Source organism: Colletotrichum abscissum, assembly GCF_030869225.1.
Source record: "Colletotrichum abscissum strain IMI 504890 chromosome Unknown Scaffold_75.1, whole genome shotgun sequence".
Taxonomy (NCBI): domain Eukaryota; kingdom Fungi; phylum Ascomycota; class Sordariomycetes; order Glomerellales; family Glomerellaceae; genus Colletotrichum; species Colletotrichum abscissum.
The window spans coordinates 872-66,796 of NW_026850520.1; the positions used below are offsets into that span (position 1 = coordinate 872).

The window sequence follows — 65,925 nt, forward strand, 5'->3', positions numbered from 1 at the left end:
AGAAAGAATTAACTTTCTTTAATAATAAGGTACTTAGACATGACGGACCCGACGTGGCCCCTCGCCTTTGGCCTTCTTCCTTACCGATAGCTGCTGCGACACCTCCGACTGCGACGCAAGCCGACATTCAATCCATCCATTCACCACCGTTTCTCTCGCCCGTCCCTTGCTTAGCTCCAGGAGTCTATCCCCTGCCGTTGGCCGTTTCCGGTTTTCCGCCCCCCAATCTTTCTTGATTCATCCGTTGTCTGATAATGTTGCACATCGGCACACGACCTTGCATCGCCAGACATTCACGACATTTACGGCAGTACACCCACCGAGCACGGCTACCTACCAACACGTTGTTTGCATGGTCCTCTATGAGTCTATACCTACTCCATACAGAGTATCCGTACACGGAGTACGGATACACCAGAGAGTATCCATTCGGCATGGGATGCCACACCTGACGATCTTCCTCCGAGAGACACCCGCACCCGCACCCACAGAAACATCAGATCGCCTCCCGCGTTCCGCAGGTACGCATGCTGTACGTCAGGTTGCAGCGATTGAGAAGCACACGTTCGTTTCGGGAACTTCACCTCTGTTAGCCTCCCATTCAGCACACAGCGGAACCCACTCGTTCCCAACACACAAATATCTTGCCTGTTTCTTTCCCAGATATGGGATTTAAGAGAATACCTCCTCAGCCACACTGTTGCCGAGACACCATCAACGAACGCTTGCCTCGCCATCTCATCTCTGCGCTGATAGTTCCCGCACCCCGGGCTGTGCGGTCAAGATTTAGCCCCGATACCGCCGCCAAGCTGCCTCGGAGCCCAACTATTCAAGGGTCTTGCCAGCAACTTAAGCTTCGTGGCCGCGGTCCGCAGCGACTTCAGGGAGGGAACTTTCGGCTGCGTTTGCCCTCCTACTTCGCCCTTTTGCATGCACATCCGAAGTGAGGCTGTTGCATTCCCCATCACCCCGCCGTTTCTCCTCAACTTTGCCCATGATGGAAACGGTAGCTTTGAGCTTTACTAAACGTACGCACAGATGCTCCATCAAGGTAGATGCCTTCTGCTTCTCGACCACAGCTACCATATTCAGGCTACTGCTCTCAGTCCATTGTGCGGTCGTGTCAAACGTATGACGAGACAAGATATCTCGAGCCGGGAGATCAGACTTCCACCGCGCCAAGTTGGGTTCAATACAAACACAGAACATGAGGCTATGCAGAAACGACTTGGCTGCTACACTTTGGATGACTTTGTTATCAGATCGCCAAGACATGTTCCACATTGCCCGTTGCTTCCAACCATGCGCGGTATCTCGTCGGTATTTCGGCCAGCTTAAACGTTTGATGCTACCTACAGTCTTCTCGATTCTTCTGTGATGGTCCTTTGAGTATCGAACATGCCTCTTGGCAGGTTCTGCGATCTCCCGTCGTCAAAGCCCTGCACTTGCAGGTACTTAGGAAGGCGATCACTTGGTAGATAGATGTGCTGATGCCCTCACGTAGTTCCTTTTTCCTGTTTCCAGCTGTTAAGCTCAGGGCCCGTCTCAGCATCCTTTGAAGCAGGCAGACGAGTGTTTTGCAGCAATGAACCAGCTATTTCTCGGGCTTTCACTCATAACTTTCGTTCCTCGTGAGCGAGACCAGCAGCTTCAGGTTGACTGGTGACGTTCAAAGTCATTGTCCAAAATCATTGAGTATATCACGGATAACACCTAGACATATTGCCGTGGGACTCGCTCTTCCGAACGATGAAGAGAGCACTGGCAGCAGGCCGGTTGCTTTTGTTCTCCCGATCCAGTATGTCTCTATTCTCCCGATCCAGTATGTCTCTATTTGCGCCGAGGGTTCACTAAAGATGTCGCATTTCACACAAAACCCTTATAACGGGCCCAAAAGACGTCCTGAGGCCCACGATAATGCGGTTGACCGGGCAGCCTTGAGAATCCTCACCTTCTCGTCTCGTCGAGGACCATCGAAGAAACAAAACTTCTTCCCAAAATCCTTCACCTTGCTATACAAAATCAATCAAGACACCTACTATACACCACACCACAACAAAACTAACAGCAAGCCCAATATGAAGAGCAACCAGACCTTCGATCAGAAGAAGAAGCAGAAAGAGGAGAAGACTCTACAGATGGCCGATCCCAAGAACGAGGACAGCAAGTCTGCTGGCCCTGCGGGCAAAGTTGCCCGCTCTTCCACCGCACAGCAGCAGCAGCAGCAGCACGAGAAGCCTCGTCGTGTCATCAAGCCTCGCCCTCAGCACGCGAGCTCCCTCGAGACCGCGGACGATGATGAGTATGACGACTGCTGGGACCCCTATTACGAGGACTCGCCGGCCAAGGACGACAAAGTTGTCGAGGAGGGCTTTGTCCTCATGAAGAAGCCCAACCCGTCTCGTTAAGAATCCCATTCTGGACGGAAGGAAGGAAGGAAGGAAACGAAGATCGGGCACGAGCCAGATTCAGCTGCGGCAAGAGCTTCACCATTCCCATAAGGAGGTCAGTACTGCCCACTTGGCATCGTCGCGGCCTCGATATACTAACTTGAATATCTAGGTGATGAAAACCCTTGTGAGATTACGATGACTTCCTTCCTTTACATACATCTTCATGAAAACGATGGCTAGTGGCCAATTTCCATCAACCAGCGTCTCTTTCTTCTGTGTGATTTCTTCCCGTTCCTGAAGGCCAGCTCTAGATCTCCTGCTCTAGATCCCTGCCTTAGACCCCTGCGTTAGATCCCCGCCTTGGACACCTGCTTTGCATCGCTTGCCCCTTTGCGCAGGTAAGCGTAAAGAATATTGATATTAAATAGGTAGTGTGAGGAAGCCTTTCCGACAAAATTCTGGATGCGGGCAAGTCTACGGACATTCCTCTTAATTATCATGCCCACGCGATATCACTTCTCCAGTCTGGTGGCAGCGGTCCGGCCAGTCATCTACAATTCGATGCCGGCGGTTGAGAAGGTAGGTGGGGAAGCTTCTCGTGATGAATATCGTAGACTGTATTTGGCTGGTATGCTGGAATCATAGACAACACAGTAGATAATCAATACCAATCTCCGAATAAATGAAGACATCCATCTAATTTTACTCCTCTCAGCCCGAGATCGTAATCGATTGCTCCTCGTAAGATAGCCTTTGGATCTCTTCTTCAGGGCTTTTAGACGTACATCGATATGGCCAGAGGCCGAAATATATCGAGACCCGTAGAGCGCGAGAAATATGACGGGTGTGCGAATAGACCAGTAATGGGAATCTTCAATGTCGAGTGCGATGACTATTTCGGGTATTCAGCACCTTAATGAATAGCTCATCTACGCAGAAGGTAATTATTTTCACCCAGTTATTCCCACATCACGAAAGATGGCTCATAGATTACAAGTGTACTCAGTCCGGAGATTTGTGCACTGGGCTAATCGAGATGAGGGAAACAACATCGGTTGCCGTAGTTGGTCCGGTTTGTTGTGAACACCATCTGCAATCCTCAAAATTATGTCACTTAATTCACGATGCTTCAATACTCCCGGTTAATGATCTACAGACGGCATGACTAACCCATCGTCCAGGCTTCAATGCCGTCAGCACTGAAAGTTCCCTCTCAATCCAAAAAAAAAAAAAAAAAAAAAAAAACCAAAGTAATACCATGCTTGTGGTTGATGTTTCGATGTCTCATCTTGTGCTAGCTTGCGACCTTGACGTAATAGACATGCTATTCGGAGGATGAACAAGAAATACGTCTACAACTTGCATCACATCAATCGCCAGATTTTCGGCTACGTACCTCGAAAGATTTCATGAACAAGTGATATGCACAAAAATTAGATGCATGATATCAACCAGCATCACATCATGCGCCCGAGATGCGCAACATTACGGTCTTGTTCGACATCGAGATTATCGGAAGCTGTCAGCAGAGCCCAGGAGCTTACACACACTTGCACCAAAGGAGGTGATCGACAAGCGGCGTGGGGGGAAAGAAGAGTCACACTGGACAAGACTGGACAAGACATCAAAGTGAAACAGATGACAGATGTGGAGAGTGAGGATAATCTCTACGGTGCTTGTGGTTGCTTTGTGGCACGACGGATGAGCAGAGTGCAGGTGGCGAAACCATGTGGCTGATGACGACAGAGGGTTCATCCTCTTCGCTCTGCTTCTCCCCGGTCCAGATATCGACAAAGTCAACAACCTCAACAAGACGATTACAAATGTTCGTAGACTGAATCAAAAGACGCGGAATTGATAGGAGATACGGTCGGCAATTGCAACATCTCGGAGGCCGCTTGCCATTGAATTTACGCTTCTCCTTGACTCTGCAGGGCCTTCCCTGGCGAGCTGAACTACAGTTTACCATGGGATACTCTGTTTTGACAGCATTTGCCACTTTCGACGACCATCGGCGAGAGCTCCGGTCGACTGCGCGACAGGATTGGTCCGGTTTGCGCGGCATCCAGCGTTGGCTCTTCTGGGTGTGTCCTCTCAAGAGGCAGATCTTTTTGGAGGGTAACATTTTCTCTTGGGCATCAGGGCATCAAAACACTAAAAAATTAGAGGACCCTTGAATTCCTTTCGACTGCGTGGACCGTTAGACTTTGAAACTGCATATTTTCCCCGGGGGGCTGTGAGGCGATGATCGCGGGTAGGCCGTAGCGAGTGGCGGCTGTGGATGAGATTAGGAAACGTGCCCATAGTCTGGATTCTGTTTTCGTTCACCGTATTCTAGATTCCGTATTCCAGATCTCGCAGATCAGGTCATGGGATTTTGCTCGCTGGCATCTTGTGTTTCCGCGATCACGCCCGCCCTAGACGTGGTGGTTTCGAGATGCTCAGACGCTCCGACCGACGACGTCTTACCTAACAATTAAGGTACTTAGGCACCTTGGCTGTTGGACTGCAGCACGAAGACGTCAGCGAATCGCATAGACGCGGGCGAGGTTCCGGTCGAACTACGATTGGACGGAACGCAGAGAAGAATTTCGTACCTCGATGATGTCAGGCGGAGGTAATTGTCCGCTGTTATTGATAAGATAAGGCATCGAAGTACCTACCTAGGTCCCTACCCAAAAAGCTGCCCTGTTCAATTCTTTGGGGAAAGCAAATGTACATAGTACGTATCGTACGCATATTCTGGACGACGGGAGAAAACGTCATCAGTCGATGGGAAATCGTCCTAGTGGCATGCCGTTTCTTCCATGAATTCCTAATACCCAGTGCATAGCGATGATGCAAAACCCATTTCGGCCTTTTCTTGATTTAGGAAAATCATCGGATGGCATTGTGTACAGCCCTGTACTTTTCGAGGTCAGCAGCCTGCCCATTCCCGATCCGCGATGGGCAGACGTGCTTCAACGACGAAGAGTTGCGGTGGGGGTTGAACCTCACCAGGAGACGCTGTACGGGCTAAGTAGCCAGTAGCGCGAGTGTAGTGAGCCTCCCACGGGAAATTACGCTCGTCCGTTCAAAACTTCAAGCCACAAGTTTTTCTCAGTCTGTCGTTGGCGTTGCTCTTTGCAACTCGTGGAACTCCCTCTTACTCCATCAACGTCATCACTCCTCAGTGACGACCCCATAGCAAATTGACGAATTGCGGGACGCCGGAAGAGGGGGCTAGGATCAGTGACCGGGGTATGGATGACACTGGCGCTGAGGGGCCCTCACTATCAAACTTGTCAAAGGCAAGCATTCTCCAATCTCCATTCTCCAACAGAGACCTACCAAGCAGAGAACAGAGCCTACCTTAGTCCTGCCCTTTCGAAGGGCTTCTATCAAGACGGCTCGATCATTGGTCGACGAGGTCGAGGATGCCATGCGCAAATTCAGATGGCCGCTGCTTCGGCACGGTACTTTGCGGTCTAAGAGACTAGCGTCAACGGGGGAATATGCAGCTTTCATCTTAGACTGCCCGTCGTCGTCCTTCCTGGTGGGTGCTTCGACCGCATGACGGTGCCGCCTTCGCCAATCGTTTGCTTTGCCTTCAACAGGCAAGCCCTCCGCCGGGCGCCAGAAGTCATGGCCGATGCGTCCCTATGTAATGTGCTGTGTTTGTGGGGGCCGGATCGTGAAAGATGTCGAGAAAGAAGAATGCAGCTGTTGTTGCGGTGTAAGACAGAAACGGTCTAGTCGTCCGTTGCTTGTATCTGGGTTTCGTCTGCTTGGTGGCTACTATCGCTTTGGTTGAGGTAGGGGTCTGTAGACCAGCTCGGTTCCGAGCTGCGAGTTACATCACTCTGGCCGTTGCATGTGCTATTTTCAGCAACATCGCGACGAAGTTAGCAGGTTTCCGCAAGATGAGATTAGCGCTGTGATTCTCACTCTTGATGTACAGAAGCTAGCTCAGTCATTCCCGTCACTGGAGCAAGTATCCTTAGCAGATGGAGCATAATGCATGGAGCACATATGCAGGCGCGTCCACCGTCGAGAGGTGATGTGCGGAAAAACCTTGCTGATGGTCCCCTGCAATGCTCACTAAAGAGCCACAGAGCCTGCTTAGGGGGGGGGGGGGTTCGAATGACTCCATGGGCCTGGTCCCCTTGAGACAGCCGAGCCACACAAGTATCTCTGGGTGGCTGCTGGTTGTCGTTGTAGACGCAGGGCATATCATTGTTTGGTGCAGTGTGAGATAGGTAGTCGAACTGTCGCAATGGTGAGATCTGACTGACGATGCGTGGGTAGCTCTTGGAAAACGATTGGAGTAGACCGCTGTCACCGGATGCACGATGTCCTGGAAGAAGCCGAGAGGAAGTTGGATCGACTGGGCGGTGATGCAGGTGGCGGTGCTCTCCAAGGGACAGTCGCTGCATATGCGGATGTGCATATCGTTCAGGGCTCAGGGAGTCAGGGCAGGGCGGATGGATGGATGGATGTTTTCCCTTCATGCTTGGGACGCGGGAGAGTGCTGCGAGGCCTAGGTTGAGAGAGAACTTGTTGCTGCGCTGCTGTTCCATTGCGCTGCTATTGCACACCGGGAAGGCTTGATATGTGGTTTTTGTTTCTTTTTGCGGCGCATCTGCCCAAGCTGCCTTCCCTGACCTTGCCTGATGTCTGTAGTTGTGAAGCCAAGGCAGGGATCTCCTCCCTTTAGACCCTCAGATTATTGAGTGCTATTGACTGACCAACATTGAAGTCTGGACTGCCGGGCAGCCGTCAGGTCCCACCGAAGAAGAACAGCACGGAACCGGAATGGTGCTACCTGACCTGATTGTGGATGACACGACGAGCCTCTCCTGCCTCTTTCTAGGTGAGTTTCGATTTTCGTACCGATGTACCTTGTTGAGCGGGCAATTGGAAGGTAAAGGCAGGAAGAAGATGTTCCGGCACATAGGGGTGTACCTAGGTACCTGCCCGCTTTGCTATCATTAACTGGATGCGGCTGAGATACCTACCAAAAGTATGGGAATTGAGTGTCTCTGGGCATACGTACCGTCAATAATACCCGGTGTGAGATTGCGATTGATGTAAGGTATCTTTACGGAGTAAGGTACGGAGTATGGACCGCGTTTTACGGAGACTGCATCCTGGATCTTCCATCTAGGTACCGTAATTAACAGAATAGAAGTCAACGTCAAGGTCAATCTCAACAGCCACAACCTGGACGTTGGCGCCCAAAGTGCCCTTTTTGCCTTTTTTTGTCCCGTTCATCTTGACACATCCCACATATCTTTCGACTATTTCTGCCCTGCTGCAGCGTGCAACTCTATCTATCAACGACTAATAGATTTGTAGATTCTATATATGCTGTACTAGTTCGCCCCCCTCTTCCCATCTGAACTCGTCCATCACTTGGCCTCTTTCCGTGCACGCAGACGGATGCCCTACACACAAACACGCGCAGAGCAACAAGGCATTGACCTCTGGCATCCAACACCCACTACGGTTCGGTCTTTAGATTTTCACCAGAGATTGGTTGATCGGTGAGCCTCAAGTTTCCTCAATTTCCCGACCCCGTCCAATTCCAGTTCACTCTCTCCCATCAAGCGGTGCATTTATGCCCTTTGGGTTCTCTTCTCCTCCCGCAATTCTGCTCGATGCTGCTCAGAAGCAGGCACCGGGGCAGGAGCAGAGGCAGACGTCGACCTTGCTGGATGGGTACAAGCGTATGGTGCATCCACAGTGGACGGAAGGTACAGGTACAAGAAAGATGGAGCAGATACCTTGCTGTCTGCTCCATCGTCTGCCCAGTTCTTGAGTCCTGGCAGGCACGTCCATGTACCTTACCTCAAGTCCGTAATCCCCCGCCTGGAATTTCTCACGAGTCACCCACCTCACTCACTGCTGAAGTGCTCTCTTCAGCCCGTGGAGGAGTGACTAAGGTTACTGCGTCGCGGATGGTCCCATGTACCCCTACTCGACGACAGATAGCCAAGGTACTCTGGGCTGCGCTGCATTTGTGACGTTTGCACCAAAATTGCGTTGCGACTTCGAACCCATTTTCCCTCGTCTAATTCATGCCCCGCCGCCAACCTCTTTTTGGGTCCTTGAATAGAGCAAAAGCGACAGAGAAGGTCCAACGAGGACATCATATGTGTCGGTCTCTCTACCCGTACCTCGCTTTGCCTACCTTACCTTTCTTCTCGATACCTATCCATCCTCCTCTCTTTATCATACCTCAGCCTCCCTCATCTATCTCCCTCCCCTTAAACGTCGCATCCACCCTCGCATATTCTCTTCTTTCCTCTCTCATCGCCCTCACTCACTCACTCACTCTCTTCTCGCCCCACCACTCTCCGTACCCTCCTCTCTCTGTCTCACTCTCTCTATTTCACCATCCGTCTCTCCTCTCCCTACTCCTCTGCTCAGCATTGGACATTGGACTCACAAGCCAGTAAGCCATCAGACGACCGCTACAGCTCAACAAAATCGGACTGGCCGGCCTAGCCCGCTCGCGCATTCTCTGCCATTTTCCGACTTAGAGTTTGCCCTTGCCACCGCCCCGGTCGCAACCCCGACCCCGACTGCGCAGCAGGCCACACTACCAAAACCGCCGCGTCTAGACCCCGCGGCAGCATTTCGCTACAACCCTCGAGTTTTCGATCCTCTGCTATCGCTTACCTCTGAGCGATCGACCCTCCTGTCTCCCTAGCACCCCGCGTGCGACCCGACTTGACGATAATTCGATATCTATCGCGTGCCCGACTTTTGTCCTCCCGCACCTTACCGTCCCGGTCCATCACCTGCCGCACATGCTATAGAGTCATCCGAGACACTGCCTGCAGTCGACTCACTCGCCCACCCTCCCCTATCGACCATCGATAGCATCAGGTCACCGCCAAGGTCAATTTACATCTCACAATGACGGACCTAAATACTACAGACTCCATGCCTGCCACCCCCGATGGCTACGTTGGCGATAGAGACGGACTCGGCAGCCCTACGTCGCCCGGTTCCGCCGACTCTTCCGAGGCCAGCACCCCACTCGAAGGCCCCTCGGAATCCCCTTCAGATGTGCCCAAACGTCTCCCGTCGCTTCGCACCGTCTCCGATCCCCAAAATATGACTCCGTCTTCGACACCGTTGGGCATGCTGAGCAACGCACGCCGTCCGCCTCCTACCGCTTCCATGATGAGCATGGGTGGTGGTGCCATGAACGAAGTCATGGCAAGGGCAAGGGCGCTTCACGCTCAGCGCATGGGCAAGCCTGCTGGCTCACAACCCCCTCCCAATAATATGGCAAGCTCGCCGCAATCTCCAGTCCCACGACAAGGCTCTCCCGGAGGGTTACCTGGCGGAATACCTGGAGGGCTGAAGCTGCCTGCTGGTATGGTTCGCCCATCGCCTGGTGGTATGCCACGCTCTGCCCCGGTCATCCCAACGAAACCATCTCTTGCTGCTAGGCGTGGACCCATGATGAAACTTTCCGACATGGGCGGTGGTCCTTCGCCTGCCTCTCCGACCGCGCCGAAGTTGTCTGATATCCACGGTCCTTCCAATAATGGGAGCGGTGCACCCAACGGAACGACTGGATCTAAGATGGACGAGTTCAAGAAATACATTGATTCGGAGAAGGGGTGGATTACGTTTGACGGTGCTGCAACTATCACCAAGAACGGTGTAAACTTCGCCAATGGCACAGCTTTCACCATTTCGCTAGACGAAGTGGAGGTCTTGGACGAGCTTGGCAAGGGTAACTACGGTACCGTCTACAAAGTGAGGCATACAAAGCCTAGAGTACCGAGGTTTGGATCTGGACTGGGCGGTTTCAAGAATCCGAACTTGAACTCGTCACAGTCGGACCCATCACCCCTCCGCCATGCCGACACATCGATCGAGCCATCACCAGTCTCAGCATCCACTGAAGGTACCGGCAGGGTGATGGCGATGAAGGAGATTCGGTTAGAACTGGAAGAGGCCAAGTTCACGACCATTCTCAAGGAGCTCGTTATCCTACACGAGTGTATATCGCCCTACATCATTGACTTCTATGGAGCCTTCTTCCAAGAAGGTGCCGTCTATATGTGCATTGAGCACATGGACGGTGGATCGATCGACAAGTTGTACGACGGTGGTATTCCCGAAGGCGTGCTACAAAAGATTACATACTCCACGGTGATGGGCCTCAAGTCTTTGAAGGACGAGCATAACATTATTCACCGTGATGTCAAACCCACCAACATCCTGGCCAATACTAGAGGCCAAGTCAAAATTTGCGATTTTGGTGTCAGTGGAAACCTTGTTGCGAGTATCGCCAAAACCAACATTGGTTGCCAGAGTTACATGGCACCGGAACGTATCTCAGGAGGAGGTATGACAGCTGGCGCCGATGGCACATACAGCGTGCAGAGCGATATTTGGAGTCTCGGTTTGACAGTCATCGAGTGCGCCTTGGGACGGTACCCCTACCCGCCAGAGGTATCGTCGACGATTTTCAGCCAGCTGAGTGTAAGTATACTGAAGATTGCTGAGAGACACGAGCTAATTTGGTGACAGGCTATTGTTGAGGGAGAGCCTCCAGGCCTGCCAGAAGAAGGTTACTCCAGCACCGCACACGACTTTGTCCGCAAGTGCCTCAACAAGATTCCGAAGGATCGTCCAACCTATGCGGCGCTGCTCCAACACCCTTGGATGACACCTTTTTCCAAGATTGAGACGATTACCGAGGAGGCAGAAGAGGGAGAGGAAGCTGAGGCCGTAGCAGATGCCGTCGGCAAACTCTCCCTCTCGTCTGGCACCGAGGATGAAGAAGTCGCAGACTGGGTCAAGTCTGTGTTGGAGCGGAAGCGCGCAGGTCTCATCGCTCCGGCCGCCAAACCGGCACTACATGCTGCTCCATTACAGTCCCCGGCCGCGAGCCCTGTAGTCGGAGCTGGTGGTATGCTGGAATAGGCGTTGTTGAGAGAGAAAATAAAAAAGTTGGCCGAAGCCACGTTGTCGGCGGGGGAGGTTTATGACATTCACAAATTCCCATGCTGACCGAGCTGGCCTTCGTTAGTCTTCTTATTCGGCCCCTTGCACTTCTCATCTTTTTTTTGTCTTTGCTTTGTCTCATACCCTCAATCCAAGTATTTCTACATTGCATCATCAGCATATACTACTGGTTGGCAAGGAGTGGTTGTTTTCGACAATTGGGGTGGTTTCTTCTGCGTTGCTTGCGTTGAGTGATAGGCTCCACGGCCTTTTGGAAACGTCCAGTATACGACACGGATGGCGTTTCCCTTTCTTGATTGGCAATTTTGTCACTCCCCCTTTTCCTTGAATCACGGATTGATGGTCATGATGGGTTACTGGGTGTGGGAGTATTTACAACGAAAGGAGCATATACGACGGAGGGGCTGGGTGGCATGACAACGAGACAGAAAGAAAGAAGAGCTTCAAGATGACAAAAAGATAACTGAGGTGTTGAGAGATCCCGAGATGCTATCGACGAAAACTTCTGTGTCGTGTGTGTGTGTGTACACGTGTGGTCCGACTTAGCATGTAGACAAGGAGCAGCGAGAACAAGACCTGATGCATGTGAGCAGAGTTGGTGGGAGGCAATGGGCCCTTCTGAGTGATAATTTCTAAAATAAAGGAGCGACCCAGTCAATAAAGAAGTATCTTTGCCTGGAGAAACCTGTCCTACGCCGTAATCCAATCGAAAAGGAATTCTGAAAGCATACAAGCCTCTTCGGTCCTACGCATGATACGTAGCGAGTTCAGGATAGGACGAGGTAAGTGGATCGATACTCATGGGGGAGAAAGTTGCGACACAAATAGGAGCTGACAGTCATTCAGTTTTCATGCAGCGTACGAGGGCTCGCTGTCGAGGATTTCGTAACTCTTACATTTATACTTTGCAAATTCTCATCGTTGGAGGAAACATCGCCAAACATAGGACACGCTTCAAGTGGTCTGGAGTGACAAAGTTTACGGCATTAGTCTATTAGTTTGGAGTAGACCTAAAGAGCGGTACATGTCGGAGCCGGGTACTAATGACGCATAACTCCAAGGCCATGGACAAGAGGTTGACCATCAATCCATCTCGGGAAGACCTCATGGGTGTATGTGGTTCTTCCAAAACGCCAGCGAAATGCAGAAACAAGGTAACATTATTGCGTAAATACAACATACACACGATGGACATATCATTAATACAACATCCTTGAGATTTTGGAACGGTGCCCACGATGAGGAATTGTTGCGGAAAAATGCGTGGTGCTCCTTTGCTGTGAAAGGCCAGCAGCTGCCTTATGCATAGTCTTCCTTGACACGGCGGCTGCTGTTGACGTCGAACGACTGGCGGCTGCGAGTGCTGCGCTTGCGGCTGAAGCGGCTGCCTCCAGAGTAGCCTTTGTCGCCACGGATGCCGATGCAGAACAGTAGGGTCGCAATGAGAAGAGCGGCCCAGGCTCCCCAGGTGAAGCCAAAGGCGTAGGTGCCAATGTGGGCCTCACGACCTTCGGCCTGGAAAGCGTTGCGTGCCTTGACGAATGTTGCGCTATAGAGAAATGTCAGTCACTGCGAACAAAATGAGACGATGGATAACTGGGGGACGTACGTCATCAAAGAGGCGGCAACAGTCAAGAAGAAGAGAGCCGAGGCGGAGACCAGGCCGGCGACAGCGGCGCCGAGACGACCGCAGCATGCGAGGAAGCTGGCGAACCAGGCAAGAGCCATGAAGAAGAGGGCGATCAGGTACATGACCCAGCCGAAGCGCCACATGTAGAAATACTCGGTGCTGGTGGTGCCGCCTCCGTGGCTACCTGAAAGGCCGGTGGGAACGTTGGCCGCATCACGGCCCCAGGCCCAGCCAAAGGCCGGGGCAGGCCAGGCACCCCAGCACTCTGCGTTCTGGTCGTTGCAATAGTAAAAGTAGTTCCACCGCGTCAGTCCGTTGCGTGCGCCGGTGATTCCAGTAGTGTCAGCCTCGAGGAAATAGGTGTTGTTGAGGGGCGCGGCGTCGCGGACAGCAGAGAGGATGACGAAGAGCAGCAGGACGATGGAGCCCGAGAGGAAAACGATGGCAGCAGTGCCGAGCGGGGCGTCTGGAATGATGCTGTGTCAGTCTGCAGCTGGGACTTTGTAGTATGTTTCGCGGCGCAAGGGCGGGAACAAGGAAAGAGGACTCACGTTTAACCATTGCTGTGATTCGGTTTGGCTGTTCGTTGGATTGCCTTTTTTGTTCTCCGAAGGGTGGTGTTTGCGATTCTTTGCGATGGCTGGGAGGAGAGGGTCGGCGGAGACCTGTAGGGATTTGTACTCAGCGATTGTGTCTTTTCTGGGTGGCCGGGGTTGTGCAGGAATGCAAGGTAATGGAGAAGTAGTAGATTTGGCCTGGGAAGGACAAAGTAGATGGCGTACGGGTGTGTACGGATACACAATCGCAATTCTACACTCGTCACTTGGGGAAAGGTAGGCTATGGCGTCGATGATAAGCAATGGGAAAACTCACCGGATTCGCAAAAAGTGTTTCAGAGGGACGAGGGAGCTATGACAGGCTGAGGCGGGTTGTCTCTGGTTTATGTTTCTGGGGTTGTTTTCCGTTTGCTTCTAACCCTTGTTCAAAACCCGGCAGTGATAGCTTGGAGGGAACTATAGGAAGGGTAGAGGTAGGGATGCCGGGGTTATTGATGTCTCTCGCTGTCTGGATGATTCGTTTGACCGACTTGTTGGTTCTGTAAGGCAGCTTAAGCGGCTCACAGGCGGACCGAGATTGTAACAAGGCTGGTGGGAGTGCAGGATTAGTGTTCCTAAAGACTGAGCTGGTAGAGGAGACGAGAGTATCCGTAGATCGGGGGTCTGGGAGGGAAAAGTGAGGGATAAAGAATTGGACGACGGGCGAGCAATCAGATGATGCAAACCAAATTCAGAATTTCAGACAGCCGACGCCAAACCAAACTCGGGACTGCGTGTACGGAGTACGAAGTACCTACTTCAGGTAGGTACCAGGGTACGAAGCCAAACTAGCGGGGAGAGAAGGAGACCCCCCGGTTTGCAGTAACTACCTACCTACTCTGTGTAAAGTGAGGCCCTGACTGAGCGTAGCTCCTGCGACTTTTGGCTGCTTGGAGCCTTGGATGGAAGGAAGCAGCAGCTGAGCTTGCTGCTCATGGAGTTGGGTCCGGTGTTGGTCGCTGCTCACCTGCTGAACAGCGCATGCGTCGGGTGGGCCATGACGACACCACCGAGCCACTGCCGGGATCCACATGACGGTGCAGAATATCAGACGGACTGTAGATACGTACGTGATTCTGCACGTTAAGCATACAGTTGATAGTCAGTCGCACACGGTGAACCCGTAGTCAACCGAGATCTTGCTGGGCAACAGCGCTGGACCGTCCCCCCTAGCGCCTGGTTCTCCTGAGCCACTGTGATTCGTCGCGCACGCCAGTCACCGACTGCCAGCGCAGGGACCTTCCTCGGCCCAGCCCCCACCCTGCCACGACGTCATCCAACATCCTTTTCCAGCTCTTCTCCCCCCTGGCTTTTCTCTTTTCGCACCGGGCCAACCACATCCTTCGTCACGATTCAGTTCCTCGCACTCTGACCCCTCGCTGGCTGCTTGCATCTCCAAGGCTCCAAGGCTCCATCGTCTCCTTCGGTCGTGATCGTCAACACGCTAATCTTCTTCAGGCTCCGAACAAGGCTGCCAATCTTCCGCTCGGATGCTTCATCGAAATAAGGCCTAGGACTGTCAACTTGCATCTCAGTATTCTGTGCTCCGTACGGATATCCTTACAGGATCCTCCTAGGTTCTGTTTCGGTTCGGATGAAAAGCACATGGCTGCGGCTTCTTCGTCTGGTGCTTCGGCCAAGCGTTTGCTGAACTCCCACCCATCCGATGAAAACCTCACATGCGGCATGCCAAAGCGGATGGCTGGACCCGAACAATTGCTCACCCTTTTACTGAAAACACTAATACCTATTCTGTCGTCAACACCATGGGACGAGATGCCGGACGTTGTTTCTCGAGTTGAGTGGCTCGTCTTCTCCGACTGCTAGATGCAGGGTCTTTGTGCGTCCAGTAGCACTCTGCATGCCAAGGCAGACCGAACACCTTGCTTCCGCCATTTTCGACCAACTTTCCGAGAATTGCGCGTCTGGCGCAGCTCACAGAGTCTCCGCGTCTTGACATTTGAACTACTACCAACCCACCTGTCTTCGCGGGAATCGATGGCATCGTATCGGGATTGCTCAGTTGTCTTTGATATCTTGCGCGGCCTGGACCAAGGCGATGTGTCCTACTGTGGCTCAGATGCCGTGCTGCAAATATTCCACCGTCCAGCTCGCACACAGAGAGGCTTAGCTTGGGTGCTCTCGCGTCACCCGCCGGATGGGACGGGAACTCTGACTTCTCCTTCGCAGCTTGACAGACGCACTGCTTACTTCGACTTCGGTTTCGATTCTCCTCGCTATTGGGCCCCAACTTAGAAGACCTCTCGTTTCGAAGTCCCTTCGTAACTGACAAATAAGAAACACCTGGCTTGTCCGTCATGCTCTCGAGACCATCGGCGCCAGATCGACTCGGTGCATCCGGTAACCCCACTTGGTCGTACGCCGGCGTCGGCTCGGCACACTACCAGACTTCGAGCTCCATACGAAACATCTTGTCAGCTTGACAAGGCATCTCAATGTCATCATCATGAAGTGCTGGGTGACGGTATCATAGCTGGAAGAAAGCGAATCTGGCCCAGCTGGGTTTTAATGTGTCGGCTAGAGCTCGATGGACAAAAGACATCATGCTTCCCAAGGAAAGGGCAAGCCGTCATTAGGAGGGCATTGAGTTATGGAAAAGCGCACAAGTGTCTCACCATCTCAAGGAAGTTACGGCATCGTGTCTTGGATGTCCAATGGCACGCACATGCAGCGCGGACACGAGCTGACAAGAGCTACCTGTCTTATACAGATGACACAATGAGGAGTCGTAACCCACTCGCAATGAAGCCACAACATACCGAGGGACCTTGAGGCAATCGTGAAAGCACTCCCGTTCTAGCACGACAAAGAGCCGTAGGAGCGTACCGATGAGCTGAATGAACTTGACGACGTGACAGTTGGTGTGAGGCGACCCGCGCAGACAGAGGCCACACATTATCGATAACGATTGCTCAGAAAACGACTTGTATGCCGTGACAGACCGGGGATTCTGAAGGATCATGAACCCTACGCCCATCTCACGGTGCCTATGACGGAAGGTGGCTCGTGCGTTTGCCGATAACCTAACTCTATCGATAAGATACGTACCGATGACAGTTCCAGCCGGCTCGTTCCGCTAAACTTTGTTCAAGCTCCGGGCAGCTTGCGTATGACTTCACCTCAGCCACAATCTTCGTCGACAAACTCCGTTCAAGTCCACAGCAACCTCCGACAACACGCGAGCCGATGGGGACCCTTCGAACCGCATACCGGATTTCTACATTTCCAACTCCAACCCTGACACGCTCAGCGAATCAGATACCTGGTATCATCTTGCGACAGGCAAGATGGAGCTCCTCAACGCCAATCTCCAAGTTGGTCTTCCCTGAGGACGACGGCGCCGAACCGAGCGAATTGCGACACCTTCACCTCGACGGTTCTGATTCGAAACATTTTCCATCGTATGATTCGGCTTCAAATTTTCAAACTGCCTTACGTCAGGTCTTCCTCGACTGGAAGTCGGCGCCGAACTCCCGCGCTCCGTCGCCGCTCGTCCTATCTTTCACTCCGGCACCAACGTATACGCTTGGCCGCCGCCAAAAGACCTTACTACCCGAGCAGCTGGAACGACTTCAACAGCCTTTGAATGTCATCGAAGAGACGAAGGTCGCGGCAGAGGAGCAAAATGGCGGAACAAGTTCAGGAGAGCAGCAATTCACGCCCGAAGTCATTGAGACAGATCGCGGCGGATTGACAACATATCATGGACCTGGGCAGGTCGTCCTGTGGCCGATACTGGACCTGCACAGCACATACTATCCCCGCCTGACCGTCCGATCCTACGCGCGACTTCTAGAGGAGACCACACAAGCGATCCTCGCCGATGGACCTGGGGTCCAGACGTACCTCTCCGAGGACGATCCGGGAGTTTGGGCCGAGGCCGCAAGGCAGCGAACAGGAGGGCAGGAGCGCAAGATTGCCGCCATGGGTGTTCACCTTCGCCGTCATATCTCTGGGCTCGGCACGGCGCTTAACGTGGACGTTGCCGTCGACGGCGACGAGGCATTCAATCCTTGGGCGAGGTTCGTGCCGTGCGGACTCGAAGGTAAAACCGCCACCAGTGTCAGAGCCGAACTCGGCGAGGATTCCTGGAGGCAGTTGAGTCTTGCTGGCGATGGCAAGACGAAGAGAGAATGGTATGCTCGCCGGTGGGCCGAGGAGCTTGCAAAGCGCCTCGGAGTCGGCATTGCGCCGACGACAGTGCATCAACGACTTGGATGACCGTATCCTCGATACTTGCCTCAATTGGCCAACTTGCCATCTGTTTGTGAGTGGCGCCCCGGTACTGGCCGATGGATAAGACGACGGCCAGAAGCAAGAATGCTGGTGACCGGAGTGCATCACGGGTTACACAACGTGTGGCTTGCCCGCCTCTTTTCCTCTGCTCGTCAGCCATCAAATTCTGAGCCCCTCTTTTGGATGTCGGGGCAGCCAGCATTTGACCGGACCGTTCGTTATGAATGGTACCTGTTGAAGAGAGACGCGCATTCCGTGGTCGGTCCGGGTCAGCATATCCTTTCGCACGCTCTTCTTATTCCCGGAAGAGCCAGAACGTAGGGTATCAAATTCCGGCTCGCTGGGAGCCTGATTATTTCCGGTGCGGCGGGGGCGAGGATACCTCACCGGACATTGTCGATTATGACACCCCCATCTGCATCAGCAAACACCTTTTTTTTTTTATATCTTGGCATATCAGATCCTAGCCTGCCGAGCCAGGACGACCTCTTGGTCTTGCGTGGCGAAGCATCTTCATCACCTCTGCAGACCGGAGGGGCAAAGCAAGGTAGGTATGTCGGCATTACATATCACGAATACGATATCTCACTGCCATTGAGTCTCTGCAACCAGCTACTGGTTGTAGATTACCATGTCGATATCACGCTTATCGAGAGCCTTGGCAGCTCGCACTTTGTCAAGCTGCCACGCATATCTTCCCGTAACTTTTGCTCCGGAGCATACCGGGGACGGACGGGGGCGTGGTGGCATGGCTGAACCCCATAGGATGATGCTTTTTCTTCCACAAGAGCGCCATCCAAGCGGGACCCCCCCAGCCGTCAAAGGTTTGCAGGTAGTTGGGCGTAGATAGACATGGATGGAGAGCGAGAGCCAGTACAGATACTTGTTTCTGACCAGGTAGATGACATCCAACTCCGATTTTCACTCTTTGCGGGATTTCTACCGCCGCATTCTCTGTCTCTCTAATCTGTTTCTCTCTTAGCAATCGAATAATGCAATGCAATGCCCACCCGTCCCCATGCTCCGGGCAAAGTCCATGATATGCCGCGCCAAGCCCCACCACCCGTGGGACCTCAAGCTCACACCTCACATCTCACCCCGTTGACGCCTTCACGCCATCCATGTCGGAAAAAAAAAAGAGGTCAAGAGTTTGAACGGGGCGTTGGTCGCATGCTTGATGTCAGGGGTGCCAGGTGGCAACCTTTCTTTAGCCGCAGACGCAGACGCAGACGCAGACGCCGACGTGTGTGAGATCCTGGATAGCCCACATGTGCAGTACATACATAGTTCTTGTACACACCCACAACAATTAATCATCTTGGAACGACGTTGCAGATGTATCCCCATAGACGGGGCAGGGGGAGGGGGGGGGGCGGCGGCAAAAGATCAACCATCACGTTTCCATGTCAAGCCCGTTTTCGCGGCAGGCAAAGATTCTACTTTCTTTGTAAGCTCGCCGCACCAACGATACAGGAGTCCAATATCTACTCAAAACGACCATAAGGGGCAGAGGACTTTCGCGCACTAGAGAGTACTATTAATTATCAACGCCGATGCTATGATGAGTATCAACCCGAGGAGCGAACCCTCCCGCCAAATAAAGCCGTGAAGAAGATGAAGCCCTCCATCATAAAATCATGATGCCTTTCCCATCTGCGTAGAGCAAAACACTAAAATCACAATGAGCCAAATCAAGGCATATTTTAATTCTCCCACAATGCGGGCCCCCAGAGACCGCCAAAATAAAGAAGTAACACCGCCTTGTTCCCCCGCCCCCCTCCATTACACTCCTGGAAATCGCAGTGGCGGTCTGCCCCCTGATGCTCATGGACCATGGCGAAAGTCCAACCTATCACTGGCGAAATGGCTGATGGTACAGTGGTCCCATCGTTTGTGTGATTGCCTTGCCTAGTGATCCGACCTGACTCTTCCCTTCTTCTTGGGCGCCGGCAGCCGCTCGTGGTGGCCATCATCGTCCGGAGTCCACTCCTCGGGATGAAAGTGAGGATTATTATAGTGTGCCTTGTTGAAATGGCTGTTCTTGAACATTGCAGTAGTAAAGCTGGGTTCATGGAAGCCGGCTTGGCCGGGTATCACTGACGGTTGCGCCGAGCTGGTGTTGTTGAGATGCCAGCACTGGTGACTAAATCTGAGCTGGTAGTCAACCGGTTGCGACGGCTTCGTAGGGGCAGGCGTCGATTGTTGTGGTCGAGCTGGCGTTTGAGGCTGCGGTCGAGGGGCTGGTGCCGTCTGCTGCTGCTGCTGCTGCTGCTGCTGCTGAATGTGATGATCAGAGTACGGCGTCGCGAGCCAAGGAGATTGAGGTGAAGGGTCATAGGCGTCTGGAAGCGGAGATGTGGATGTGGGCGAGCCGAGCGAAGACAGAGCGGAAGACAAGCCCGAGGGCGGGCCCCCGAATCCGGGCAGCATGGCCAGGGGGCCGTAGTCGAGAGAATAGCTGTGCAAAGGAGGACCCACGCTCGCAATCTCTTGAGAATGAGAAAAGGAACCAACGCGGTGAACCTGAAGATTCAAGGGTGGCGGATTCGGAGGCGACTTGTATAGAATGTCGTAGTGATCGGGCCGGTAGAGCAAGTAGATGATGGGGCCCAGAGTGGCAGGGTCTTGACCATTGGCCTCGTCCGGAAAGCGGTAAATGTTGACTTGGTTTCCTGGGCTACGATCCAGATACGCAATCTCCAGCACGAAGTTGATGGGTTTTAGCAGCACCTGAACGAGCAGAATGATGCCGAGATGGTCAATCTCTCTGTTTGGGCGTTCGATTTCGGCGCAATAGCCGATGATACCCGTCTCGGCGGGAATGAAGGGTTCGTAGAGCTCAACATTTCCCTTGAGCCATGAGAGCGCCAACAAGCGAAGGTGGTAGATGATGGCGTTGGAGGAGCCCTGGTCGTTGAAGCGCTGGACCATGATGTCCATGGCTAGCTGTGGGTTGGCAATATTCTGGGCGACATCTTTTAGCAAGCCAATCGTCTCTTCCACCATGTCCTCAAACAACATCCGATCGTAGCCGCCAACGTTGAGGAGATACTGATTTAAGCTCGTGATGCGCGCGGCCTCGCCGAGGATCTGATGCTGGTCGCCATTGTTGATGAGATGCTCAAAGTAGGAGAAGCCGATTGCTAGAGAGAGATGGTGTTAGTTACAACTTGCTTTGAGTGCTAAAGTGAAGCAGTGTTCCCCCTTCCAAGCAACGGACATGTGCGCCGACATGAGTCGAGTTGAAGAGTGGCGTGCTTGAAAAGAAGTGATTTCCCAGGAACCTTCCACCCTGTCGAGGGGCGGGGATGCGGGGTAGAAGGAAATATTGGTGGTGGTGATGGTGGTCAGGATGGTGAAAGGTAAACTCACCTCGCCAGCCGCAATTTCCGTCACCTTGAACAGGGCGATAGTGAGAATATGTCTGGGGAAGGTTCTGAAGTGGGTAAAACGAGCAGAATCACTACGTTAGCCGGTGCAACATACTGCGCGGAGTATGCATCCCCTGGGCAAGGAACGCTGGCATGGGACTCACGATGGTCTTTGCGATATAGATTTCGTCAGCCTTGGCGTACTCGTCGGTTATGGCGTCGCTGGTAATCTTGTCGCCCACCAATAAACCCTAGAAAAGGGCGTAAGCCGTGTTAGCGTTGCACGTGGCAGGGTGTGTATGACGAGTAAGGATTCGGGTTCGATGGGAGCTTTGGACGTGGAGGAAACATGGAATTCAATGGTATTGGATTCAATAGCATTGGATTCAAAGAGGATTGTGAGATTCTTGTGGGTTGAGGGCGAGAAAAGAGAGAGGACGAGCACGAGCACGAGCAGTCGAAGCTTGGGGGGTTCGGCGACGGGAGCTAGACGTGCGTCTCCCGGAGTCGGGGTGGCGAGCCAACTCACCTCGAGCTGTGGCTGATAATCCCGAGCGGCGGCTTCTTGGGCGGCAACGTCGGAGGGGTCGCCGGGTTCCATGGCGCAAGGACGACGAGTGCTGCTCACGGCGTGGGCTGGAGCGTGGGCGTGATCAGGAGCGAGGGCGGCGGCGGTGTTTGCGAAGCCTGGGTTGGCGTTGGAGTTGGTGGTGTAAAAGGCAGAAGAAGAGGATGTTGTCGAAGAAGAGGCGCCGGGGTGAGGATGAGGAGGAGGAGGGTGTTGTTGCTGCTGGAGGTGTCCGTGGAGGAGGTTGTGGTTGGAGTAAAGGTTGGCGTGGGAGTATCCGTAGGACGAATTGGAGTGGGAGTGGGAATGGGGGTGGGAGGAGCGGGAGAGGGAGCGGGAGGAGGAGGAGGAGCAGGAGGAAGAAGACGCGGAGGAGGATGAGGCAGGAGCAGAAGCAGCGCCGGGGCTGTTATGGTGGTTGTTAAGGTGCAAGTGGGCAGCAGAAGTAGCAGCCGAAGCCACGGCGGAAACGCCAGAGACAACGTTGGCGTTGGTGGTGGTGGTTGAAGTGGTGGTTGGAGGAAGTAGTAGTGAAGGAGGAGGAGTGGAGGCAGATGAAGGAGACTGAGACTGTTGCTGCCGTTGCTGCTGTTGCTGTTGCTGCTGCTGCTGATGATGATGATGTGCAAGTGCAGCAACCTGACTCTGAACAGGAACAGGAACCTGAACCTGAACTGCGCGCGATGCGGGAGTGGTGCTGGTGCTGGTGCTGGTGCTGGTGACAGCTGGAGCCCGGCCGGCGACCGGGCCGGGGCCAACCATAGGCGCTGTAGCCGCTATTAGTGTTGTCGCCAACGGCCCTCCCACTGCTCCTGCTGTTGCTGCTGATGAGACTAGCTGTCTTTGCTGCTGCTGTTGCCGCCCAGGATACTGTTGTTGTTGGCGCTGTTGGTATTGATGCTGCTGCTGCTGCTGCTGTTGTGCTGCTCCTGTCATTAGCGAGGTTCCAGGTCCGGCCGGCGACGACGCAGCATTCAGGCTGTGTGTGCCTGCAGCTTCCCCGCCCATCCCCATAACACCAGATAGCGACTGTGACAGTGATTGCGACCGCGGCTGCGACTGCGCCGACAGGGACAGCCCACTGTGGCCCAGGCCCATACCCATGCCGTTCAGGTTGCCCATGCCCATGCCCATCTGTCCCATCCCCATCCCCATCCCCAGCCCTAGCCTGCCGCCGCCGCCACCATCACCACCATCACCACCACCGCCGCCGCCCATCACCAGGGGGTTACCCATGCTGTCCAGTCCCACCGACGATGCACCCGACGATGAACCCACTCCAGCTCCAGCTCCAGCTCCCATGCCAGCTCCAACAGCTCCAGCTTGGCCATGACCTCGACCCAGACCATGTCCATGGCCTCGACCACCAGAACGAGAAACAGCATCAGAATCAGAGCCAGAGCCAGAGCCAGAAATAGGGCCGCTTCCTGATCCCCTCTCTGCTCTCGCTGACGACAAGTAGCCGTAATGTGAGCCCGCCATTCCTGTATCAATGCCGGCGTCGTGAGATGCACCTCCTCCGACACCATCGCCCGCCATACCCATCCTCATCCTCATCTCCACTCTTCCTACCCCTCTTCCTCTTGCTCCTCCTCCGCCTTCTTCGTTCCTCATCATCATTTCTCCTAACCCTGCTGCCCCAGTGCTGATGCTATAGCCTCCGCTGTTCTGAGGCCGGTGATCCTGCGGCGAGCCGCTCTGGCTTTGCATGTACGTTTGACCATGACCGTGGGGATGAGGGTGAGAGTATGGGTTGTGTGCCGAGGCGTGAAACGCAAAAGGCGTTGGTTGAGGCTGGAACATGGCCTCGCTTGCGCTCTCGCTCCTTATGCCCTGCACTTTGGCGTCTGATTTTGCCGACTCGAGGGTCTCAACAAGGCTGATTTTTTTTTTGTTTGTCTTGTGTCTCTCTTGACTGTCGTTCCAAGACCCAGCCAAGATACCTGATGTGATGCGCTGCGCGCTGCGGTGCGGTTCGGTGCGATGCAGCAGCTGTGGGCGCTGTGGGCGCTACCGGCTATATTGCTGCTATTGATGCCGCTATTGCTGACGACTCATGCAGTATGTCTTATGCCGCGTCTCCGGTCCTGAGTCGGTCTGAGGTGATTGGCACAAGGGGACGACGGCCAGAGACTGTGGAAGCAAAGGAAAAAGAAAGGAAAACGGGATGATCGCTGAAACGACGAGAGAAAAGGGAGGGAAGGGGATGACTGAAAAAGGGGCGAGGCGAGTGTGAGTTGAGTCGCGCCCAGTCGAGTCTGAGTCGGGGGAGTCGGACGATGTGACGGGTGCGATCCAACGAGCCAGACAGCAATCAGTCCAATCTGCTCTCCAGAAGGAACTCTTACAAGATTCCAACGACGGGGTAAGGAAAGCTCACGGCAATTAACAAGTAGAAGGACGGGCCGCCCCTCTAATTTACCCTACCACGCAGAGATACAGTCGAAACAATTCCCAGGCCGAGCCAGACAGGTTCGTAGGTAGGTATTCGGCTTCTCTGTTTCTTCCTTGCTCTGTCTCTGAAAGTGTGTGTGTGTGTGTCTCCTCCTCTAGATCGGGTCGGGGATCAGGTCAGGTCAGCTCAAAAGCAACCCGACTAGTACATTCCCTCCCCCCAATAGTGAGCCGCTTGTATGCAGCTTGGCTTGAGATGACGAATAGAAAGGCCCGCAACAGGGGTGATAGTAGTGCAGAAATTCGATGGCCGTCCGAGGGGCTAAAAAGGAACAATAATGTGACCTATGGTTTTCCGGGGTGCGTCTGGCTGGCCTTGTGCTTTCCGTCTGCGCGGCCTTGGACGTTGACGTTCCTTTGGTGTGAATCCTCGTTGCGACAGTCGCGAGAGCAAGCCAGCTTGTGCGATCGACTCTGGGGTCCGGGCTTCGCTTGTGGAGGTGGTCCGATGCTAACACTCTCACTGCCTTAGACTAATAGGAAGTACTCCGAATGTGCCTGTCACTGCCTGCGGCAAAGACTGTTATTGCCAAAATGTCTTGGTGGTTTGTAGCCTAGTCTGACCTCCTGTCTGGATTTGGCAATTGGCGTATGTGGTGGTGCTCATTGCCGTGCTGAATACAGCTCGAATGGGTGTCCTGGACCGACTGGATCTGGGTTTTGGTTCTTGATTCCGGCCTCTCGGCGAGCCGAGCTGAGGTGCCTCCGACGAATGGCGGATGACAGAGGATGTGGAGGAATTCGATGTGATGTGATGTGAGTGTGCAGTGCCGTGCCGCAGCTGGAGATCGGAGAGTAAGGTAGGTACAGGTAGGTACAGATAGGGTAGGGCAGTCGAGCCCGGTATCGCGGTTGTACTGCCTGCTTGCTGACGATGGCTTGGTGGCTGGGTAGGTGAGGGTCTACCTACCTGGCTGCGGTCAAGTTGACACGATGGGTGATAGATGGCTAGCAGCTGGTTAGGGGACAGAGTAGGTATGCTGGTCTGTCAACCTTCTCCAATGGCAATTCGCAGAAAAAGGGAGAGCAAGGTGAAAGGCGAGAGGCGAGTTTCCCAGGAAGAGGGAAAAAAAAGATGGAAGATGAAAGAAGAAGGGAGGAGAGCAGGTGTAAGTACTAGGGGAATGGACGGGAGAAAACATAGGGGCGAATGATGATAATCAGAGTTCCGAGCCTGTCAACTTGTGTTGCGTCCACACGCGTCGGCAAGGTGGATGAGGCCCGGCAGACAAAAAGACAGGCAGCGTATCCGTATCGTATCTTGCTCTGGGATCAAAGTAGGTAGGTAACCATGGTTGCACCAAGAACAGGCGATGGGAGCTAGCATGACACAAGACTGGAGTAACGGCACAAGCAGCCGCATGTGCAGGTGCAACAACGTCGGCAACGGCATTGAGACAGGGATGTTCAAGGGAAACAACAATATCAGGACCGCGACAAGACGAAGAGGAACTGGATGGCATCATCCGGCGCTGGAGTTGGAGCAAGGCGAAAGTACCTTGCCGTCCATGACCGAGTACTCATCCGTGGAGGTAAGGTAGGTACTTGGGCCGAGAGAGTTGCAAACTCCATGTAAGAAACATCAGGTATCCGTACAGATACATGCATCCCATGTAAGGCAAGGGAAGCCAGGGGATAGAAATGGGCCATGGCAGAGCATTTGGAGATGGACGGATAGAGAAAGAAAGAAGAAAGAAGGGGCAAAGTACCCGTAGCCGTACGGTACTGTACGTAGTACATACCGTAGCCTTCAAACTCAACGAGGCTTCATTGTGTGATGCAGTGGGCAAGTACTGAATATGGGGTGCCGTGCCTCACAATGGTTGGCTGGTGTTCTGATACAAGTCTGCATAGTCCGGTAAGTACTCGTACTATGTATGACATGACATGACATGGTATCCGTAGCGTGCTGTGTGGGTGGTTGTGAACTTGTGATCCCGATGGTGGGATATCCAGAGACCAAGCAGAGCATCGCGCTCAGCAAACCGCCCGTGATGGCAGTGACGAGATATGAGACTGGGCAAGGGGGGGGGGGGGGGGGGGGGGGGGGGGTTGAGGGGGGGGGGGAGGCGGCGAACACAGACTCCGCGGCGCCAGCCGGGGGGGGGGGGAGGAGGGGGGGGGGGGGGGGGGGGGGGGGGGGGGGGGGGGGCATAGGCATCCAGAATACATACGGATAGACATGGGATGGGAACGTTGTCAACGGGGATGACGGGGAAAACGGGGACGGGAATGGATACGGACGTCCAGTGTACATAATTGCTAATTGAGGTCCAGCCTGTGGATGGTGAGTTGCGAGGGCGCATTGCGAGCGACGACAATTGAGAGGGGGAAAACGCACCCCCTGGCCCATGTCTTTTTCCTTCTACTGCGGTATATCGCCATGTCAGGCACCTCTTTTTGGTACCCACAGATGAATCGTCGGCCCCGAACAGCCAAGAGTGTGCGGACTTCGCCAAAATGGCACAGCAAGAGAAGACTGAGAAGACGAGGGTTGCGGATAGGTCGAAAAGTTGTGTGCATCGTCGGATAGGTACCGTTTCGAACAGATGACAAGGCTCGAGGGTCGTCGGGTCAAGGATAGGCCGCAGAACAAGAGAGAGGGAAGAGACAAAGGAAAGTCGGACGAGATACAGAGACAAGAGCGCGAGCCCAACGATCCTGGTCTGCAGTCGGCCCTAGACGTGCTTCCTAGAGTCCTGGATTCCTGGTCGTCAAAGGCAGACTGCGGCGGTCTGGCCAGGTCGGCGCCAGGTTTCCCCTAAATCGCGGACGTCGATTGGCCATCTCAATCTGTTGGACTGGTCAACAATCCCTCAGTTGACGGTCGGTGGGTTCCCCGTCTGCTATGGATTGGTCGCGGGCAGAGGTACAACATGGGAAGTCGATAGGTAATGGATAGGGTGCCGCGGGTGTGCCGTCGTAAAGTAGGTCAACGATGCCATGGCAATATTGCGTACCCGCACGAGGGGCCACGGGAGCGGCATGTCTTTCAAAAACCTGGGAAATTTAGTTTGGGAATGTCCTGGATGAGGTGATACGTACCTTGCTCTTTGCGCAGATTCGAACACACACGGGATGCCTAGTGTCCGATGTAAGATATGAAGCAGCATCTTTCTGATACCTTGAGGCAAGGAATCTTGGAAAGCAACACAGACTGAACGTCAATCGAAGGACCTGGAGATGCGAAATTGAGATGGAGATGAAGGTTCTCTGAAGTTCTCTGGGAAAACCTGCCCCCAAGAGCAGAGCCAAGGTGCTGCTTACCTCGTCTTGAGGTTCCTTGAGGTACCTAGATTGGGGAGGAACCTGGGACCAGGATCGGATGTTCTTTCCCCTTTACTTTGCGGTTTCTCAGCACGCGGCAGGTCCGCCCCGTGACGTTACTGAAGATGATATCAAAGAAGCAAGAACAACCTCAGCCTCAAGCTGCCGTGGTGATGAACCTGCCTCACTTTACCTAAAGGAATGGAAGGCGCTTTGGGTACCTTGGAGACAGGAGGAAGATACGGATAACCCGAGGTACCTACCTCTATCTGCCTTAAGGTAAGGTAGATAGGCTTGACGCTTTGAGACTCCTCATCTTTTCTCTTTCTCTTTCTCTCTTCCTTCGTCTCCGTCTTCGACGTCGTCTGTGTGTCTCCTTTAGGTATCTGCACCTCGCCTTCCTCTGAATATTGCGCGCGAACACTATTTGAGTTCCACCTTATCTTCCATGTGGATGACTCGTTTCTTATTTCCACCAAGTACAAACAGTCGTGCCTGGTCGCCATTTGCACACACGCACATACAATCAATGCCTCTGCAAAGCCAAGGTAATTGCCATGTGCTTCCTTACATACAAAGTAGTATGCTCACGAGGTGCCCAAGACCTAGGTATACAGCCTGAGCAACATCAACACGAATCCTTCCCAGCGCCCGACCTCTATGTCTTGCGCAGGAGACACATTGACCTTTAACGAGCGAACACACACCTGCCTCATGGACATTGCGAGCCTGCGAATCTGCGAGCCCGTTGGAGAAGCAAGAAGATCAAAAAGACGCCGACATACAAACAAGGGTGGCATTCTAGGGGAAGAGGGTACCGGGGACAGGCCCTGTCCTTCACCGTTCCCACTAGCAAGGGACAAGGTTGACTGGGGTTTCCACTGCGAGCCCGCCCTTCCTCCCCTCATCGTGCCCATCCCACAGACATTCAACAGGGACTGGACCAAGCCTCGACGTTGATGGGCTGCGGGCATTCTAGGACAGGGTTCCAGGTTGGCACAAGCATTTCCCATCAGCATGCCGCACTGCATCACCAGCATCCAGCGGGCCAGACGAGACCACTCAAAGGGCCGTGGCACCCTCGATGGCTCCTTAGCGCCATCATATGGGAGGTAAGACTAAGATGCGATGGCCTCCACAAGCCCCCGAACGAGGTGACAAGCTATCCATACCAGGTACGTCCAAGCACAACCATCGTGAACAGAAGCTCATGTATCTCGTAGTATGTATGTAATATGGTCCGGACACATGCCTGTGGTGCGATCCGACCTTATCCATCGTGCCTCCGCCCAACAAGTATCGTGGCATCCGTTCACAAAGGTACAGCGTCTCTCACGATAGCCACACGCGCCGAGCATGCCATCGCCTTCGACCATGACATGGATGTCAATCAAATGTATGGGCGACTATGTGGATCATTGGCAGCCAAAGGTCCAAGAAGCGCGACTCCTGGGGAAGATGGTGACTGAACAAGAGCGTATCCCAATGCTGCCACGATGAAAACAGCATGTCCCACCGCCTCGCTTCTTCTCTCGCTGGCCCTTTTGTTCGGTTACCTCCAGCATGAGATCCTTAGCATAGGCACACACGCACATCACAGGCTGGAAGGAGAACTGGGCTCACGGCCAACGAGCCGCAAGGGAAAGCGGGACGACCACCACAAGGAGCGTCAGCATTGTGGGCTAACGACATTCCAACACATGCCTCGTGGCGTCAGAGACAAATCGCCGTGCTGGGTCTTTCCTTTTTCTGCTGTTGTTTCCGAGGGCCGCCGCTGTCCGTCGATTGGCCATCACCTCAGCATCTTGACCGCTCAGAGTCTAAAACTACTATCCCCAACAACTCAAAGTCCTACCAATGGTGTCGTTTTGAAGCTTACGTGCTATCTTAACAGCACTGAAGTTCCCACGAGACTGGCTTACACTATCCGTAAAGTAAGCTACAAATCTAGCCCGCCACACCCCACCACACTTTGCCTTGCAGGGACTAAGCCAGTCACTGGCTGACGGCCGATGGCGGCCGCTGCCGAGCACACTTTAGCTGCGACGGTGTGCTCGGCTGCTGCACTACGGACAAACGTTTTCCACGGGCAACTTTGACATCATGTTGAGCTAGCTCTCTCCGCGGACGGATCATCACCTAAGGCTGGTGGGCATTCAATGACACGTTCCGTGAGCACCACGCTGGATCATGCTTCGGGTGTAGTCTTGCATCGCATTGACCATAGGTTGAAAACGCCTCGCAATATTACACACACCATTGTGAGATCTCCATCTAAGGTAGTGCCTGACCTGCAGCTCAGCTTTTGCGAGGATCTTACGAAGTAGAATGACTCGACCGCCGTCTTGTAGCGATGGTCGGGACGCCCAAATCCAAACTCATCAACTTAAAGCAAGAGACACGAATCATTCTGACAACAAAATGGAGTGTAGACCTTGAGTCGAGTTCACTGGCAGTTGATGAAACCCCTGGCTACCAGGACCGAGAGATCCGTCTGGGCACTGTGTATCTGCCCGGTTTCCAAGACTCCCGTGTCAGAAATGGATGCCGTGATATCGAATTTTTCCTGTTCCATGGCAAATCATCTCCACCGACTCCATGGTGGTGCAGGGAGACGACATCTCACGCTGTCGATCACTTACCTCACCACATCGGCCGACCACACATGCCGCCCATGGCCCGCTTGTCAGAACGGCCGAAATAAGAGACTATCAAGTAGCTCCGACTGCTTACTTTGGTCCCAACCAACTGCAAATGTCTTACACTTCCCCTTGCGGGAGACGCTGCCGTGAATATCCCGCCTTTCGCCAACCTGTCGAAAACTAAGACAATGTCGTAGAGACGGGATTTCGTCGCACCTGCGTTGCGCACCGTCTTCCACCCTGAGACTCTGGGGGTGATCGATTTCCAAAGCAGCCTCGCGACCAATTTGACCTTGTGAGCAACGCCTAGTGTCTGGCGCCAGGGGCCAATGTTCTTGCCGAAACCAACTCAACAATAATCGTAATGTGGTGATGGAAGGTACTTTGTTGCGCAAATTTGAGCTTGGGACAAGGCGAACGAGCGGCGCAGCCGACGCCAAGGGTCACCGAATAGTTGGGATCCGTGACACATCGGGATGAATGGCTTTCGATTCGACAAATCAATCGCCAAACACGCTTACTCGTTTCGCAGGCATCTGTCAAGAAGTATGTTGGTCACTGATCATGATCCAACAAAGCCAGACGACCACGATATGTCCATTCACCTTCCATGCAGCTAAGATTGGTTGGTGGAGCTTCTGGACGGCCTGTTCCGCACGCGACCTTGACTTGGAGAATGCGGTTTGTCTAGGGGAAAGCAAACTCGACAATGTCAACTTTGCAAATTCGGTCTTGTGGCAACATGGAGCGTGGGGACACATAGGGATCTACATACCCCGTTTCCCGGTGGGCGCAATCTTGAATCAGTGGCTCACGTCGAGGGTCATTTCTCATTCACCCAAACGAGTTCAATATCCTCTGCTTCCGAAAAACATTGATATTGGAACAGATCGCAACATATTCCGATATGGGACAGACTAGACTTGAAATGCACGTCCCGAGCAAAGCAAGAAACTCTCTGAGCCTCCCGAGATTTATTCTGTCAAGACGAGTCGGTTCTGAGAAGCCAAAAAATCGCAAGGACTTGGCACGCGACAAAGGACCCTTACCGACCTTTGCAGATTGCTTGAACCAGTCTCTTCTTTTTCTCTTGCTCCATTAAGCTCATTGTACCAAATGGGCCAGGCACACCAGTCTTGTACCAGGCGGAGCAAGGCAGAGGCGGCCGTGGAGATCCGATACATCTTCTCATATGTCTTGCGTTTGGAAACAGAGTAAGAATCTCGTTCGCTCTGCACGGCTTTCTGCAGTGTTCTCCACATAACATAGGGAAGAGGTAAAGAAAGAATGGGCGATAAACAGCGTCGGCAGGCAAGACAACAGATGAGAGCCTCCCAGATGAGAGGAAACAATTTGATCCCGGCTTTTGGAGTACCAACAAAAGAGCCGGTTCCAGCACCTTCTCGGCAGGAGGAGGAGGAGCATGGGTGACTAACTGGCAGCGCTCCTTACGGACTTTTCAAGAGAGACTGGTTGCACTCTGGCACTCTGCAGACTAGACCAAGATAACAACGTTGCTGCCCCAAGCCCTATGCCCCTGGTATTCCTCTGACGCTATAGCAGATTCGTCTTAGTCTGTATGGTTGAGGAAACAGGAGACTACGAATAGCACAGCATCTTGACCGGGCCTCGTCCACTGCTCGATCATCGGCAGAAAGTCAAGGGCATGTGAAGAAGATGTGGATCGATTGCAAGATGAAGGGGAATCGTCTAGGCCGGGCACTGCGGTATCCGATGCCACCAACAACACTCCGTGAATGACGATGTTTGGGATGTCTCCTTTTCCAAAGGAGGCCCATTCGGAGCTCTGAGTCTGGAGACATTAGCTGGGCCGCCGAGCATATCGTGAGCGAGCTATGCCAACAACGTTCAATCGCCAGCAACGTCGCATCGGCTACGTTTCCGCCCACTTAGACCCCGTCCCGTCCCACGTTCGCTCCGTCCCGTCTCCACAGGCGCGAAGAATGACAGATGCATTACAAGTCTTCTACGGAGTCCTTTGGACCTGATCCTGAGCAGTGGGAGATACAAATGAATGGTTGATGGCGTCGGCACTGAGGCAGCATGGCTACTCCGTATATCCGCTATTTCTGCGGTCTTCCTCTTGGTCACCTTGAATACTCCCAGTCTCGGGAGCTTGCCATGCAGATACGCAGCTGGGACTGCACGAAATACTCCTCTGCCCTTTCCCGACAAAGGGCCTCCAAAATAACCACCGGCCTTGGCGATATGACAGCTCATCCTTCAGAAAATTCTGACCCCTGCGTGCGCATGTAGAGGATGATCGCTTGTTCAATGGTAGACGGAGCCCGCTACTATCGCCTCACCCTTTGATCAAGGTCCACGACCGAGCCAACGTCAAAATTGACATCTCATCGATGTGGACATATGCCTTTGACCATGTCGCTCATTCGTACTTTACTGGCCGGCTCCGTCTTCGATGAGCCATGCCTGCGTTGATCAACCTGTCTGGTCTACCCCAGAGCGGCGGGAAGGCAAACAAGCACGACAGGGAGTGAGATGTTCGGCGCATACGGGATACGGATAGCCACAAATCGACATGGTTTACGGCGTAATCTCCAACAATCAGCTGCAATCGTTCTTTATAACTGCAGTTGTGCCTGACAAAATCGCCATCGTCATTGTACAACACGCTTCCTGCTCTCAACCGCCAATGAGGGCCAGTGAGTGTTGCGGCAAGCTGCAGAAACATGCTCGTGGCGCATCTCTCCAGCCAAGCTCGGCTCAAACATCCCCGCGAATTCAAATTCTGTCAGATCTTCCATGGCACCATGCGAGAGAGACACGTTTGCCATGAGCAGAATATTTTACAACACCTCAACCCCCGTGCCCCCAAGTCTTGATCATCGCGGACGTGTAGTCATCCGCTTGGGTCATCGACTGTACTAGTACGCGGAACCGATATCCGTCAGGTATTGAGGCGAAGTCTGAGGCACAAAGCAAATTTAATTACACTCTCGGCATGCAAGCATCCATAATGCAGACAAACACACACTTGCTAAACATGTCACATCAGCTTCCCTCCGCTTGAGTCTTGACTGCTCTGGCCGTGAATCTGCTAAGTACCTACCACGGATTCCTCCATCTGCTCACTTCATGGCCTTCTCGTCTCTTGTATTCGCTGAATGGAACATCCAATCATCGAAAGTAGGCTTTGGTTCGTTAACACGCAGGCTTCTCCGATGTTTGAGCCAGATTTGCCCGCCAACTCCATCACGGATTCCACTCTGCATTCGCCCAGTAATCGGCCGAGAGAAAGAGGAGAAAGAGGAGCAGGAGGAGAGACAGAGGCGGAGAACAAAAGCAGACCACTCGCTCGTTCGCTTCTCTGCAGCCCACCTGCCGCCTGCGTGGCGCACCACAGATTCGCCCTTGTCGCGGCTTATGCAGGTGTCGTTTGAGCATTTGAGTGGATGAACCGGCTCGTCAATCGCCCTGCTACGCCTGGGTTTTTTTTTCCCTCCATTACTCGCGAGCTCGCGGAGGTGTGATGTACTTACAGTACGCAGGATGGTGGTGGCCACGGAAGGACGCATAATGAAGGTCATTTAATTGGCTTCCCCTTAGGCCAGGTCTCCATTCGCAGGGAGGCGATGGCGATCTGCCATGATGGCGGATCACGATCATTGGACTGGCCTCACAGAAACGAAGCAGAAGGAAGAAGGTTGAAAAAGCGTCTTCATGCTGTGTAGTGTGAAAGATCTAGATTCCGGAGCAGAAGCTACGCCTGGTCAATCACCACCACTGAATCTACGGGTAGTGGTCAACGTCCGAACTAGACGCAAGGCGACGCAACCTGAACAGTGGTATTTTGGAGACGATATGAACCACCATCTATGCATCTAGCAGACGGGCCGGGGATGAAACTCGACTGCATAATACCAGCCCAAGTGTGATCTGCAAGTGGGATGGTTATTGATGGTTCGATGTTGTTGGAGATGTTACTCCAAAGGCTAAGGCAAATACTCCGTGCCGCGATAAAATACGCAGTAAAACACATCACGGGAAGCGAAGTCTGTGGGCAAAATGTTCATCAGACTTGCAGTTGAAGTTACCTTGACGAACCAGGGTAAAGGCGACTAAGACTTTCTGGGTCCACTGTCTCTCTCTACCTTATGCGACGCTGCCAGGAACAATCGGGACAATCCCGCGCCAGCATCGTGTCGTATCGTTTGACGGCTACGGACACGACGCCGAAGAGTACGGGGTGAGCGATGGAGACTTGTGGGTGATGGTGGTGCAGAATTTTTTCTTTTCTTCCATTTGCTTCGCGTTCTGGCTCGGCTCACTGCCTTCAGTCTCCGCGGTGTCCCTCCCCCCCCATTTTGCTGCTGCGCCCATGTCTGGCTGGGTAAATTGCAAACTGTCAGTCAAACTACGTCGAGACCAACGACGCGGGCCATGCAAATCAAGCAAGCGAGCCGAGCTGAGCACCAACACATCGTTGCTGCAAGGTGAAGGTCTGAAGACGGGAAAATCGATAAAGGTTGGTGGTGGTTACCACACAAGACAGGGCCAGATTCATCTCGTCTGCGTCTCGTTTGGGGGACTGCGCCGCGGCCAACAAGACAAACTGCCGCTGCATCTATCGGTCAGGCGCCTTTTCGGCCCATTGATTTGCGAATTGGGACGGTGATGGCGGTGTCGAGTGAGAGCCAAATAAGTTGATCACCAGTCTATCGCCTGCGTGTCCAAACTCTTTTTTCCCCTGCTGTTTGGTCAGCTCGATGCCCCTCCATTGTGTCGCGGGGGAGATTGATGGTCGTATTCCGGTTCCTATGGACAAATGAGATTTCCGGAACTGAGATTCCGGAACGAAGCCCAAAGGCTGGATGATAGATCCGAGGTCTGGATTGGATCGTCGTAAAAACACCATGGCGAAAAACACCATCGCGTAGTCTACTAGCGTTGAGGGACATCGAATTGGGAGATTCCTTAGGCGTGTCCGGCTCTTCGTATTTTCGGTTTCTTCGGTTGCCTCCACGGGATCTACGAGTCCGACGAGGTGATGAATCAACATACGTATCTAGTGTGCTAGTGTTGTCCTCTATTGAGATGCACGAGAGGACCTATACCTCTCCTAGCCAAGGAGTCAATTCCTCTTGATCCCTCGCGTCGTCGTGGTGCGACGTGATAACTTATCCCACCCTTAGCCTCCTTCATCGCCTCCTGCTCCCTCGGCCTCGTATCCCGTCACCAGCGTTCCACGAGATCTTGGAAGCTCTTTGAATTGAGCCACCCGCAGCGGGAAGCTGCCTTTGAACCGTATTTGTCCACGGGTTTGCCTACATCCATACTTTGCGTCGGTTGTTCGGCGTGCTACTTGAGGTGTTTGATGAAGAATATATCCTTCCTTTTTGACTAATAATGTTGATTGCATGGTTTTTGGTATCTTGTCATGGCCTGATGAGCTACTTTGACAACGCCTCTACTCCTTTCCTATGCTTGTCGAGGCCGCCATGGCATCGTCTTCCTTCTTCGTCTGAGCACTTCCGTCCCCATCCCTGCTGTGACGTATCTGATCGAGCAGCTATGGTGCAATGGCCAGTCGTAAGCTTTACCTGCTATGTTCATCTCCCGCTGTAATCAAGCGGCATGCGCGTATTTTCATGCTTCTCATGTCCACATTGACGGCACCACGCCCTTACCCTTCCGTCCGACGCCCCGCGGCTGTCCACGACCGCCGCCTCTTGGGGTCATACCGCCGCCCATCATCTCCATGGTCTGCTCATCGGTAGGGAACTCGGTAGATCGGAAGCCTTCGCCCTCCTTGAACATGGTAGTGTACAAATTCGAGACAGATTGCGTCAGTTCGTACAAAGCCTTGGTACGATCGCTGTCCGCGTCCGATTGAATCTCGAGAGTGCCGGCTTGCTGGTCAATCTTGCCCTGGATCTTGCCGTCAACAATGAGGAAACCGAGGATGTCTTGAACTTCGGGCTCTGAGATCTTTAGTTGCTTCGCGATCCATGACAGCTTCATTCGTGTGTACGGTGCAATCAGCTTCAGGACGCCCTTCGTCCTCATGTTGCGCGTGACTTCGTCAATGTTCTCAGCGATGAATGGGTCGGCGAGAATGTCTTGGTTCTTCTGCAGGACATTTTCGTAGGCGTGGACGTCGTCACGCTGGTACGCGTCCACCAAGTCGGTCATGGCAGTGATTCGGGGATCCTGCTTGTACGGCTTGGTCTCCTGCGAGTCGAACGGGTTGATGGTAGACTTGACAAGCATAGTCGTAAGAAGTAGGTACTTGAGCACCTGAATTCGCTGGAGCGAGCCGGCCTCATCGTAGTTGCGGAAGGATTCGAAGAAGTCCGTCTGGGCTTCGGCCCAATTCTCCTCGCTCATGTGCATCTTGCCACCGCATTCGCGAATGATGCCCATAATTTTGGGGTGAGGTACAGCGGACCGGACCTTGAGGGCGCGCTGGTAGAGTCTCTTCAGCTGCTTGTTGTTCTTGGTCTCGGCGTGCATCTGGATCTCGAGGGCGTATATCTCCATAGAATATGTGCCCTTGCTGGGATCGTCACTGCCGTCTTCCTTCTGACAAGCCTTATGGAGGTCCCTCAGCTTCTTAGTGACCGTGTTGTAGTCCTTGCGGTCGAGGAGGAGTTTGGCCAGCTTGATGTTCGTCTTCAGCCATAGCCTCTCGTTGTTTGTGCTCTGGAAGCTCTCGAGTGTGAGCGAGTAGAACTTCTCGACGCACGCCACGGCCTTGGGGCTGTCTGATCCCTTCTCAATGTAGTCCAGCATGTTATTGATCGACTTCTCGGAGTAATTCCTTGTCACGGCCGACTTGACGTAGGTCAACAACTCGGCATAATGTTCCGTCGCCTGGTTCCGAAATCAGTATTTCCCTTCTATTGGTAGCAGGACTTTCTTCAGGAAGTCTAGATTGGTTGTACCTTCTCATACTGTCCCAGCTTGAACTCGAGTTTGATGGCTTGTTTCAAGCCTTTGAAGCCCCATTCGCCCTTTTCCTCCTCTAACGGTGGTATGCCCAAGAATTCGGCAATAGCATCCTCGGGATCGGTAAGCTTAAGTTGCTTCGCATTGTAGTATTTGTTCTCGATGCCGACATCTCCGGAGTCCTCATCGTCGTCTTCCTCGTACTCAAAGTCGTACCTGCGCCTAGTCAGTCTCGGCGGTTCCTGCTACAAAACCCATAGCTGACAGGCCCATCTGGGGGAAGCTCACTGCTCCTCATCAGACTCCTGCATGAAGTCCTCGTCGTCAGACATCTTGACTGCGTGAGGGGATTGTGGAGTATTCACGAGAAGCCGATCGCAAGGAGTGCGCTTTGGTGACTGGACTGGAGAATAGCTATAGGAAAAGGTGTGGTGGAAGAATTTGTAGGTTTGTTCGTCGTTGGAAATTGGACGTGAAGGTAGTAAGGCTGATTGACAATGAGCAGGGCAGTTCCAGGCAGGTGCAGCTGTGGTGGACAATGAATGGAAGGCGGGGGGAGCTTATCGATTGGCAGACCCACCAACGGCCTCTGATTGCGCACTGGCCACATGAACGGAGGCGACTTTTGGCTTCCATGGCTTTTTTGACTCGAACCCAGCCGTGCCAGCCTTTTGACTTTCATCTGCCTAGTTTCAACCTCCATCTCTCCCAACAACCTACATCTCCAACAGATTTCCACACGACTCACTTTCCGGCTTTGCCCATTCTCTAACAATTGTCGACGAATACTCCAGTATACTCGACTAAGCAGTCGGCAAGATGGGTGGCGATCTCAACTTGAAGAAGAGTTTCCACCCTTCTCTCATCAAGAACCAGGCCAAGGTCTGGGAAGAGGAACGCAAAGCCCTCGATGAGCGCAAGAAGACACAGCAGCGCATCAACGAGCTCAAGGAAGAGCGCGAGCGCGAAGAACTCCAGAAGAAGCTCGAGGCTGCAGGGCACACCAAACGAGTCGACCGCGTCGAGTTTCTTTACAGCGGACCTACCGATGGACAGACCGGCACGACCGAGGAGCGCGAGAGCTACCTCTTAGGCAAGCGCCGCATCGACAATTTGCTCAAGGGAACGGAACACAAGAACTTGGAGAAGCAAGCCGGGCAGGAGAGTTTCATGGCCCTACAGACGGCCAACACCGCACGCGACACAGCAGCCAAAGTTCGAGAAGACCCCCTGCTTGCCATCAAGCGACAGGAGCAGGCCGCCTACGAAGCCATGATGAATGATCCCATCAAGCGTCGGCAGTTACTTGCATCCATGGGTATGGCAGACGATAAATCAAAGTCGAAAGGAAAGGAGGAGCGGCACAAGAGAAGGCACCACAGGCATCGGAATGACGACGACGATCGGGAAAGACACCGCAAAAGGCGGCGATCTTATTCAAGGTCACGAAGCCCGCGCCGTCGGAGAGACGACCATGACGAGGCAGAGCGCTCTGAAAGGCGGCGTCGACGCAGCGATTCAGAAGACAGGCACCACCAGCGCAGACGCACTTCTAGATCCCGATCTCCTCGAAGACGCGACTCTGGCGAGAAGGACGATTACGACAGACGCGATCGACGCGACAGGCGTGACGACCGCGAACGGCGGCGCCGAGACTCAGTGTCCGAGGACGAACGACCCGTCAGGCCACGGGAGAGATCGCCACGAAGTCACGACAGGCGTGGCGACCGGGATGGAGAGGCTTCAGTTTCCCGGGGTCGCCGAAACAACGATAATCATCGGCAAGGGCCTGACAGACGACCTGCTGCCCGTACCAATGGATCCAGTAGCGGCAAAGAGGCCGATGACAAGGGCGCTGAGGAGGCAAGGGCTCGCAAGTTGGCGGCGATGCAGGCAGCCGCTTCAGATCTCGACACAGATCGGGAGCGCCGACTGGCTGCGCTTGAAGAACGGGAGAACGCCGCGCGACAAGCCGATGATCAGGCGAGAGAACGATCATCCAAGTTTGGAGACAGGCAATTTGTGAACGGTCTGCATCGGAAGGCCGGCAACATGAGCCTCGGGGAGAGGATGGGCCGTAGTAGGCAGGGTCTGCAGAGAGACGATGACTGAGGGGTGGATGCGATAGGACCGGCGAGACCTGGCCGAATCAAATTGAATACCACACAAACTACCAGCTTGCGGGGCAAACCTGAAGCGGAGGTTGAGGATTCGCGGGGCAAAGGTCGAGCGCCAAAGAGCGGGCGCCGTGCGAGCCGACAGAACGGAGCTGGGTCGCAGTAGCCATCGATCGCCTATGCATGGTCGGGCCCGGCGGGAGCGAAGTCGGGATGGGACGCTGCCGGAAGACGGAAGGGAGGGAGGACGTGCTTAAGCGTGTCCATGGATTCGGCGCAAGAAAGGGTTGAAAGCTTTAGTGCCGCCGACTGCACGTCATGGATGGATTCTAGAATGCGAGGCATGTTGCAGGCTGCACACACGGTGATGGAACGCTGTAATGGATACCCAAGACACGGTGACGAACGTTGCCGTGTAACGAACAAGTAGAAAAATTGAACAATAATCGAATACTTCACGATACGGTGGCACGCAATCTTACATAAGACCTTGTGAGAAACAGCGAGTGAGCACTGACAATGGGGTATCCGGGGGAACGGCACTCGGACTGGGTGCGGGAGGCGTCGTCGGGCGCAACAAGAGGGGTTGAGGATCCGAAGCACAATGGAGCGGCGAACGGGTGCTTGGCGAACGGGTGATGATGCGTCACGATTCTTGGCTGTGCCTCACTGTTCCGTTGCGCAAGAGTTGCGTTGTCAGTGAGGCTGACGATGCCAGCTGCCTTTGCCTCACTGATGGGGAAGGTCATGGAGTGATGAGGGGTAATGAGGGGTGTTGATGAGCTGCAAAGAGGGGCAGAATATGATCCCGGAATGCCTTCAGACACTGCAGTCAACTGAGGGTTCTCGCAGCGCTGCTGAATAAGGTACCTTAAGGAAATAACGAGAACAATCGAACCGAATACCTAGGACCAAAAGACCTTCACTTCGCACGGAGTAACCACGGGCCCAGGCCTTTTGCCTTTAGGGTGGATGGTGTGGTGGATTCGCCCATGTCTCTCGATCCGAAAAACAGGCGCCGCTCTCGGGGCTTCCAGCGAGTCGAGCTCCGGCGCTTTGCGGCGGGAGTGTCGCTGGGATGAGTCTGCCACAAGGCGCGGTGCTTCCTTGGCTAGCGATGGAGTTTTTTTTTTGTTTGAGTAGTGGAGAGCGTTTGTTTTGACAGAGGTGGATATCGGATTTCCTTCCTTGGTTCGTTGCAGTGTGGACTATCGAATGACGATGGGTGGGATTAGTGAGCGGCGCAGCGAGTCGTACAGCCCACGACAAGTAGAGGTTGAGCGGCGAGATTTATGAGGTGAAACCAGAGGATTGCGTATTCTCACTTCAAGTTTTGGCCAGTATATCGTGATGGCTTCAGCTTACATTGGAGCTGCATATTCGTCTGTGAGTGAGACGGAGGTACAAGGTTTGTGTGGCTAGAGGTCGGGGGATTTGACGATGAATCGTGTATGACTGGCGTTCTCGAAAGGTGCCGCAGCCGGGCGAAAGAGCGGAAGATAAGGTGGACTCGGCTTACAGCGCAACCGAGTTCTGGCGGAGGTTTCTGGCGTCCAGTACCGAACACTCTCTTGTACCAGATACCTAGCCCTCGATGCCTTCCTATACGTGAGTATCTGGTGCCCCTCGTTGACCTTGTCTGCCCCATTCAGCTCAGCTGTCTTACCAAGAACGGCCTTGACGGGACACGAGTTGAGGGGCTCCGGGGGCCCTCAAGCGCCACTCGGCCATGTTGTGGCAGGGGGGGGGGGATAGAAAAGCCAAAAGGCTAAGCTGGAAAAGCATTGGATCAATGATGCCGTTTTGGCGAGACCTCATAGTCGGCCTCAGCTCAGCTCACATTGGACGCGCACTGGCCCATGCCCCGAGCCTCTTCATCTTCATGGCGTCCATCCTGGTGATTTGTGAGAGGGATATTTCATGACTTTGTTGGAGGTTGCGGGTACGTTCGGGACGAAGGGCAACTCATGGCTTTTTGGGAGGGATTTTCTTTTCTTTTCTCGCGCAGTTCAATCTGATTCCCCTGTCGTGACATGTCTGCAGCTCGATAGTGGGTGCAGATGCGCGCAATTGTGTGGCGGGGAAGTCTCCACTCGTTCAAGTTGTTTCTTCCCAGTTCGCATCTACGGATATTTTAGCGTCTTCGTACACTTTCGGAGGCAGAAGTAGATATCCGTACGCTGCAAACTGGAGTCGCAGCCCAAGTGATTGGTCTCCTGGTCGATAACGGAGCAAGCGTGTCAAGTTGGACAGGTAGGTATCCGTAGAGTGTCCGTATGTGGGCTCAGGGCATTCTTTGGTAGAGGGGCCTCCGTAGCTCGGTGGAGGCGCTCAGTCAGTGACATTCATGAGGTTCCCCATTCCGGTCCTTGTGGATTCGTCCAAGTGTACTGAGTGACGACGAGTGACGGAGTACGCAATCACGCAGCCTCCCTGCGCTGGTCCCCTTTTCTGCTCTGGTCTGGCTGGTGCTGAAGTGTACCACCATGGAAGAAGAAGAAGAAGAAGAAGATGATGATGATGATGATAGTATATCAATGTTTTTCCCACACAGAACAAAAGGTTTCTTAGGTAACAGCTTGGGAAGGTGCCCATTTTCAAAGTCCCAGTGGCTCCTGCCTGTCCCTACCTTATCCAGCTGGGTGGCTTCCTTCCTCAGGTCCCCAAAAGTCCATTTCCAGCCCAGCGCCAAAAAGGCAATGAGTGTTGTGTTCCTCCGTCTCCTTTCCTCCTAGGCTCACCCCGGCAAGAGGTGCCTGACCCTGTCTGCTATTGCTCTTTTCTACTCCATTGAGTGGCCCTCTGACATGATCTCAGCCAATTGAGCAGCGCACCTTCTTCTAACCCAATTTCAATTTCCCGCTCCTGCATCTTTTGCTCACCCCAAATTCACACTTCCACCTTTTACCTCATTTTGGTCTCCAGTGCCTGCCTCTTTCTCCCATTTGTTTCTTCTCATCTGGCTGCTCTGCGCCTGCCTTTCCTCTGCCTCACATCACAGTCACAGCCATCCCCCAAGCCACTCCGCTTTGCCTGGCACTTTCCTCTCCAGCGAAAAGAGGCACTGTTGCACTGCATCTACGGAAAGAGCACTGGGCCTTGGACCTTCCTTGCTCTTTTTGTTCCCCACCGTTCCCTTCCATTATTCCTGCACCTGCACCTGGACCGCACTGTACCGTGCCTTCCTTCCTGCGTTACCATCAATTTACCTCCCTTCCACTTCCAGTGGCAGTTACCCCAAAGTCCATCGGCCTTTCTTTGTCCATTTCCTTTCACCACCACCTCGCGCACCAACCAGCCGTGCCAACCCACCTCCAAACAACAACCCAGAACCATCTCTGGTACCTTCCCCTTGCTGATCGACCGACGAACCACGAACTCTCCCCCCAGATTCCTACTACTGGCCGACTGCATCCTTTTCTGCTTTCCACAAACAACCAAGCAAACCGATCTCGTACAGCACCGCACCGACTCGCCTCACCTCGATCAACCCTCCCTAACCGACTTTCTACAACCCGACCGAATCCACCTCCTTCAGATCACCCAGTATGCCTTTGTGCGGTGGTAACAAGACCGTCCAGCGCAAGCTGGTCCTCCTGTGAGACCTCCTCGACCTTCTCTTTGTGTTGCCTCCTTGGTGGCTGCGATTGGGAGTTCTTGGCTAATTGACTTGCGACCTGCAGTGGCGATGGCGCGTGCGGCAAGACATCGTTGTTGAACGTCTTTACCAGAGGGTAATTCCAATACTATCTCCTTCAACCCTTAAGCCTTAGGGCCCGGCCTTTTCCGGGTTTCCAATTGCGCATCTCTTGCTGACTTGACCCAGCTACTTCCCGACCGTCTACGAGCCCACTGTATTCGAGAACTACGTCCATGGTACGATACCTCGATTCCCAGCGAAAGGCGCCAAGTCGCAAGATGCCTCTGTCGCGATCCTCCCTCTGCGATTTGAAAACTGACCTGAGATTGCTAGACATCTTCGTCGACAGTGTCCACATCGAGCTTTCCCTCTGGGATACCGCTGGCCAGGAAGAGTTCGACCGCCTCCGCAGCTTGTCTTACGGTACGGGATTCTAATATTGGGTGAATTAAGAAGTCGCTTGCTAATTAGGCGCAGACGATACCGACCTCATCATGCTCTGCTACAGCGTCGACAGCAAGGACTCCCTCGAGAACGTCGAGAGCAAGTGGGTTGGAGAGATCGCCGACAACTGTCCCGGCGTGAAGTTGGTTCTCGTCGCCCTCAAGTGCGATCTCCGCGAGGCCGATAATGAGGAGGAGGAGGCCGCCGAGGGCCAGCAGCGAGAGAAGCGTCCCATGATCTCTTACGAGCAGGGCTTGGAGGTCGCTCGCCGCATCAATGCCCTCCGCTACCTCGAGTGCTCTGCCATGCGCAACCGCGGTGTCAACGAGGCCTTCACCGAGGCCGCTCGCGTCGCCCTCAGTGTCAAGAAGGATCGTGAAGAGTCTCAGTGCGTCATTATGTGAGAAACATCACGGTGGTGCATCCATTTCTTGCCATGATCGTTCTTCATCTTCTTACGACCACGATCAAACGAGCGGCCCTTGTTTCGGACGGATTCGAATTCCATTTTTTCAGTGTTTGGCACTTGGAAGGCGTCGGCGTTCCTACGGATTGGACCTTCCAACCTCGACTTGCATCTCGGCCTTTAACCTATGTCTTTTATTACAGCCCGCCCAGCTCCTTGGGCAGACGCGACCTTTTTCCCTTTCACTTCGGCGGCTATCTACGGATTGTGTCGCCGACATGAATTCTTGATACCTTTGGGCACTGACCACTTTTGAGCCAAAAATGTAAATACCCGTTTCACTTCACAATGCACATACAGGGTTGGAGAATCAGGTTTCATTCCCTTTGTCGCTTTCGGTCTTCAGCGCATCCGCAGAAGGACAGCACGGCCGGAGGAACGGCGTGCTCGGCAGGTGGCAGGTGGATGGCATGAGGTATTGGATCAGGGTACTAGAAATCTCGGATGAAAGCTCAACAGCAGCAGTCAATTGGGTTCTGGTCTTTTTTTCCATTGCCTATTCTCAAGCAAGCGAGAAAAGTTGTCACTAGATAGATGACCCCTAATGAACTCTGTCACTATGCTCAACGTCTTTGAAATCAGTAAACCCCTCAACCACCACCGCCACCACCTTGCTTGCAATGAACCGGACTCGGAGCTGCGGTCAATCTATTAGAAAGCGTCGCGTCACGGATCGTCGCCTTGAGTAAGAAACTTCCGAGAACCTAATCGCTAGGGCCAAGGAATCTGACGCTGCAGATTCTCGTGTCCGCTCCGGTTAGAGCCAGAGGATGAGGGGAGGAATGAGTGGTGTCGACCGGGTGTCAAGGCTGAGAATTTGCGAGGGGGTGTTCCAGGAACACCCCCGATCCGTGCTGACTCTTTCGGAGCTGAGTAGATTCTCCGGTTGCAGTCGGACTGGAGAACTGGAGAACGGCGGGCAGATCATGGAGGGGTCTTGTCAGCTTGTCAGTACTGTCAGACATGCCTCAGACCTTTTCCTGTCGGCCAAGTTTTGTCTTTCTAATTTGACGAAGCTCTCTGTAGGACCTCGAGCACGCTTTCATGAAAATTGCGGCATCGATTACCTTGCGTCACAAACATTGGCTCGATCTTGTGTTCGTCAAATAGTTCATTTCTCGACTTGCTATATAGGTAATGTTTGCGTTTCCGAATCGTCGCTCATGCGTGTTATAGTAGTAATATATAGTGTGAAATCTTTTGTTCCGCTCTCCCAACTCCGTATTGTTCGACGTTCGCCATGATACAGATCATGAACTCATAAATACAAAAGAAATACTGCTGAGTTTCTCTCAACCGCACCACTCACGTTCGTGACTTTAGTCTCCGTGACGCCCCAAAGCCTTGCCACGCTTGGAAACCTCGCGGGCATGGTACTGCTTGATCTTGGCCCGTCTGGCCTCCTCCTTGGCCTCCTCCTCAAGCCTTCGCACATCAGCCCTCGCAGCAGCAACGCTCTCCCGCGCAGCCATGAGCGCGCGGTCAGCCTCCTTCTCAGCCGCCTCGGCGCCCATGACGCGCTCACGAGCCTGGACGATGCTGGGGTCCATTTCTACGCCTACGCCGCCAAACTTGTGCAGGAGACCGCCCCGGCGACCGGACGACGCGTCGGTGGAGCGGCGGAAGAGGCCGCCTCCGCCGGTGTGGTGGCCATCAGGGGAGGTGTGGTAGGTAGTTGACGACAAAGAGGAGTGGGAGGTCGCGGAGGTGCGGGATGTGCGAGCTGTCGGCGTGGGGGACGGGTCACGGCGAGAGGAGCCGAAGAGGCCGTGCTTGCGGGGCGCGGGCTCGGCAACGGGTTGGTGGTGGACTGGCTCCGGGGAAGGGTCCCGGCGAGAGCCAAAGAAGCCGGTGCGGCGGGGCTCTGAGGGTGGTGGGGTCAGCTCCCGAACAGGTTCGGGAGAGGGTTCGCGACGGCCGCCTCCGAAGAATGGCATTTTGAGAATATAGAGGTTTTGTGATGGAAGGAATATAATTTGCTAGGATGATTTGGCGAAAGGCTTGTTTTCGCCTACAAGGTTGTAGAGTGTGGTTGGTGGTGTGGGTGCTTCTATTTATGAAGGCTTAGGATGCTGGATAAGACGGAACACAAGACTCTGGGCGGGAGGAGCATGGAAGTTATATCTATCTCTCCTCCTTTCTCATAACCTTTCCCCTGATCCTCCCTCTTCCTCATCCTCATTCATGACATTATGGCTCTCCTACTGCTGTTACAGCTCACCGCAAGGTACGTCGTTTGGGCGGACGCCCGTGCCGAGACCCTGGCTGCAGACATTGTTGGCAGGCTGGCATGGTTGATGCTGCACAATGATGCCAAGATGGTCATTTGGATGCCCTCCGTCCGTCACTCATTCCTGTTCCTCGAAGGACAACTAGCTGTTAGATCCGATTGAGACGCCATTTGGCGGGTTTGGTGGTTGGGTGCCGTGCGACTCCAAACCTGTTTGTCGGTGATCTGCGCTCCAAGATCACCGTCCTCGGTGACGTCAAAAGCTGGCAAGGGAAGGCTGCAGTGCAGGGGTCGAGGTGTGGCCAATCAACCAATGAGAGGCTAATGATGACGACGGGCTAGCCTCTTGTGGAAGGACCCCTAGATTCTTTCGTTCAGGTCACGCAGGGTCTTGTTCAGAAATGTCTTGCCCTTCCGTTCCCCGAGGCCCTGATCTGTTTGGTAATGAATAGAGTGATGCAAAGTCGACAGGGGAGGACAATCTCGATTATGACATCTCATATCTTTAGTAGGACGGCGCGTTTAATCTAGCCTCTAGACGCCAAGGAGGCTGTGCTGCGATGCAAGGGGTCATTCTTGGTGACGAGATGGCGGAAGCACCAGAATTCGGCTAACGGCGTGTGTGACGGTCGTGCCCATTAGTTTTGATGAGCTGGCGTTCGTTCACAGACCGAGACTCGGTTGCGGTCCCAGCGGTGCAAGACACTCTGGATGGTTGCTACGGATGACCGTGACGTTGTGGCTTGCCCTACAGCGCTATGATTTACCAATGGCTGTTATCGCGAATCTTCACTCTGAAACCGAGAAGCACAACGGTTTAGCAATAAATAGTAGGTAGGGACCCTGCGCTGGCATCAAGCGATCCTGAAAGATGGTCAAAAGACTTGATCGTGGTTCTCGCGAATCTTGAATCCGGGCATGTGGGTTACGTCTGGGGTGGGCCATTCTTGGTTGGACCCAGGCGCAGAGCGGACGATGCAGCATGTCAGCCATGGAAGCTATCCTATGAGGCTTGATTAGGGATGGCTTGTGGGGAAGTCTTCGTTTAAACAAGGACAAGTTGAGAGTTCCTTGCTGTCTGATTGACTGTTCATGCACTAGAGTATCATTGAAGACCCCGTGTTTGGCGCACCGGAGTGCGCCGAAATGTCACAGAAGACAACGGTCGAGAGCCCGTAGCGGGTGGCTTGGTCAACCTTACATATCGAAGATGTGGTATCGGCAGATTTGAAGCGATATTAATGGATCACATCGTCTCAGCGGAGTACAATATACGCTGAGACGACTTACATAGCCAGCCGTCCTACACAACAGTTTGACGAGATGCTGCCACTGTCTGTGGCAAAGGTTTACCCATCAGTGACAGCTGTGAACCTTGACCGAAGTAACATATAACAGCTTTCTCCTAGTCAAATTGGGAATTCGCGTTAGCGAACGAGCTGTTACGCGCCATGTCAGGTTGTAGGGTCTTTTCATCCAACTTGGCAAGATTGATGGGCTTGAGGTCATCATCTAACATTACCAGAGGCAGAGACAAAACTTGATAAGGTTGCTGTCTACGTATTGTATGCATATATCAAATAGGAGCGGCACTAGAACGACCGTAACCTTTAGTAGTGCACATATGTACGTAAATCAGTCTTGGAGTGGCAGTCAGTGAGCCCTGAGAGTTTCCTTGGAGATGGATGTGTACGAGTCAACGGCTACACTGACTACTCTCAGTTGAATGGTCGGGCTAGCCCTCGAGGGACACGCAAAAACACGAGACTTACCATCATATATCCCACCAGAAACGCTCGCATTCTACAATGAGACTTTGCACGAGGGAGGGATCTATTCTGCTAACAGTCTATGGCTTAGACGGGTATCTAAATTATGACCTAACGCCCTTCTCCAGCTTGCTCTCAGCCGGCTCATTGCTAGCCCAGCCCATCCAGGCGACGGCAATGATGAACTTGACTCCTCCAGAGATCCAAAGAGCCCCAGGCATGCCAGCCCGACTTCTCTGCAGCCAGCCACCAATAATACCTCCAAGAACAAGCAAAACGACGGCCAAGAACCTCCTGTTCCTCTTGGGGTTCTCCTTTAGGGGTGCAAAGAGCTTGGGGTCGGAGAGGAGATCGCAGTAGACGCTGGTCAGGACGTTGGTAGGAACTTCGTTGTATCCTAAAATCCTGCTCGTCACAATCTGTCCGCCAAACTGGAAGGCCAGAAGCGCAAGGGGGACCATCACAAGAGGGTTTTCAGAGGTCTTGAATTCGTGATTCGAGTCGGAGCCTTGCACCGAGGCTTTTCCAAAGTCGGCGATGAGACGTGTCTGAGCAAAGGCGGCGGCAAGGAAGACGAGAGCCGACTGGAGAAGGAACGACAGGGCGAGAGTGCTTCTGCGCTTGGGATGGATGTGTCTCGACTTGGAGAAGAAGAAGCACCCAAGCCAGAACGCGGCGATGGAGCTGAGGGACTTGAGCCAGAGGAGTGGCTCGCCAGCCGGAAGCTTCGAGGCGCCAAGAGCCATGAAGATGGTGTTTCCTTTAAACAGGTCAGTATCACATGTTGCTTCCCCTGCCTGATAGCTAGGCTCTTACCTGTTTGCATACTGACGAAGACACCAGCTGCGTTCACTGCTACACTGTCGCACAAGCCGGACACCAGACAGCAAGCGAGGACTGGGATATCGGTATAGCGGATGTTGACATCATCACGGAGCCAGTCACCGAAGCTGCGCCGCTGAGCTTCGTTCCTTGGTTGTTCATTTCCGGCATCGGTGTCGGACGAGTCTGCGACTTGCAGATCACTTTGCGCGCTCATGTCGGCTGCTTTGATGGCTTTGCGAACGTTGAGTGAAGGGTGAATTCGAGGTTAGACAGGGAGATGACTCAGTCAGAAGCCAGGAGTTGGCCCAGTATTTGAACAAACAACAGCTGAAAAATTTCATGGGCTCATCCCGCAGACCTTGTCTGGGGTTGGGATTGCGTTATCGCATCTAAGCATGTCGTTGCAGGGCGGTTTGCACCACTATTACGTCTCGGGTAAGCGTCCATTCTTGAGGGAATCCACCGCCGCGTAATCGGGAGCGGACTGGGCCGCCGAAAATCACGTTTGTTTGGTGAAGTTCGGGGACGATGTGGGTTTTTGCACGGATAGATTGCCGAAATTGGTGTTGGCATTGTGCATACTAAGAAAGAGCATGTCTTTAAGTCAACCTCCGGAGTCTTGGATCATTGATGAGCTAGAGTCTCGTTACTGCAGCTTCTTGACGCGAGTGAGGACATCGAGTGATAGTGTGATTCAGAAAATGTCTCGTTGTGGCTTGACTTAGGTAGGTTGACGAGCGATATCGGTCTAGCCAAGCCGTGGATATATCACTGTATCACGCGGTAACCGAACAAGGCGGAAAATCTTGTGTTTTAGCGGTTGCTTTGTCATTTAAGGATGTGGGTCTCTCGACCGGCCCTGACCCGGACGCTTGGGCCCGCCATGCGCCGAATACCCGATGAATTGCCTTTGCCTTAGCAGCCACGCAGCCTTACTCATCTCACTTTGTTCACCTTATTTCCCACCTTACTCACTCACCTTACTTTGTCCTCATGCTCCTTGTCTCACTCATTTTCCGCAAACCTTCGACGCTTCCATGATTGAAGTTTCGCAAACAACTCAGCACATCGACGAACGCTATTACAGTGTTTCCCACTCAACGGGTCGCAGCAACAACAAGACACTACGATTGCTCATTTGCGGATGAAAATCTTTACCATTAGTGACCCACAGCGACCGAGTCGCTCAGGCCAGATCTCAAGCCTGTAGATCCAAATCGACGACACCACAGCTCACGACGCCAATCCCGCCTCGATTACTCCTCAACCGCGCTTCTCTCGCTGATCTTGAGTCGTCACTAGACGCCTGGCTATGCTCCTCATGAGAGTTCCATCGCTCTACAACCATCATCACTTCGGATCACAGCTGCAGCAGATCTGGCCAGGCGTCTCTCTTGAAATTAAGCATTAGTAACCCGCCGTTGCAGTCTCGAGACTGGCCCGCAAGCTGGCTTGTGTAGGGCGACAATTCTTGTCATTGATCAACAGGCAAGATGCTAGCAACAACGAACCTCGGTCGTATTTTTGGAGAACGATGCTCGAAAGCTGGGGAAGTCCTATCACTCACCGCGCGGATACCGAATTGAAGACAAAGTCGTGGGTATCGGGAACCTAACGCCTTTCCAACGCGCATTTGCCAGTTGCAGTCGCAACCATCTTTTCAGATGCGGCTTGAAATCACACAACACCACTGCAAGCCGTACCCGGCTGCTTGGCAGATGCTGTTTCATGCTTCCAGCTTGGGCAGGTGCCTTGAGATTTACGTGACGGCGGTGTGATCGCCGACTCCTAAAGCGGGCCCTCTTTGGTATCACCTAAGATGGGTATTCACATGGCCATCCATATAATGACGTTTGAACTACCAACAGGTCTTCGATGCGCGCAACCGCTTGCTTCAGGATCACGACTCAAGAGAGTGCCCGGAAGCGCACGCAAACGCGGACCGCAGTTTCTTCGCAATACCTCATACTTGATCGCTTTTCCAACCGCCCATGACGCTGTTCACCACATCTCCACAGCCGTTTCCCCCGGCCCAAGGTGCCATTTCTCCTCCAACAGGCCCACCAACAATCTCGGGATAATCTTGAGAGTTTCCCAGTCGGTCGCTTGACCGTTTGGCGAATGTCGAACAATTTCCTTTCTGATAACCTTGCTCTACCGGTGCCACAACGAACCGGGCCCTAGAATGCTGCTCGCCTCTGGTTCGACCGATAGTTGTAACGCTAATCCTGGTTGGCGCTGGTGCGGAAACGCTGCCCGTTGCAGATGCGACTCCAAGAACCCAAAGAGGAGAAAGAGACATTGGCACCCCCTTTAATCAACATGCTGCTTGCCACGCGCCCGGCATCCCCTGGCTTGTCTTGCATCTGTCTCTCCGCTTTGCCCACGTTGAGATGAGGTTGCCTCCTATCATTGCTCTCCGTTTGATTGAGTCCCTAACTCAATTCCCGAGTCTGTGCTTTCGGCTTCTTCCCATGCGTGCCATTTGCCCCCATCTGAATAGCGAACACCAACACCCATATCCACACTCATTCCCAGCTTTTGAATTCTTGGATTTTGAACCCCACCATCGCCATTCCTTTCGACATTCCACCAGAGGTTAACTTTCTCTCCCTCTGTTCCAACAGCCCGGTCTGTGTCTGCGACGTTGAGCCTGGTGAATCCGTCCGTCTCAGACAACACATACTCCTCGTCTCTCACTATTGTCACTCTCTTGTTATAAAGAAGACCTCACCGCTGGCGCGCCGTGTTCTGCAGACTTCTGACGTTACTGAACGTGTCGCAAACGTCACGAAACGCTCATTTCGACAACCGTTCGTCCTTGCGGAAGTCAATTGGATCATTTTCCATCCACACTCCCTTACAATGCTGTCTCAATACACTCTTTCGGCACTGGCGGTGCTGGCATCGCTTGCCCAGCCTGCGGTCGCTCAAGTTTCGACGAAATGTAATCCGATGAACACGACCTGTCCTGCCGACCCGGCTTTTGGCATGGACTACAACTTCAACTTCAACTCTACTCCCTCGACTGATGCCTGGGAAACCACTGTTGGCCCCGTTACGTACACCTCGGATAATGGCGCTGAATTCACGATTAGCAAGCAAGGCGACTCTCCGACAATTCGATCCAAGTTTTACTTCTTCTGGGGCCGTACTGAGATCCACATGAGGGCCGCCAAGGGAAAGGGTATTGTGAGCTCTATGATGTGGCTCAGCGACACCTTGGACGAGGTTGATTGGGAATTCCTTGGAATAAAGAACGACGCCTTGAGCAACTTTTTCGGCAAAGGTGTTCAGGACTGGCACAACGGTGCCGAGCACCCTGTGACGGGTAGCATCCAGGACGACTTTCACAACTATACCTGCGTGTGGACCAAGGAGAAGCTTGAGTGGTGGGTCGACGGCAACAACGTTCGCACTCTTCTCCCCAAGGACGCCAACAACTCCCTGGCCTATCCCCAGACTCCCATGCGCCTCAGTCTCGGTATCTGGGCTGGTGGAGATCCCCGCATGGCTGCGGGTACTAGAGAATGGGCTGGAGGTGACACCGACTACGCCGCCGGACCGTACACCATGTATGTCAAGTCTGCGCAGGTGACGGACTACAGCTCCGGAAAGGAGTACTCTTTTGGAGACAAGACGGGCTCCTGGGAGAGCATCAAAATTGCTGCGTAAGTCGTGCTCGTTGGACTGTTGCACGACAACCGAGCCCATGCTAACCTCAAATCTCAGCGGCAACTCAACTGTCAAGGAAGCTCTTCTGGAAGAACCTAGCAAGTCTGTGAGCGAAAAGTTCAACGAGCTCAGCCCAACCGCCAAAACGGCTGTATACGCTGGAGGTGTCGGCGTAGGCTGTGCTCTGATTGCCTTTGGTCTCTGGTACTTCATCCGCCAGCGTAGACGTGGCGCCAACGAGGCAAGCCTTGCCGCCAAGAGAGCCGAAGAAGAGCGTCTCGAGCTTGAGGGCTTCCACAAGCGCGGCGTCGACCCTGACTCGTTTGCTGGCGCGACAGGCACCGAGTACAATGCTGGCGCATTCAGCAAGAACGGCATGGTCCAGGAGAACACATACAGCATCCCGGCATCTCAGGAAAAGGGCGCGTGGGGTGCCGCGCCCATGGCCGCGGGCGCCGCTGGGGTTGGTGCTGCAGCTGGCATGCGATCATATAGCGACAACCCGAATGGCCACGGCCAGCTCATGTCTCCCTTGCGTACCCAAAGCCCTGGAATGCCGCCTTCGGGTCCCCTGCCTATGGCCCCGAGCCGTAGCGCATCGCAAGGAGGTTACTCTCGCCTCGGCTCACCTGACGGCCAACAAAGCCCTCCCCCGCCGATGAGCCCGCCTTCGCATGGATACAGCGACCATGGATTCGGCGCGCAGCAAGGCTACAACAATGGCGGTTATGGAGGCGCGAATCAGGGATACTTCAACAACGGTGGCGCCCAGGGAGGTTTCCGGTAGCGCCGATACCCACTCATTTTTATTTTTCAACGTCTTATCATTCTTTCCGCCAACGCACTTGCGGCCTTCTTGTGTTTCTTTTGAGCTATCCTGCATGAATATCCGAGCGATTTCCTTTTTTATTTTCTCATCTCGAGCGGACGATACGATAGGGAGGTAAAGAAAGAAAGTCCTTGATGGGCGTTTGATATGTACATCACTGGTGCCAAGATATCCTCTAGGTGTCCCGCTCCTTGTGGGGGCTAACGAGTTTCAATAAACGATATACCCGACTATCAATTCCCTCAAAATCCGTCTCCGTTGCTTCTGGTCTAGTGAAACTTCCCCGGATTGCGATGGCGTGTGAACAGCCTCGCTGGGGACTACGAGGTAGATCGCTTCAGTGTTCTGGTCGTGAACCGGTTTGCATGAAGTTTGCTCACGTCGATGACCAGGAACGGCAGTTCTTGCCTCACAGCAGGGTGTTGGTAGAAACGTTCATGCAAGCCTCATGGAAGCGTTCAATGCCATGAGTTCTTGGCGAGGCCTGCTTGTTCATTCATTGGTCAACCTTGATTTCACTTCACAATGTTAAAGGACAGATCGACTGTTCGCGGTTCAAAAGCTGCCCAAGTCATTCTTCGCGCCGATGAGAAGTTCAGGCGATCCACGTTGGAGAAGCTTAATACGCAGCAAAGTTATCGACAGGAATGTGAGGAGATTAACAACCTCTGTCTCCCAAACAAACAGTGGTTCATGCCAGAAGCACAACATCAGCGCGAGTCGCAACAGTTTGCTCAAGGTCTAGACCAATGCTAGAAGCCGAAACATTTCTGCGGGGGTGCAAAGTGTTTGGTCTGTAACTCTCAACGCATACCAGACGAACTGAACTTTGACCAATCTTGAATCAATCGAACAGCTGTGCTGTGCTCTCCGAACTGTGAGTGTGGTTCGTGCTGACGTTTGTGCAGTCACAGTGTAGCGCATGGCTCGCGTGGAGGCTTTGGATTGACTGTGCGCCGCAGGTGCAGGATATCATTCCAAACCCCAACCTTATTCCCATAAGGTTAAAGATCTCATAATGAAAACGATTCCGAACACCTCCTTTACCGAATAGTCGTACATTGAGATTACGATTTGGGATGCTGGGAAGTTTGCATGCGGAGCTCTCGGGAGTCGCAACAGATCGGGGACTATCCCGTGACGCTGATTAGAAAGACAAGTCGGGTTAACAGCTGAATAGATGCGTGTCAGACGAGGTTTACCCGTCAGGCAATTTCATACACTTTTCATTTACAGGGATTGAACTCGATCTCACACGATGATCTGCCATTGAAGCCCTGATCAAAGACAGCCTCGAGGGTACTTGGACAGCATATACAAAGTCGAGCTCGCCTTTTGGGGTTAGCGGGAGATGAGCAGAGTCTATCTGCCATGAACCTTCCGCCCAGGAAACACAATGGCTTAATGGGCAAGGTTTGCGGTTTCTGAGGCGTGGAATGTTTGCCGTCGCCTTTGACGAAGTCCAATCAGAGGGACGGAGCGGCACTTATCGGTTCTCCCCGGACGCCGACTATGATAGATGAAATGTTTTTTCACATTAGTTTGCACAGCAGTTGAGTCGAAAATTGGCATGGTGCAGGAAAGCTCGGGTATAGCAAGGGCCATCTCGCGGATACGGTCCAGTTGCTAATGGGATGTGTGCAAGAAGTCCCTAATGCAAGATGGTTTATCCACCTGGAGGGTGAAATAGATCCTGTGACCTCTCCATTTTGAAGACTGAACAGTCAGTGAAGCAACAACGCTAACTGATGACTGAACTATACTTAAGTATCGCTCACAGAAATGACCTGGTAGTCGGGTATGGCAGTGAGATGATCCTACCTTAATACGTGGAATAGGTACCAGAAACTTACACCTTTGTTGCTTGAGGGCGCATTATCACCCATCCTTATTCGGAAGACCTACCGGACTGCCAAGGGTCAATCCCAAGTTGAGGATTTCCGAAATGGAATCAAGCTGCCTGGCTCAGCTTAGCTAGAAAGTTTCGACTCTTCCTAACTGTAGAGGTTGCAACCATCTTATGCTTGCACCATGCGACCACTTCCCCCCTTTACAGCTTGAATAGAGTTAGATGGCACACCATCAAGCGTAGCAAGCCAAACGTGGAGGCATGAACTTCTGGTCCATTTGCCAGGAATCCTGGACAACTTTCATGAACATGATGGTACAATCGGCATGCTGCCGTTAGACCTTTGTCTAACACATGTCATCTCTGTAGGACGCCTCTGCTCTTGATACTCCGCCAGTTCGTGAGTGACAGTCACCAAACCCACGGCGCATACTGGTTGCAGCTCATCCGATCTGTGGGAGACAACTCAGGATGCCTCGGAGCAAAGCCGATCGAGGTAGCTTGCTGAAAGCTGCCCATCTTAGGTAGCTCTTTACGGATGCGTCGGAGAAATGGACATCCTTGGATGCCAGAGGGATAAACAACGTTTGAGTATGTCGACGAACTAGACCCGGTGCAATGCGAGCGTCAACAGTCCATTGATTGCTCGGCAGGCGACAATTCACGGGAAAGATGAACTACAACTGAAGTGATCCCAGACTATAAAGAACGGCACCACCCCCCGTGAGATATTGCTTTCTTTTCTCTTCACCAGACAGACAAGACAACAATCAGTTCAAGCTCACGATACCCTTCCAATTATACCCACCTTTGGTTTTTGATACCAGCACTTGCGGTTCGCTTAGATCGTCAGCATGCTCTACTCAAAGCTCTTCGTTGCCGCCCTCACCGGCATCAGCTGCGTCGCGGCTATGCCCGCTGAGCAGCCTGCCGAGCTGGCCAAAGCAGAGGCGTTTCCCCGTGGAGAATGCCGCGATGAACGCGACGAACTTTACTGCGGCCGCAGTGTTAAGGAGTTTACTCGCTACGGTAAATTATTTCAACGCATCATGAGCCAGGCCTCAGTCAGCTTTGCTAATGGAGCTTGTAGATGCGAAGAACAGGCTCTGTTTCGCCAACGATGGAGGCAACAGGCTCTTCTGCGCAATTCGTGAGCAGCAGGAGCTGGCTATCGAGCTGGCTCGCGAATTCGACAGAATTACACGATGCGAGATCGATCAGTACTACGGCTACAGAGAGCGCCGCTGCGAATGCTACCGCCGACGCGATGGAGACCGTGGCGGCAGAGGCCGCGAGTGCCGTGATGGTGATCGTGATGGCGACAGACGCGGCGGCCGTGATGGTGACCGCGATGGTGACCGAGGCCGTGGTGGTCGTGATGGTGACCGTGGCCGCGATGACCACGACCCCAATTGCAAGGGCGATGACCTTGCTTTCTGCGCGGCTAGTGAGGACTTGATCATCACCTATGGTAAGTCAGACATAATTCAATGCTGGTTCAATCAGGCAAAATGATAACACTCGCACAGAGCGTGGCGCCGAGATTTGCGACAGAAACCGCGGCAACTACGTCTTCTGCGCCAACCGGGAGCGCGGTGCTGCCCGCGACAAGGCCAGAGATCACTTCCGCGACCGCAACAAGAAGCAGGCCTAGGTCTTCCTTTTATTATTGTGCCTCTCATCTAGAGCATACAGCAGGTACCAACTGAACCAACTTGGGTGTGCAGGTTGAGGAGGGTGTGCTGAGCCAAGTCGAGTCTAATGGAATGTTTAGTCTGTAATCTGTATTTCGTATAGTGGATTAATCGGTGTGGAAACGACAGAGAATGGAAAGGAATAGTTAACCCTTGAATATGGAACCGTGATGTATTCGTCCGTGCTAAGCCCGCCAATATTCGCTTTGGGAGATCTTATCAATTTCTTCAGCTTTCACATCTAAAGGCATGTCTTGCGCCGCTTGCATAAATACTGCATCCTCATCTCAACGTGATACTGACCTTTGAGAACGGAGGATACTTGTCTACGGTGAATGGACCACAAACGATTATAAATGCCCAGGTAGGCATGGTCGATCGCTGTCTTCTGGTGGTCGACATACGCTTGCAGACGATCTACTCATTTGATTTTCTTCTTAGAGAAAGTAAATAAAAAAAATATGTTCCAGAGTCGCAGAAATGTGAGATAATTGAAGGATCAATATTTGAGCTGTAAGAAAGCACACTTCTAGTCAGTTCTTAGCCTGCTTTGTTAATTAAGTAACTTTAAGAAACAAGAGCGTTGTTGACTGCGGACCAATTGCAGTCCTTTCGTCTCGACTTTCCTTCCTAAAGTACGGCTCGACATTCCTTCCCGAGTTACAAGAGCGCGAATTGTGGAGACAGTCTCGGTTGCAGGGCTACTAATGCGGGGGGTTGGGAAAGATTAACCGACGCAAATGAAGACGTTGACGAACGTCGACAAAACAGCCCGAGCAAATTTGTCCCGCTGACGGGCCAATACGACTTGTTTGGAGTCTGGCTAATAGTATTTTTCTTAGGAAATTTTCGATGAATCTGGTAAACCGAAATCCCGAGATTAGTCCAGAGACACCCCCGCAACAATGTCCAAACCCCTGGGCCGTAGCAGCGGTGGTTGTTGGACATGTCGTATTCGCCATAGGAAATGCGACGAAGCAACTCCGACTTGTAAAGAATGCACAGATCGGCACATAGTATGCCATGGCTATGGAACGGAGCCTGATTGGGTCAAGGACCCTGTCAAGCTACAGGCGGAACTTCAACGCATCAAGCATGCTGTGAAACAGAACTTCCGCCGAACTCGAAAACTGCAGGCTTCTTCCACACGTTCATCCACCAGAGCCGTAACGGAGCCTTCTGGGGAAACTCTCGAAGAGTCAGCAATATTTTCGCCAGGCGGGTCTGAGTATCGTGAAGCTGAGCTCCTGACATATTATTTGGACTACATATTTCCCCTCCAATACGCCTATTACGTGGATAAGCCAGCACTCGGTGGCCGAGGATGGCTTTTCTGGCTTCTGTCCAAGCAAGGGCCGCTTCGTCAAGCCGCCTTTACGCTATCCGCTCTACACCAACACGCTATGTCGCAAAGTAAGACAGAAGAAATGGAGTCAGAGCTTATCCGGTATCACACCAATGCGATGCAAGAACTCCGTCAAGTTCTCATTCGCTGCGAGACAGATGGTTTCGCCAGCCATCCCGAACATCGCGTCGAGTTTCTTACTTGTGGCACTTTCCTCATCAGCTTCGAGGTATCCACTCTTCCAACTCTTGTTGAACCCATGGTTGCACGCTGCTAATGCTAAACTGGCTAGGTCTTCCAAGGAGGAACCACTAATTGGCAGTCACATCTGAACGCTCTTGTATTGGTCGCAGGTCAAATTGACTTGGAGAGCGTGGGAGGAAGGTCCGAATCTTCTACAAGACTTGAGACTGGATTCCAGAGGATTATGAGTGCGGCCACCAGATTCCATGTGTCACAGCTACTTTGGTTCGAGCTTCTGTCATGTGTTTCTACAGGTGAACCACCTAGGCTACCTTATCAAAGGTGGCTCAGCCACGAAGAAATCGATGTGTCCTGTGTCATGGGTTGCCAGAACTGGGCTATGCTAGCTCTCGGAGATGTAGCCTCGCTAGAGGCACAAGTTGCAGAGATGAATCCGAGAGCTTTGAGCCGCAAAATTGCAGACATCACTAAACGTCTCGAAGATGGTGTTGGATACTTGGGGGTAGAACAAAAGGTACCTAGTATACCTTCTCAATATTATGGGGTATGGAACAATACTAATTCGTCCGGTCAGCCCGATTCAGCTTTAATCTCGCAGTCGATTACCCGCATATATGCAACGGCAGTCCTTGTACAACTGCACACAATTTCAGCCAACATAGAAGACGCACCAGAAAACGCGCTTGAAACAATTCATAACGCAGTATCTGGCGTTATGGATGCTCTTCAAAGTGTGCCGGATGGCCTGTCTCTGAAACCTGTAACATGGGCTATGTGCGTCGCTGGAGCAATGGCAGCCCCAGATCAACAACCATTCTTCGAGAATCTGATTGAAGGAATCCTTGAAAGCTCGGGTTCCGGTTTTACAAACGTTGATACGGTGCTACGAGTTCTGAAGGAATGCTGGAGGGAAAGAGACTACCATGGTACCGACAACAGTGTTCCTAGAAATGCAATGTCACGGCTAGGGATATGTGCCCTTTTGATTTGAGCCGTGGCCAACCTAGATTCCTGCTCCTTGCATGACTTATCGCCGTGCAGGGCTATATTTGGGCATATGAGAACACTGTAGTACGGGGGAATGAGAGTTCAACGTTTCGAATCAATTGTGAGAGATATAGAAAGACACTAGGACGTCGCCGCTGCAGCCTGCACATTTTCGCGACCGAACCTGCAGCCCCTATTCACGTCCAGGCGGAACCTCTTCCTTGAACGAAGATACAATTCAGAAAGCTTGAGCTTGAGTACTACCGCCCTGGGTTCTAATCGTCAAGTACTTGAACTTTCAACGCCAGAGCACTAGGGTCTGAAGCTGTTTTGAAGGCCTTCTCACCATCTTCAAGAGCAAACCGATGGGTGACTAATGGTTTGAGATCAATGACTCCCTCAGCAACAAGGCCAATGGCCCGAGGATAGATATCTCGGTAGCGAAATTGGAACCGTAATTCAATTTCCTTGCCAGCCATGTACATGATGGGAATTGTGGCAAAATCTCTACCGCAACCGATAACGAAGACCATGCCGCCGAATCGGCAAGACTTCAGAGTTTAATCAGCACAAGTATCCCCGTCCAACGTACAATTCGTGTAAGTTAGATTACTTACGTATATACCGGTGACCACACTTGACTCAACGCCAGTACATTCTAGCACTATCTTGGCTTCTTGGCCAAGAGCTCCCTTGATATCCTCGGCAGTTGCCTGCGGCTCCTTTCCAGCAGTGATAAGCACAGTTCGTACTCTAGGAACTGCCTTTTTCGCCATGTCCAGCCTGGTCTGATTGATGTCCGTAATGACGATTGGGTTTGCACCTGCTGCGCTAGCAGCCAGCAAAGTGGCAATGCCGATGGGACCGGAACCGCAGATAATCACGGGATCACCCAAGCGAACGCCGGATCGCTCGAGCCCTGTCAGAGCCACTGAGAGTGGCTCGAGAAGAGATCCCTCTTCATATGACATTCCATCAGGAATCTTGTGAAGCCAGTCTTCTGGGTGCACGTGGTAGCGGGTAAGGGTTCCGTGATATGGGGGCGTCGAGTAGAAGACCACCTCTGGACAGGCGTTGTATCGGCCTGTGCGACAGAAGAAGCACGATGCCTTCATACAAGGGATGCCGCACTCGATGGCTACCCTATCACCAATCTTGAACTTCGTCACTTTGGGTCCTACGCCAACAACTACGCCTGCACTCTCATGGCCTAGCCCGTTTTCGCCCGTCACAACCATCTCGCCAATGTGACCTGCTTTCCAAAAGTGAACATCGGAGCCGCAGATGCCAGTTGCTCGCACGTGGATGAGGCACTCCCCTTCGCTTGGGGTCGGAACATCGAGCTTCTTGAGATACAGCTCATGTTCAGGGTTAGTATAAATTGCAAGGTTCTCGGGTTTTCGGCGAAGGATATCGACTGCATTTGATGTATCCATGGCAGGCATAAGTGGTTGATGAGTATGATTCTGATTTTGATGGCCAATACAGGCCAGGGACTCGAGATTCCGTGGGTGTCAATGAGGAAGTGAGGTGGGAACATCAACTCAGTGCGGCCAGCTTGTTATATACCGAGTACATCTGATCTCAAAAAGGTGGGCAGCTTGATTAGATGTCTATCGTTTCTGGCTGCATCACCTTCGGAATTCTTTACCCCTCCCTTACCCCCTCCGAGCTCGCTGGCCCTGTCGTTCACGTTAGATCGTTTCGTGCAGCCTCAACAAATTGGCCCAAACACATCGTCTCCTCACAAGACACCATACACGGCGCCGTCTCAAGTCACCACTACCCCACGTTCGGCGCACTGTCACCCGGTTGGGTTTCCGCCACATTGTTGATTTGGACGGAAACCCCCGCCCACTGCGACTCCCCGCACGCAGCCTATGTAAGCCTGGGGTTTTTATCTTCTCTATACTCTCTATACACATACCTCGCCCTTGATCGTAATCGACAAGCCCTCAAGAGAACTTGAGAGTAAGGATCAAGATCATCTCTCAGTCTCCTCTTCAGCTTAAAGGGTGATTCGAGATATACGACCACTGGACTTCAAGTCATCGTCATGTCTCTCAATGGAAAGATCGCAATAGTGACGGGAGGGGCTCGAGGAATCGGTGCTGGCATAGTTCGAGCTCTTTCTAAACAAGGCGCAAGTGTAAGTCCTGATCTTATTGCCCGAAACAGATTACCAGGTTGATCAATCAGAGCTTCCTTACTTGGTATATCCACAACGGCCTCATCTTAACCGAGTCGACCTGTGATGAGAATATTGATGTTAACATAGTGCAGGTTGCATTCAATTATGTCTCTCCTTCATCCGAAGCTGCTGCTCTAAAGTTGGTTGAGGAAGTAAAGGGGTTCGGGGTTCGAGTGACGTGCATTCGTGCCGATATGGCGTCTCCTGAGGCTCCCTCTCTTATTTTGAAAGCGGCTCTTCGAGAATTTCAAACCGACAAGGTCGATATTCTGGTGAACAACGCGGGCGTCGGAGGAAACGCACCACTCGAAGAAGTCACAATTGAAGACTATGATCGTCTGATGGCAGTCAATGTCAGAGCAGTCATCTTTATGACTCAAAGCGTCTTACCTCACATCAACCGCGGCGGTCGTATTGTCAACTTGTCTTCGATATCTGCCCGCGGTGGCTACCCGACTCAATCCGTTTATGCCGCATCCAAAGCTGCTGTCGAAGGTCTGACACGGGTCTGGGCCACAGAGCTGGGCCACAAATACGGGGTAACTGTGAATTCAGTCAACCCTGGCCCTGTCGATACTGATATGTACCGTGCTGCCGGACCTGTGCATCTTGCGAGGATGGAAGAACAGAATAATAAGGTTCCTGCCGAGCCCAGATGTGGAACGGAGGAGGATGTGGCAGATATCATTGTGTTCTTGTGCGAAGAAAGATCGCGCTGGGTGACCGGGGACACGATCTGTGCGAATGGAGGTATGGTATACACATAGAGAAGGATAGTCTTGAACTGTTTAGCCTTCGCGGCATTGGCGGGTCTCCCATATTGACATTGATAAGGCACATAACAATACGAAACTTCAGAAATAGAGATCTCGAGAGGGTTACCGCCTTTGGTGTCTCTTTGTGTTTCCGATTTCACTACAGAGATCCACCGGCCGACACCCCGAAATGGGCCAAAATGGACAAGTATTCGCTACGAGTGGCTAATGTAGAGATATTGCATGAGTCGTCGCGTGGTGTTGAGGGAGCTAGGCCAAATAAAACGCAAGCCAATCGGAACTTCATCGCGAATTAAGCGTAGCAAGTATGTCTAGACCATGGTATACTTGAGTCTCTTCTTAAAAATCAAGAACTTAAAGCTAGTGTTCACAGAAGTTCCATTCGGTCTTGAGCCAATCAGCCTCCTTCTCTTTCATCCACGTTCTTTCAGCCATCAGCTCCTTCCTCAGCTCCTTGGCCTGTTCCATTCCAATGGGCCACTTATCTCTGCTAAGGCTCTGTTCCCAACTCTCTCGAGCCTTCAACCAAGCGTCTTCGGAGTCAACCCACTCTTCCTGAGCCGTTTCCCACTGAATCAATCCCTGGTCATCTGATGCTGGGGCGGGCAATGGACCAGTCTTAGGCTCAGCAGGCCACCAGTGTTTCTGTTGAGGCGGCACGTTCGACGTGCTGATGATAGGAATGGCTGGGTCGACGAGGAAAAGAGCTACAATCTTCCTATGGCCAGGCTTTGAGGGATCTGCCAGCTTGAAGGGAGAGACTTGATGTTGGAGGAGGTTAGGGAAGAACAATGCCCGGCCGCCTTTTGTCTGTACTGATCCCACATTCTGAAATGTGTGGCCACGAGGTTCGATTGCGAATGCCTGCTTGATACTCCACCAGTCGTACTGCTCATAGTCGAGCGAGGTTCGTGAGCCAGAATCGTCAAGGTCTTCTCTGTTGGCACATGTCCGGAAGTTGAGAGTGCAGTCCGTGATGTTCTCACAATCGTAGTAGTACAGTGCTGTGCTGACAATATGTTCGTTCAGAAGACCTTCAGTATGCCAAGAGCCACCTTTGTATTCAGGGTTCTCTGGCGTGAGATGGATATTGGCCAACTTGACAATGACTTGACAGCGGTCTTTGCATCCAAAGAAGCCACTGCTTCTGATGTCGCAGGCGGCGAATTTGACGTGATCTTTGGCCTCGGGGTCAGCGTCAGGAAGCGCAGGGCCATGAGTCTCTCTGAACCAGGCTTTGTCACGAGCGTTGCGTCCCAGATCCTTTCGGTTTCGTGGGACTTCTCCCTCGGCGAGAGGGCGTGCCTGGGGCCTGCATGCACGGCGTCGACCGCAGATTTCCGGACAAGGGCACACTGGCTTCTGAACATTGGATGTTACGAGACGCTGAATCGCAAACTTATCCTCCCAGTTGTAGAGAAGATCCCAAGCTGGCAAAGACTTCTCAATGAGCTTCTCGATGATTGGATAGAGGTGAGCCTGCTCTACAGGATGAAGGTTGTTGATGTAGCTTGCAATTTTGGCTTTTCCTGTGATTCGATCGAGGTCCACATCACATGGTAGCCATTGAAACTCCCTGCTCAACACCTTGTTTCTCGAAGTACTCCTCCAAGAAGTGGCAGGAGATAGTGTAGCCTCCGCCTTTGTCGGCTGGCGTATTGTAGTACCCATGTCGCAGTATTCAAGAGCGTCATCAACGCCGATTGTGCGATCATGAAGCACCTTAGAGCTACCGTATACCAAAGGCCAGAGGGAGGGATGGACCAAATCTAAGACTTGATCATTGCTGTTAGGGTGCCAGTCTTTGCAGTCTGAGGGGACATCCTCAAGTGGCTTGACAGCATCTTGGATACACTTGGCGAACTCGGGGTTTAGGATGCTGTCAGACTTGATGACGGCAGTGCAGTAATCGTAGACCGGCATAAGCCCTGTCTGTTCATACACTTCCGCTTTCTTCCGTAGTTCACTGATGCACTGGAGGTCGTTAGCGCTGATATACTATAATGAAGACACAAGTCACCTTACCGCATCGGCCATAGAAGGAGTGAAGTGAGCATTCTCGATATACGATGCCCAGTCGATTGTCAAAGCCTCTGATTTCCACTTTGTAGCAATACTGTCGTCTTTGACCTTGAGCCACCACTGAGGTTTATCAGACAATTCGTTAACAACCCTCATCATGCAACATTCGCGGACCAGAAGCGTGACGGCTTCCCATTCGCCCAGGAACAAAACAGGAAATCTCTCTTTCAGACTGGGCATACGTCCAAGATTAAGACCTGCCCCGGGACGTTCGACAACCAGTTGTTCCAGAGTCAATTGAAACGCATCAGTGATCGTGACTGGACTTCAGGCCTATAGAGGCTCACCTTGAATGAGCAATGGTGGTATCTCCATACCGCCTGCTTAATGAGGAGGTTGAGACACTTGAACGAGAAGGCATTGAAATCGAGCTCGGTGTTTTTTTCAATCCAATACTTCGCATCAGACACGTCGGGGTCTTTCGGGCCAGCCCAAATGTCGAAGGCTTTTTGTTGACTGTCAGTCAACTTGACACGCTCGTGCTCGTGCTTCATGAATTCCTCCTCGTCGGACGTGAGAGGCACGGGACTGCTAAAGGCTTGAGTGGCCATAAAGCAGACGGGTATGTGGAAGAATGGATCGTGTTGTAATGAAGAGGCTTGGTGAGATGTTGTTGCTGCACAGTCTATAGGTAAGGTAAAATACTTTATATATATTTATTTCTAGGTGTTGACTAAGTCGGAACACCCCCATTCGGCCACCCCCCCCATTCGGCCACCCTATTAAAAGTAGGTCTAGGTATATCGCTACTAACTATAGTTAATTAATTAACTACTTTCTATTACTATTATAATATAGCTATTACCCTTACTAAGTAATTCGACCTCTATAGTTTAATTAGGACTAATTAAATACTTATTAATATTTTCTTAAGCCCTCTTTATATTTTTAATATTAGCGAACTTAGTATTTAAGTTTATTTAAATACTCTTTTTTTTTTTAAGAACTATATACTTAACTCTAGTTTTTAAAACTTAAACTTATTATTAAAATAAAATTAATAAAAAGGACTTCTTATTAAAAGCTTTTTTAATTTTATAAAAAAGTAAACGTTAAGTATTATAATTAGGCCTAAGCTTTATAAATAGCTTTAACTACTTATAGAAATTACTAGCTTTTTTAGGAGTTAACTAGTTAATAATAAACGCTATAAAGGTCTAATTAACGACTTTAATAATATTAGTAATTATTTACTTAGTATTAATAATATTATTTAATAATATAACTAGGCTAAATAATACTATAGGATTATTAAAAAATATAATTATATTAAGTAGTTATAAGCTAATTACTTTTTAACTACTTCGTATATTATCTCTTATTAAACTAAGTAAATAAGTAATAATATAATAAGCTAAAAAGTACCGCTTTTTAATAATAATAAAATTATTTACTATATCCTCCTTATTAAGCTCCTTTTTATAATAGGTTTTAATAAAACTAAAAATAGCTATATTTAATAACTAGAGGATATAAGAGGTATATAGTAATAAAAATAATAAATAAACGTTATTAATATAGTACTTTTATATAAATTCTATTATTATATAACTCCTATACTTATTTAAAATTAATAATCGAGGCTTTAATTATAAGTTAAGTCCCCTAGTTAAGGGGGGCTTAGTTTATAATAAGAAAACTATCCTTAACTATATAAGAGTAGTTTAGTCTATAATCTACTTATTATTTATTATTATAAACTCCTAATTATTAAGATT

The 65,925-nt window shown here is 52.4% G+C and overlaps 24 protein-coding genes across 24 annotated transcripts, besides 1 other annotated feature; 14 read left to right on the forward strand and 10 right to left on the reverse strand.

Moving 5' to 3' along the window:
* Positions 1-2,078: 2,078 nt before the first annotated feature.
* Positions 2,079-2,408, forward strand: CABS01_15840 (uncharacterized protein; the record flags this gene model as incomplete). The annotated part of the gene is made up of 1 exon (XM_060549174.1): positions 2,079-2,408. The coding sequence occupies one exon, from the start codon at positions 2,079-2,081 to the stop codon at positions 2,406-2,408; it is 330 nt and encodes a 109-aa protein (XP_060390866.1).
* A 3,716-nt stretch (positions 2,409-6,124) lies between these two features.
* Positions 6,125-6,388, reverse strand: CABS01_15841 (uncharacterized protein; the record flags this gene model as incomplete). The annotated part of the gene is made up of 2 exons (XM_060549175.1): positions 6,125-6,251; positions 6,321-6,388. 2 exons carry the CDS (start codon positions 6,386-6,388, stop codon positions 6,125-6,127), a joined length of 195 nt encoding a protein of 64 aa, XP_060390867.1.
* A 2,064-nt stretch (positions 6,389-8,452) lies between these two features.
* Positions 8,453-8,833, forward strand: CABS01_15842 (uncharacterized protein; the record flags this gene model as incomplete). Its single annotated transcript, XM_060549176.1, has 1 exon — positions 8,453-8,833. One exon carries the CDS (start codon positions 8,453-8,455, stop codon positions 8,831-8,833), a length of 381 nt encoding a protein of 126 aa, XP_060390868.1.
* Positions 8,834-9,296: 463 nt separating this feature from the next.
* CABS01_15843 (uncharacterized protein) lies at positions 9,297-11,327 on the forward strand (the record flags this gene model as incomplete). Its single annotated transcript, XM_060549177.1, has 2 exons — positions 9,297-10,883; positions 10,932-11,327. The coding sequence occupies 2 exons, from the start codon at positions 9,297-9,299 to the stop codon at positions 11,325-11,327; spliced, it is 1,983 nt and encodes a 660-aa protein (XP_060390869.1).
* A 1,341-nt stretch (positions 11,328-12,668) lies between these two features.
* Positions 12,669-13,560, reverse strand: CABS01_15844 (SUR7 protein; the record flags this gene model as incomplete). The annotated part of the gene is made up of 3 exons (XM_060549178.1): positions 12,669-12,918; positions 12,979-13,465; positions 13,551-13,560. 3 exons carry the CDS (start codon positions 13,558-13,560, stop codon positions 12,669-12,671), a joined length of 747 nt encoding a protein of 248 aa, XP_060390870.1.
* Positions 13,561-14,529: 969 nt separating this feature from the next.
* Positions 14,530-15,422, forward strand: CABS01_15845 (uncharacterized protein; the record flags this gene model as incomplete). Its single annotated transcript, XM_060549179.1, has 2 exons — positions 14,530-14,661; positions 14,769-15,422. The coding sequence occupies 2 exons, from the start codon at positions 14,530-14,532 to the stop codon at positions 15,420-15,422; spliced, it is 786 nt and encodes a 261-aa protein (XP_060390871.1).
* A 1,380-nt stretch (positions 15,423-16,802) lies between these two features.
* Positions 16,803-17,837, forward strand: CABS01_15846 (uncharacterized protein; the record flags this gene model as incomplete). The annotated part of the gene is made up of 1 exon (XM_060549180.1): positions 16,803-17,837. One exon carries the CDS (start codon positions 16,803-16,805, stop codon positions 17,835-17,837), a length of 1,035 nt encoding a protein of 344 aa, XP_060390872.1.
* Positions 17,838-19,760: 1,923 nt separating this feature from the next.
* CABS01_15847 (peptidase C65 Otubain) lies at positions 19,761-23,594 on the reverse strand (the record flags this gene model as incomplete). Its single annotated transcript, XM_060549181.1, has 4 exons — positions 19,761-20,995; positions 21,225-21,288; positions 21,388-21,474; positions 21,528-23,594. 4 exons carry the CDS (start codon positions 23,592-23,594, stop codon positions 19,761-19,763), a joined length of 3,453 nt encoding a protein of 1,150 aa, XP_060390873.1.
* Positions 23,595-26,794: 3,200 nt separating this feature from the next.
* On the forward strand, positions 26,795-27,010 carry CABS01_15848 (uncharacterized protein; the record flags this gene model as incomplete). Its single annotated transcript, XM_060549182.1, has 1 exon — positions 26,795-27,010. One exon carries the CDS (start codon positions 26,795-26,797, stop codon positions 27,008-27,010), a length of 216 nt encoding a protein of 71 aa, XP_060390874.1.
* A 1,519-nt stretch (positions 27,011-28,529) lies between these two features.
* CABS01_15849 (uncharacterized protein) lies at positions 28,530-28,628 on the forward strand (the record flags this gene model as incomplete). The annotated part of the gene is made up of 1 exon (XM_060549183.1): positions 28,530-28,628. One exon carries the CDS (start codon positions 28,530-28,532, stop codon positions 28,626-28,628), a length of 99 nt encoding a protein of 32 aa, XP_060390875.1.
* A 380-nt stretch (positions 28,629-29,008) lies between these two features.
* On the forward strand, positions 29,009-29,518 carry CABS01_15850 (uncharacterized protein; the record flags this gene model as incomplete). The annotated part of the gene is made up of 1 exon (XM_060549184.1): positions 29,009-29,518. The coding sequence occupies one exon, from the start codon at positions 29,009-29,011 to the stop codon at positions 29,516-29,518; it is 510 nt and encodes a 169-aa protein (XP_060390876.1).
* Positions 29,519-34,354: 4,836 nt separating this feature from the next.
* Positions 34,355-34,438: a sequence feature (Short protein (CABS01_15851, KAK1474389.1) was converted to a misc_feature.).
* A 1,353-nt stretch (positions 34,439-35,791) lies between these two features.
* Positions 35,792-37,416, reverse strand: CABS01_15852 (COP9 signalosome complex subunit 2; the record flags this gene model as incomplete). Its single annotated transcript, XM_060549185.1, has 3 exons — positions 35,792-37,009; positions 37,081-37,300; positions 37,373-37,416. The coding sequence occupies 3 exons, from the start codon at positions 37,414-37,416 to the stop codon at positions 35,792-35,794; spliced, it is 1,482 nt and encodes a 493-aa protein (XP_060390877.1).
* Positions 37,417-37,903: 487 nt separating this feature from the next.
* On the forward strand, positions 37,904-39,196 carry CABS01_15853 (uncharacterized protein; the record flags this gene model as incomplete). The annotated part of the gene is made up of 1 exon (XM_060549186.1): positions 37,904-39,196. One exon carries the CDS (start codon positions 37,904-37,906, stop codon positions 39,194-39,196), a length of 1,293 nt encoding a protein of 430 aa, XP_060390878.1.
* Positions 39,197-39,254: 58 nt separating this feature from the next.
* On the reverse strand, positions 39,255-40,932 carry CABS01_15854 (uncharacterized protein; the record flags this gene model as incomplete). Its single annotated transcript, XM_060549187.1, has 5 exons — positions 39,255-39,422; positions 39,684-40,106; positions 40,422-40,525; positions 40,721-40,803; positions 40,868-40,932. 5 exons carry the CDS (start codon positions 40,930-40,932, stop codon positions 39,255-39,257), a joined length of 843 nt encoding a protein of 280 aa, XP_060390879.1.
* Positions 40,933-42,749: 1,817 nt separating this feature from the next.
* On the forward strand, positions 42,750-43,689 carry CABS01_15855 (GTP-binding protein RHO3; the record flags this gene model as incomplete). Its single annotated transcript, XM_060549188.1, has 5 exons — positions 42,750-42,799; positions 42,885-42,935; positions 43,028-43,077; positions 43,175-43,264; positions 43,319-43,689. 5 exons carry the CDS (start codon positions 42,750-42,752, stop codon positions 43,687-43,689), a joined length of 612 nt encoding a protein of 203 aa, XP_060390880.1.
* A 1,381-nt stretch (positions 43,690-45,070) lies between these two features.
* Positions 45,071-45,688, reverse strand: CABS01_15856 (uncharacterized protein; the record flags this gene model as incomplete). The annotated part of the gene is made up of 1 exon (XM_060549189.1): positions 45,071-45,688. The coding sequence occupies one exon, from the start codon at positions 45,686-45,688 to the stop codon at positions 45,071-45,073; it is 618 nt and encodes a 205-aa protein (XP_060390881.1).
* Positions 45,689-47,854: 2,166 nt separating this feature from the next.
* CABS01_15857 (uncharacterized protein) lies at positions 47,855-48,789 on the reverse strand (the record flags this gene model as incomplete). Its single annotated transcript, XM_060549190.1, has 2 exons — positions 47,855-48,510; positions 48,567-48,789. The coding sequence occupies 2 exons, from the start codon at positions 48,787-48,789 to the stop codon at positions 47,855-47,857; spliced, it is 879 nt and encodes a 292-aa protein (XP_060390882.1).
* A 1,749-nt stretch (positions 48,790-50,538) lies between these two features.
* CABS01_15858 (uncharacterized protein) lies at positions 50,539-50,877 on the reverse strand (the record flags this gene model as incomplete). The annotated part of the gene is made up of 1 exon (XM_060549191.1): positions 50,539-50,877. The coding sequence occupies one exon, from the start codon at positions 50,875-50,877 to the stop codon at positions 50,539-50,541; it is 339 nt and encodes a 112-aa protein (XP_060390883.1).
* A 563-nt stretch (positions 50,878-51,440) lies between these two features.
* Positions 51,441-53,037, forward strand: CABS01_15859 (glycosyl hydrolase family 16; the record flags this gene model as incomplete). The annotated part of the gene is made up of 2 exons (XM_060549192.1): positions 51,441-52,246; positions 52,308-53,037. 2 exons carry the CDS (start codon positions 51,441-51,443, stop codon positions 53,035-53,037), a joined length of 1,536 nt encoding a protein of 511 aa, XP_060390884.1.
* A 2,745-nt stretch (positions 53,038-55,782) lies between these two features.
* Positions 55,783-56,582, forward strand: CABS01_15860 (uncharacterized protein; the record flags this gene model as incomplete). The annotated part of the gene is made up of 3 exons (XM_060549193.1): positions 55,783-55,957; positions 56,019-56,399; positions 56,458-56,582. The coding sequence occupies 3 exons, from the start codon at positions 55,783-55,785 to the stop codon at positions 56,580-56,582; spliced, it is 681 nt and encodes a 226-aa protein (XP_060390885.1).
* A 945-nt stretch (positions 56,583-57,527) lies between these two features.
* Positions 57,528-59,162, forward strand: CABS01_15861 (uncharacterized protein; the record flags this gene model as incomplete). The annotated part of the gene is made up of 3 exons (XM_060549194.1): positions 57,528-58,196; positions 58,260-58,685; positions 58,722-59,162. The coding sequence occupies 3 exons, from the start codon at positions 57,528-57,530 to the stop codon at positions 59,160-59,162; spliced, it is 1,536 nt and encodes a 511-aa protein (XP_060390886.1).
* Positions 59,163-59,433: 271 nt separating this feature from the next.
* On the reverse strand, positions 59,434-60,603 carry CABS01_15862 (L-arabinitol 4-dehydrogenase; the record flags this gene model as incomplete). Its single annotated transcript, XM_060549195.1, has 2 exons — positions 59,434-59,709; positions 59,776-60,603. 2 exons carry the CDS (start codon positions 60,601-60,603, stop codon positions 59,434-59,436), a joined length of 1,104 nt encoding a protein of 367 aa, XP_060390887.1.
* Positions 60,604-61,214: 611 nt separating this feature from the next.
* Positions 61,215-62,116, forward strand: CABS01_15863 (uncharacterized protein; the record flags this gene model as incomplete). Its single annotated transcript, XM_060549196.1, has 2 exons — positions 61,215-61,344; positions 61,437-62,116. The coding sequence occupies 2 exons, from the start codon at positions 61,215-61,217 to the stop codon at positions 62,114-62,116; spliced, it is 810 nt and encodes a 269-aa protein (XP_060390888.1).
* Positions 62,117-62,485: 369 nt separating this feature from the next.
* Positions 62,486-64,758, reverse strand: CABS01_15864 (uncharacterized protein; the record flags this gene model as incomplete). Its single annotated transcript, XM_060549197.1, has 3 exons — positions 62,486-64,099; positions 64,151-64,267; positions 64,495-64,758. 3 exons carry the CDS (start codon positions 64,756-64,758, stop codon positions 62,486-62,488), a joined length of 1,995 nt encoding a protein of 664 aa, XP_060390889.1.
* Positions 64,759-65,925: the final 1,167 nt, after the last annotated feature.